Source organism: Phyllobates terribilis, unplaced genomic scaffold (genome assembly GCF_046119375.1).
Source record: "Phyllobates terribilis strain yellow unplaced genomic scaffold, ASM4611937v1 Scaffold_5__5_contigs__length_657084704, whole genome shotgun sequence".
In the NCBI taxonomy this organism is placed as follows: Eukaryota; Metazoa; Chordata; class Amphibia; order Anura; family Dendrobatidae; genus Phyllobates; species Phyllobates terribilis.
In genome coordinates, this window is record NW_027362765.1 from 272,419,147 (window position 1) to 272,491,235 (window position 72,089).

The following is a 72,089-nucleotide window of genomic DNA, read 5'->3' on the forward strand; positions in this document are numbered from 1 at the left end:
CTGTTCTGTCTCCACTCTCTTCCTGAGGAGAACTCACTCACAGACTCTCTCCTTCTGTGTCTGAGCAGAAACTAAAAACTGCTGAATCACTCCACCTTCCCTATTTATATTACTATCAGGCTCCCTCTGGTGGTCTGAGGTGGAAGGTGGAGGTGTGTGTATGCTCTGAGGGCCTCTTGTGGAGAAAACCTGAAATGCACCCCTCCAGGATCTGTGACTCCATGCACAGCAGGGTGTCACATATAAAGATACATAGGCATATTTACATATACTCATATTTAGACATATTAATACAGTGAATATTCATACATTTGTTCACTTTCATACTTACAGTACATGAGCCTGTGAGCTAGGGGGAGGAGTGGGATGGTACCCTCATTGGAGGTACAGTTGAATACAATGGTGAAACTGGGAGCTGTTGGCTCTCTGCTCTACCATTCAACCTGTGTGTCTGATTGATGACTAGATAGAGCCTGCTGTGTGGAACCTCAGTCCACAGACTGCACAGACTGTAGAAGCGCATTGGGGAACGAAGCGAGGCGAGAAGTGTTTTTATTCTTCTTCTTATTATTGTTATTATTTTGTCAATTCTTCTATGGGGGGAAACTGTGGGGATATCATACTGTGTGGGAGAATGTACTGTGGGACATCATACTATGTGTGGGTGAACTGCAGGGCAGTCATACTGAGGGGTAGTCACTGTGAGGGCAACATATTGTGTATGGGGGCATCATACTAAGTGTGGAGGAACTGCAGGACCATCATAATGTGGGGAGTCACTAAGAGGGCATCATATTGTGTGTGGGGGTAACTTTACTGGGGGGTCACAGTGGTTGCAACATACTATGTTTGGGGGAACTCTGGGTTCATCATACTTTGGGGGAGTTACTGTAACTGGCATCATATTGGGTGTGGGAGCATCATACTGGAGGGAGCAATGTGGTAACAACATACTACTGTATCTGTTGGCGACCTGGAGGGCCATCATAATGTTGGGGAGTCATTGTAGCTGGCAACATATTGTGTGTGGGGGCATCATAATGGAGGGTCACAGGATCAATGTGGTAGCATCATAATATATGTGGGTTAACTATAGGGCCATTATACTGTGAGGGAATCACTGTAGAAGCATCATGTTGTATGTAGGGGCATCATTCTGTGGTGGTCACTGTGGGGACATACTGTGTGTGTGGGGGGGAACTGAGGGGCATTCATAAAGAAAGGGTCACTGTGGGGGCATTATACAAGGTGTGGGGGAACTTCGGAGGTATTATACCATGGGGGGTGTCACTTTAGGTGAATCATATTGAGGAGGCCTCATAATGTGTGTGGGAGCACTATAGGGGAATTGTGGCGCCCCTGAGGGTTCGACCGCCACAGGAATGCTGCACTTCTGCAATGGAGTGTGGTGTTCCTCATCTGAGGTAAGGCCAGTGTGATGGTTGTGACCTAGCCTTTTGCATCCAACACCACATTTCCACCAGAGGGAGCTAGTATGCACTAGGTGCTGCTCCCCTGGTTACCGGGAGACTGGGGAACACAAAGTAGTAGGAACCAGTTAGTGGGTGTGGGTGGAGGAATACTAGTTAGTTACACTTCAAATTTCATATTTAATAGTATGCCATCTTTGATCTTGGTCTTTTGGTCCTTGTTAGTCGGTTCTTCGCTGGTCCTTTGGTCTAGCCTTTGCTAGTCTGTCGGCTGTCACTGTGCTGTCAAAATACTGTGTGTAATGTGACTTCCCTCCGGGAGCGCAGATCCTGTGTGGGCCTGCACCGGCAAGGGACACAGCCCTCGTACCCTGGCCATGGGACGAGAGGTAGGTTGCAGACAAGGAATGTCTCAACCCGGCCGAGGACCAGGATCAAGAAGGCCCGGGATCTTTAGAGTGTGGCTCCCTAGCAAATGGGTCCCGGGGAGGATGCAGACGGAGGGGAGCACGCCACCTGTCCTCGCCTACCTGATCTATTCAGAGGGATTCCGGCTGCAAGAGGGGTACCGGCCCCCGACACCCGACCTCATACTCTATGTCCAGGACGGGAAAGCCCGGTTAGGCCCTGAGGATTCCACCGGGTATCGGATGGAGAGGAATTGCCACCCGAGCCCTACACCTGAGAGGAGCTCAGAGGGAGACCCGGCCTGTCTACACACTCACAGACGGGAAAGGGTGAAGTCTGTAGTGCAGGAACACTCTGGTGCAGGGTCGCTACCGAACACTGGACTTCCTCGGAGGTAGTCGGACCCCCGTCCCTGGTGGCCGCAGGACTCCGCGAGGAGCAGGGAATCGCCTTCCCGCTAACATCTCTGAGTGAGTAAAAAGCCTTGGAAGTTCACCCCTATGGCCTCCGGACTGTTCATTACGCGCCATACCACGCGACACGGTGCCCGTACTCTCCCGCGCTACTGCTACCCCCCTTCATCCTGCTTTGCCTACCCTGAGGCCCTGCTCCGCCTGTGGGGAGCAGTGAGAACTCCAGCCGCCATGACACCAGGCCTCAGCGGACTGTAGCGGCGCTGGTGGCCCTTCACCAGACACCACAGGTGGCGTAGTCGTTAATCAGCCACTCAACCCGGATTAGCCCACACCATCTCTTTCTAATGTGACGGCCCTGAGCACGGGTCGGGCCCAGGCCACGGCTGCATCCCATCTCTTCAACACAGGGCCCGACACCGAGTCCCCCAACACCCAGGGTAAAACACGGGCTTTCTGAGTAGAGGCGTCACAGAATCATACTGTGTTAGGGGTGCTGTGGTTACATTATACTGTGTTGAGGAAAAGGGGAGGGTATCTGTGTGTGTGGGGGGCATCAGAGGCATCATACTTCATGAGCGCCATGAAATGGGTATCATAGTCAGTGAGAATGCTATGGGTTATCATTTGGACACTATATCTTTGTACGTGCCACAATACATGTCCCTCTTCCTGCCTTTAAAAGGTAGGCAATATACTTTTTTGTGACTGCACCTATACGCCATTACCCCGCCTACTACACTTTTTTTTGAGGGGGGGGTCCAAAATTTCTGTGTACGCAGCATAGTGCAAGGCAAACAGGGCGCACCACACAATGCAAAGACAAGCAATATAAAGGGTACTACGTCACGTATGGAAGAAAATGATATGCCAGAACAAGGGGGAAAGGCCAATACAAAAAGATGAGCACACCTAATTAAATATAAAAAAATATATATCTGTATTCAATACCATTGCCATAGACCATACAAAAATATTTAAAACTACATATCCAACATAGTAATACACATCCCCAAGTCTAAAATAGGCCGAAAGAAAACCATGTGAAGTACGTCAATAGATATGCCAGTGTACAATATGGCCAATGATGATCCTGGGTATTGTTATAACTCCCTATAGATCAGGGATGTCAAACTCAAAAACACTGAGGGCCAAAATTAAAAACTTGGACAAAGTCGTGGGCCAACCTTGATATTTATTAACAAAAAGTCTAAAATTGAGGAAGTTTTTCCTTATCATCAAATATAATGAAGAAACTTTAAAGGGGTTGTGCCAGAAACAAAGTACATTTTAATTAATAGATCTTAGAATAAAATAAAACACAATCACAAATAGGGCATACTGGAATAATATAATATGTTATGTAAGAGCAGTAAAAAGCATATGGCCCAATGGCCTAATTTAAATATGTAATAACAAAGGATAGAAAACTTTGAATTAATAGATAATACAGATAATAAAGTATGATGCCAACAAAAGTGCCCCCCAAACACATTATGGTACCCCCACAGTGAATTACTAAACAGTATCCTCCACACACACACGGTATGTTGACCCTACTGTACCTCCAACAGCAAAGTACAGTCATGGCCAAAAGTTTTGAGAATGACACCAAAATTATATTTTCACATGATCTGCTGGCCTCTGGTTTTTATTAGTGTTTGTCTGATGTTTATATCACATACAGAAATATAATTGCAATCATATTATGAGTACCAATAGGTTATATTGACAGTTAGAATGAGTTAATGCAGCAAGTCAATATTTGCTGTGTTGCCCCTTCTTCTTCAAGACCTCTGTAATTCTCCCTGGCATGCTCTCAATCAACTTTTGGACCAAATCCTGACTGATAGCAGTCCATTCTTGCATAATCAATGCTTGCATTTTGCCAGAATTTGGTGGTTTTTGTTTGTCCACCCGTCTCTTGATGATTGACCACAAGTTCTCAATGGGATTAAGATCTGGGGAGTTTCCAGGCCATGGACCCAAAATCTCTATGTTTTGTTCCATGAGCTATTTAGTTATCACCTTTGCTTTATGGCAAGGTGCTCCATCATGCTGGAAAAGGCATTGTTGGGCGCCAAACTGCTCTTGGACGGTTGGGAGAAGTTGCTCTTGGAGGACATTCTGGTACCATTCTTTATTCATGGCTGTGTTTTTAGGCAAGACTGTGAGTGAGGCGATTCCCTTGGCTGAGAAGCTACCCCACACATGAATGGTTTCAGGATGCTTTACAGTTGGCATGAGACAAGACTGGTGGTAGCGCTCACCTCTTCTTCTCCGAATAAGCTGTTTTCCAGATGTCCCAAACAATCGAAAAGGGGATTCATCAGAGAAAATGACTTTCCCCAGTCCTCAGCAGTCCACTCCCTGTACCTTTTGCAGAATATCAGTCGGTCCCTGATGTTTTTTCTGGAGAGAAGTGGCTTCTTTGCTGCCCTCCTTGAAACCAGCCCTTTCTCAAAGAGTCTCCGCCTCACAGTGCGTGCAGAAGCACTCACACCAGCCTGCTGCCATTCCTGAGCAAGCTCGGCACTGCTGGTAGTCCGATCCCGCAGCTGAAACAGTTTTAAGATATGGTCCTGGCGCTTGCTGGTCTTTCTTGGGCGCCCTGGAGCCTTTTTGACAACAATGGAAGCTCTCTCCTTGAAGTTCTTGATGCGATAGATTGTTGACTGAGGTGCAATCTTTGTAGCTGCGATACTCTTCCCTGTTAGGCCATTTTTGTGCAGTGCAATGATGGCTGCACGTGTTTCTTTAGAGATAACCATGGTTAACTGAAGAGAAACAATGATACCAAGAACCAGCCTCCTTTTAAAGTGTCCAGTGATGTCATTCTTACTTAATCATGACTGATTGATCGCCAGCCCTGTCCTCATCAACACCCACACCTGTGTTAATGGATCAATCACTAAAACGATGTTAGCTGCTCCTTTTAAGGCAGGACTGCAATGATGTTGAAATGTGTTTTGGGGGTTAAAGTTCATTTTCTGGGCAAATATTGACTTTGCAAGTACAGTAATTGGTGTTAAGCTGATCACTCTTTGACATTCAGGAGTATATGCAAATTGCCATTACAAAAAATGAAGCAGTAAACTTTGGAAAAATTACTATTTGTCTCATTCTCAATACTTTTGGCCATGACTGTATGGTGACCCCAACACAGTATGATGCCGCAACTGTGATACCGACATAGTGCTCTATACAGTAAAATTGGCCCCACATAGTCCTCCATACAGTATGATGGGCCCCACATAGTCCTTCATACAGTATAATGGGCCCCACATAGTGCTCCATACAGTATAATGGGCTCCACATAGTGCTCCATACAGAATAATGGGCCCCACATAGTCCTCCATACAGAATAATGGCCACACATAGTCCTCCATACAGAATAATGGCCCCACATAGTCTTCCATACAGTATAATGGGCCCCACATAGTCCTCCATACAGAATAATGGCCCCACATAGTCCTCCATACAGAATAATGGGCCCCACATAGTCCCCAATGTTGCAGGCCAAATATAATCACCCTGAGGGCCAGATTTGGCCCGCAGGTCAGAGTTTAACACATGTGCTATAGATGCTCACAGAAGTGAAAATGTCAAATACTGCTATATTCTGTGTTCATATACCATGCTGCGCCCTCGCCAGATATATATTGAAAAATTACAATCTGGCGATTTCCCCCTGACAAAGCTGTCATTACAGCAATACGCGTAGGGCCTTTCCTCACACCCATGTCCCTCTTGCTTGCAGCTTACCATAATTCATTTTTGATTATTTAAGTGCATGTGAGTAATGGTCGTTTTGGGTGTGAATGGTGTTCTATTTTCCAGCAGTAACTGCACACAGCATTGTGGGCTCTGTATATGTTAACCCTGTTTGTGCCCACTCCTTTTCTCTCTATTGATACCATGCACCCTCTGGCTCTCATAGTTCATGTGCTTCCCTTCGGCTGTTTTGCTTCTATATCTTATCTTCATGTATGTGACGCGCCCCCTGGGACATATTCCTTTTTGAGGGGAATACCCGGCACCGGATCAGATGGGGGGGGTTGTAGTCTCCGAGCGGCTGTGACCCGGCCCGTGCCCAGGGCGTCAAGCTCAGTGTGATGTGGCAGTCCTACAGATGTTATTAAGAGTTCTTTTGTGTCGACTACGCCACCCGTTGTGATGCGGTCACTGTGGCCGCCGCTGCAGCAGGTTCCGCTGAGGCTGATGGTGGATGCGCAGCTTGGTGGGATCACCCCCAACGGGAGGGGTATAGCCTCAGAGGGGACAGGTGCAGAGGATGGGGGTTGTGGTGGTGTAGTGCAGACGGCAGTGAAGACAGAGTCGGGTTGTGCAGTTAAGGGTGTTTACTTACTGCAGATGTTGTACTGGTCACTCCAGCTGCGAGTGACCACCCGAGCCGTGCTGCGTCCACCAGGTCCTGGATCCAGCCAACCCCCAAACAAGTCCGGAGCGTGGCCCTGAGCTCTCTTTCTGTCCCGTTCTCTGGCCGTCCCCACCAGTGATCCACCTAGGTCCAGCTCCCTCGGGCCTTCTGTTGGGACACCCTTGGCCCTGGGTTCCCTGACCCTTCATGTGGTGTGCCTTCGGGGTGGATGTGATGGGTGACCGTGGCAAACGCTGCCCACGGTCTCCGGTCTCTGGCTGGGGAATGTTTTTACCCCCACCAGCTTGGGTTCCGGTACCCTGATGCCGACTCTTCACCCGGTGCTTTTAGTTGGGATCTCAGAGTCCTTCTCTTCTGTGCTCTGGGTCTCTCTCTTTTCTCCTCTCTCACTCTGGGTCTTTGTCTTTCTTCTCTCCTCTGCTCCTGACTTGTTCTCTGCAGCAGACTGACTCTCTGCATCTGACTTGTTCTCTGCAGCAGACTGACTCTCTGCATCTGACCCTTATCTTAGTTGGTGCCCACCTTATATACACCCTCTATGTGTGAGCTCAGGTGACCAGCACCCAATGAGCTCCTATCTTTACCCAGGCTGCTCCCCCTATCTGCCCCTACACTACATGGGATGTACCACCCCCCTCCCACTCCAGCCAGGAACAGACTCGGTCGTACCTGCACATTTCTAAGTGGGAGTACCGTTGGTCTGTTCCCCGGAAATGGGATGTGTGTAGTGCATGCAGCCTACCGAGCTCAGTTCCACTCTCCATCCTTGCCCGGGAGTGGAATATCACACCTCTGGGTTGAGGTGCAATACTCCTGTAGCAGCCGAATCCTCAGGGTGCTACATTCCCCCCTGGTAAATCACAGCACGTCCTCGGGCTGTAAAGACAAAAACACCAAAACATACAAAAATTTTTTTTTTTTCATATAAACATAATAAAACATATAAAACATTATATATATAAAACTTTTCATATAAACATTCTCGTAGTCGTTTCTTGTTTCAGGTTCCTCCTCCGGACACTGTGCAACGTGTGTCCGGGAAAAGTGCGACAGTCTCTTAGAAAAACTGGTTTTCCTATAAAACCGTTAGGGGGCGCTTTAGGAAGCGCAACTATATACAGGGGAAGTTGGCCGCTCTCAGTCCTCGGCCAGGTAAAGGGAAGGGAATGGCTGCTCACAGTCCTCAGCCTGCGGGATTAAGGGGTTAACGGGTAAACAGTTCACTCAGCTGGTCCCAACGGGGACTATATATATGTATCAACAGTTTCTTTGGTACCCGGTCGGGTAACTATTTACATCACTTCTCTGCCGCACTCAACGGCGTCTTCCTCCTGCTCTTTGCTTATAACTGGTTGTAACTTCAGACCCGTCCGGGCCCTCTTGCTCCTCCTCCCCGCACTGCAACTCCTCCTCCGTCAGGCGGTGTACGTGGAGGGCGTAAGGTCTTTTGGCACACTTGTGCCGGGTGAAGGTGACCTCGTCTCCGATGTAGAGGTCACGACCTCTGTGCCCCTCCGGCAGATGGGACTCCACGTCTCTGCGCGTGACAAAGACGTCGCCGGGGGTGTTGTTGTCTCTAATGAAGCCCCACCCATGCTGCTGGTTGAACTTTATTACAGTCCCGATGGTGCGGGGACAATGCGCTGCACGGGGGTCCCTCCTGGTCCGGCTCTTCTGCTCGGCGCTCCTTATTTGGGCCTGTTGTTCTCGGACCCGCCTCTCTCTCCGCTCCCTTGCGAACTCTTCGAGCTGCTGTCGGCAACACTCAGCGCGCTCTGCTGCAGCTGCCCTGGTTTCCTGAGTGAACCCCATTAGATCTTCTCCGGTGGGGTCCCACTCAAACTGCGCTTCCGCTAGCGGGGGCGAGATCCTTATTATGGGCTTCGGAGCCGGAATCAGGGGTGCACACATGGCCCCAACCCTCCTCTGGTGCTCCAGTTCGTAATACTTCTGGGGCCAGATGAAAGGCTGCCCGTCCGGCCACGTGTGCTGGGCAAACAAGTCCTCTCCCAGACGCGGCACCCTTGGTTTTACGGGTGCGGGCGCGGTGGTGGTGGCGCCCGGGTTGCCCAGGCCTTGCGGCCAGGCCTGGGGCACCTGGAAGGTGAAGGGCACCGTTAATACGGCGGCGCCCTGGGCTACCTGGCCTTGCGACCAGGCCGGAGGCTCCGCGGAGGTAGGGGGCGCTGTTGGTGATGCGACGCCCGGGAATTCTAGGCCCTGCGACCAGGCTGGTGGTACTTCCTGCTTGGTCACGCTCGGGGTTGAGGCGTGTGACGTCACAGGGGTCGCGGCAGCGGCTTCCGGTTGGGGCCTAGTCTGCGTCGGTGACATGGCGTTTTCGGGCACAGCAGGGGGACTTTCGGGCTCTGCGACGGGGAGCTGGGGCAGGTAAGCGGTGTCACGGCTTGGGGTATAGACGTCCCCTTTACCTGCCTCCATGCGTTCGGCTCCCTCCTCGGCGCCGTCTCCGGCCTTGGGTCCTCCCGCGCCATCCTCAGAGGCGGTCTCCTTCCTCATCTCGGCTGGCGTGCTCCGGGTCTTGGTTTGCTGGGCCATCTCCCGGCTCCACTCCGCCAATATCTCGCGCTGTACCCGGGCCATCCTCCGTGCGAGGCCCTCCAGGGCAGTCTGTGCACACTCCCGGTCTCGGGGGAGCTGTGCAAGGACCTCCACTAGGCCTAGTGGGGTCGTGGTGTCCAGCAGGCTCCTGACCAACGGGTCGGTGCTGCTCTGCTCTTCTTCCAGCAGGCTCCTGGCCAGCGGGCCGGTGCTGCTCTGCTCTCTGGACATCTCCGGGTGAGCTTCTCTGCTACTCTTCGTTAGACCTCTTGCCTCCGGGTGCGCTCGCTCCAGACTGCTCCAGGCGGCACCCATCTTCGTTCTTTTCTTTCGTCTCCTCCCACTTAGAGGGCGGTCCCGGGGCAACTCGGTGACTGTCAGCTCCAGGGGCAGTTCTTTCACGCTGACAGACACCTCTAGCATCACAGTCTCTGTTGGTGGGGGCGGTTTCCACTTTTGGCGCCATTTTCTGTCCTGGCCCACGATGGGAGGTGGCCTCCTGCCCTCCTTTGGCACGCCCATAATGGCGTCCGCTGCTCTTCCAAGGCGGGAAATCTGCGGATTTGGCGGGAAGCGTCGCCCAGTGGCGGGAAACTCTGCAGATGGCGGGAACAAGCTGGAAATGGCGGACAATCGGCGGGAAACGACCTGTGATGGGGTCCGATGGCGTGGACCCTCCGGAACCGGCGGGAGACTTCTTTCTGAGGTAAACTTGCACTTTTCTTCAGGCACGCAGTACCCGGGTGTTGCGGGCACGTAATCCTGCCGACTACGCCAAAGTTGACGCGCCCCCTGGGACATATTCCTTTTTGAGGGGAATACCCGGCACCGGATCAGATGGGGGGGTTGTAGTCTCCGAGCGGCTGTGACCCGGCCCGTGCCCAGGGCGTCAAGCTCAGTGTGATGTGGCAGTCCTACAGATGTTATTAAGAGTTCTTTTGTGTCGACTACGCCACCCGTTGTGATGCGGTCACTGTGGCCGCCGCTGCAGCAGGTTCCGCTGAGGCTGATGGTGGATGCGCAGCTTGGTGGGATCACCCCCAACGGGAGGGGTATAGCCTCAGAGGGGACAGGTGCAGAGGATGGGGGTTGTGGTGGTGTAGTGCAGACGGCAGTGAAGACAGAGTCGGGTTGTGCAGTTAAGGGTGTTTACTTACTGCAGATGTTGTACTGGTCACTCCAGCTGCGAGTGACCACCCGAGCCGTGCTGCGTCCACCAGGTCCTGGATCCAGCCAACCCCCAAACAAGTCCGGAGCGTGGCCCTGAGCTCTCTTTCTGTCCCGTTCTCTGGCCGTCCCCACCAGTGATCCACCTAGGTCCAGCTCCCTCGGGCCTTCTGTTGGGACACCCTTGGCCCTGGGTTCCCTGACCCTTCATGTGGTGTGCCTTCGGGGTGGATGTGATGGGTGACCGTGGCAAACGCTGCCCACGGTCTCCGGTCTCTGGCTGGGGAATGTTTTTACCCCCACCAGCTTGGGTTCCGGTACCCTGATGCCGACTCTTCACCCGGTGCTTTTAGTTGGGATCTCAGAGTCCTTCTCTTCTGTGCTCTGGGTCTCTCTCTTTTCTCCTCTCTCACTCTGGGTCTTTGTCTTTCTTCTCTCCTCTGCTCCTGACTTGTTCTCTGCAGCAGACTGACTCTCTGCATCTGACTTGTTCTCTGCAGCAGACTGACTCTCTGCATCTGACCCTTATCTTAGTTGGTGCCCACCTTATATACACCCTCTATGTGTGAGCTCAGGTGACCAGCACCCAATGAGCTCCTATCTTTACCCAGGCTGCTCCCCCTATCTGCCCCTACACTACATGGGATGTACCACCCCCCTCCCACTCCAGCCAGGAACAGACTCGGTCGTACCTGCACATTTCTAAGTGGGAGTACCATTGGTCTGTTCCCCGGAAATGGGATGTGTGTAGTGCATGCAGCTGACTGAGCTCAGTTCCACTCTCCATCCTTGCCCGGGAGTGGAATATCACACCTCTGGGTTGAGGTGCAATACTCCTGTAGCAGCCGAATCCTCAGGGTGCTACATATGCACATGGGATCATCCAGGTAGACAAATATGTTATTACTGCCAGGACCCCGCAGTATGTCTCACATCTGATATGGGGGGGATACAACTGCCTTAGACCATTGTAGTGCTTCAATATGTATCTGGCGAGGGTACAGCATGGTATATGGACACAGAATATAGCGGCATATGACTCCTGTGAGCATCTATAGGGAGTCCAGGATCATCATTGGCCATACTGTACACTGGCATATCTATTGATGTGCTTCCCATGGTTTTCTTTTGGTCTAGTTTAGACTTAGGGGTGTGTATTACTGTGTTGGATATGTGGTTTTAAATTTTTTTATGGTGTGTGAATGGTATTGGACTAAATAAATATATATAACAAATATATATAAATATAATATAAATATAAAATATAAATATATATATATATATATTATATATTATTTTGTTCTCATTAAATACAACAGGATGCTTATTAAGAGAATTGGGATGTCAGGGTGCTTCCCAGAAACTGATGGATCTACTTGCTTCATTGAGTAAAACATAGAACTATTCCCTATAATATAGCGGGTAGTAATGTGGCTGCACACATCGCACAGAGCAGCATCCCCAGAGACCTGGACCATTATACACTGCACGTGCACCCCACGCACACCCACATCACAGGGTACAGCTGGTGCCGTGTGACCACTCCCCTCCCCCACACTAGGGGGATGCTCTAGATCCCACCGGCCGGAGGATGCTCTGATCATCAGTGACCTTCAGCCTCCCCTGTAGGTGACAGTGACGGAGCGGTGACGTCACGGGAGGACGTGCAGAGTAAAAGCTCCGAGAGGCAGCGGAGTCCGAGAGAAGAGCGGAGAGGAGCGGCTGCACGGAGCACAGGTGCCCGGGGAGAGGAGCGGCTGCACGGAGCACAGGTGCCCGGGGAGAGGAGCGGCTGCACGGAGCACAGGTGCCCGGGGAGAGGAGCGGCTGCACGGAGCACAGGTGCCCGGGGAGAGGAGCGGCTGCACGGAGCACAGGTGCCCGGGGAGAGGAGCGGCTGCACGGAGCACAGGTGCCCGGGGAGAGGAGCGGCTGCACCGAGCACAGGTGCCCGGGGAGAGGAGCGGCTGCACGGAGCACAGGTGCCCGGGGAGAGGAGAGGCTGCACCGAGCACAGGTGCCCGGGGAGAGGAGCGGCTGCACGGAGCACAGGTGCCCGGGGAGAGGAGAGGCTGCACCGAGCACAGGTGCCCGGGGAGAGGAGCGGCTGCACCGAGCACAGGTGCCCGGGGAGAGGAGCGGCTGCACCGAGCACAGGTGCCCGGGGAGAGGACTGCACATAGCCCTGTACGGCTGGTACAGCAGAGCTGTAGGTGTAGGCGATGCCGTGGTGTGGTGCAGTGCTCGCTCCCTGTGTGCCCGCTGGTGGGCTTTAACTCTTTAATAAATAATGTGACATGTTAGTGATCTCGCCCACATTGTCAGGGTTTGGAGGCTGTATGGGCTGTGGTCTCCCTGGGGGGAGATCTGCTCCGCATTGATAAGTGAGGTGTATTATTCTGGGGCAGTTGTGATGTTTTTATTGTCTTATTTGTTGGATTTTACTATTTTTATTAGTTAATAATCTTCTCTTCTATCTGCAGCTTATTAGAAATGCTTGGTCTGGGGCCTCCTTATTGGTGATTGCTAATATGAGTCACTGACAAGGGGACTGCATTATTAATCTTTATTTATATAGCGCCAACATGTTCCCCAGTGCTTTCAAATTATTATTAATTTATATATACACATTTTGGAAACAGCAATGATTTCCCCCCTCCATTTGTTTGCATATATTGGGGATTACCGTTCTGCCTGATCGTTAGTATTTAGAATGGATTTTTGTAAGTGATGTCCTAGTGACCCTGGAGATCCGGCAAGGAGCAGGAGACCAGGCTGTAGACGATCCAAGCATGGGGGTCATACTCTAGCAGTAGGGGGGCTGCATTTGGCTCTTCACCCTTTGGATCAACAGGTAGTAGGTATCTGAAGGATTTTAGAAGCGGTGTAACTTTCCTCCCTGCTGCCATCTGTGCTAAATGCTCTGAATTGCATGCACACCATGGAGGATAAACTCTATTTTTTTAATATTAATGAAGCAGTAGTCATCTGCGGATTGTGTATGGCAGCTTCCCCCACCTAACCAGTGGCTGCTGTTCACTTAGCACCATATAATGCAGGTCTGGCTATTTGCATAAAACTTATTAGCAGCTGCCATGGCAAAGACATCTGTTGTCCTGTGCCATTATCGTGATCTTCCCTTGTATCTCCCATCTCGCTGGCGGCTGCTGATGTAGTGAGGATTAATACTCTCGGGTTACTTTAAGGGTTTAAATAGAATTAAATTGAGACCTGATTTGAAGTCCGTTGTGTTTGTGTGCTGGGCCGTCAATATGTTATTCATCTCTGGCTGGCATCCAGCTTTCCTATTGATCTAAATATGAAATTTATCATGCAATGATGATCTACCCTTCATTTCACAGAAATTACCTTTTATTATTAGAAATTTACCTTTATTAGTTACTTATTAACAAATCTGAAAAAAATAAAATGGAGATACTCTAGTTTAACTGTCCCCAAACTGTAAACAATATCCAATCTAATCAGGAATGCTTCCCGTAATGATTTGGACAGTATCAACCTGCACAAAGTTATGGGGTAAAACACAGAATGAGGGGCGGCCCTGCTGCCAAATACTGTAGAGGGAATTTTTTTTTACCTTATTATCAGCCCTACCTAACCGCAGAGGTTGGCACCCTACAAAACGCAATTGGCACCCCCATGCAACATGGACACGCCCTGATATACCCTATTACACTAATATATGTTATATATATACATATATAATTATGCAATCAATAACTGTTGGCTAATACAGAAAGCATGTAGTGAACTAGTGTCGGACTGGGGTGCCAAGGGTCCACCAGCAACCAACTCCAGGGCCCCACTTTTCAGCTACATGCAAATGTGACATTATCCTCAATCACAAATGTATATAATAATGAACTGGGCAGATTGTTAAATGAATAATAAGATGCTGCCTCTGTCTGATTTATGTATATAGTGCCAAGTACTGCTCATATAAGAGGGTGGTGGACCACTCTTGGACAGGGGCCCACCGGAGGAATCTCCTGTTCTCCTATGGGCCAGTCCAAGCCTGAGCAGAACCCTAAACAATAGTCAGAAATTACATTTAAAGCCCAAAAATACTATGCAAGCACCCCAGGAATCCAAGGAACCACAGTAGGGTGTAATAATCCTTATACACATATATTGGGATATCATGTGGAAGGTTTAATATATATATAGGCCTAAGAAGCAAAGTAATGCTACAAAAAATATTAATTTTATCAAAAGCATGATCAATATGATATTTAAAGTTACTTAGCCAAATGTACATAATGTGCCATAATAAGTACCATATCAAAGTAGCAGAATGAAATGTACAAAGAGTGCTATACTCGACACGTTTCCCCTAGATAGGTTCATCAGGAATACATACTGAGTAAATTCATCATAAATTTATCAACTATTCAAAATCACATATAAAATGTCAATACTTAGATTCTAAATACGGCCATAGTTGCTCCTACTTGATGATAAGGCGCTCCAGTGCATAGGTCGGAAATATAAAAAAAAAAGCCCATTTTTGACTGCCCAAAATTCATAAACTCATGCCATTTTGATGGATTTGGCACAATAAATGTCAGTAACAAAAAAAAAAAAAAAAAAAAAAAAAAAGAGAACAGAAAAGTGACTAAAAAATGATGAATTGCTCTGATTTTTTTCCCTTATCAACTGTGCTTATCCAGATGTGTAAGGCTACATTCCCACAATGATCTTTTGGTGCATTTCTGATGCTGAATATATTTGCTGCATTGAAAACGCAGCGTATTCCAGTTTCAATTAAGTGGATGGGATTTCTAGAGATCCCCTGCCCACTGTGCTTCTTTTTGACGCAGCGTAAACTGATCTGCGGTGTGTGTTTCAAATCCGCAGCATGTCAATTTCTCTTGCGGGTGCGCTGCATTTTCTGTGCAGATTTTTGCCATACACTTGCATAAGATGCAGAAATTCTGCAGGTAAAAAATGCACATACGTTTTTAGTGCATGTCCACCATGGAAACGCATCAAATACGCATATAATCCGCACCTATACATGTAAGTAAAGTTCTATTAAAGCGAAATACCAGGAAGTATCAAAAACAAAGCAGCTTTATTTAAAGCATGACATATCAACAAGAGACAAAAGCCGCAGCATCAAAAACGTGACAAAAACACGTTAAAAATCCCCACAGAAAAACTCAATGAAAAAAACCCAAGTAACCTAATTCAAATAATAGGTGCAGAATTCTGCAGGGTCAAAACCTCAACAAAAGCTCACCATGGGAACGTAGCCTAAGCTGGATTCATGAAATGTGACTTTTACCAAATGTTGCATTTTTTTGGGACTTCTCACTCCAGCCCCTGCATGAATTTGGATTGAAAAACATTAGTGAATACCATAGCAAAAGAAAAGTATGTTCGATAAAGCGCAACTGATGATTTGGGACTTTTTTTGCAGATTTTTTGGTAGCAGAAACTTTAAGGCCCCCGATTCATCAAGATCGGTGAACTTTACGTCGGTCTTGATGAGGGGACATGGTGGAGTGTGAGGCTCCTGATTTCATTGAGAGGCGCTTGCCTCTTAATGAATCAGGCAAGACGCAAAGTGTTGTGCGCCTCCACATGCGCCTTGCCACAAATCTGACCCCAGACCCTGTTGCCAGTCCACCGTCATGGATTTGACGAGCGGCGGTTGCCCACTGTGTCGGAGCTGGCCGAAAATTGCATGAGAATGGCAAATGTTGTGAAGTTTTAAGGCTGCGTGCCCACGATGCGTTTTTTAAGCATTTCCGCAGCGGCAAAAACGCTGCAGAAACGCTTAAACGCGTGGTAAAAGGCCTGCCATGTTCCCCAATGATGATCCGCATGTGCTGTGGACATGCTGCGGAAATTTCCTCTGCGGATTATCATTGCGGAAAAAAACGCAGCACTACCAATTATTTTGCGGAAGCACTGCGTTTTCGCCGCCATTGACTTGCATTGGAACGCTTGGATTCCGCATCACTGGATCTGTACATGCGGAATCCAAACGTTTCAATGTGCGGATAGTACCCGGGTGTGGAGGGCAGGAGACTCTCCTCCGGACCCGGGTACCATAGAACCTGTAAAAAAAGAATAAAATAAAAATAAATATTATACTTACCTTCTGATGGCCCCCGGTGTGCTTGTCTTCACTTGCCGTCAACTCGCGGCGGACTGAAGAACTTGCGCTGACGTTATTGTCATGTGACGGCAGGTCCTTCAGTGTAGTGTACAGCGAGCTGCCGGCAAGCCAGGACGGAGCGAAGCAAGACTGCGGGGGCCATCGGAAGGTAAGTATAGATTTATTCTTTATTTGTTACCATTCTTTAGGTCACAGTATATAAATCCATGCCGGTTGCATGGATTTATATAGTGTGACCAAGTTGACAAGCACTTTCCAAGTGATACTAAAATAGCTTAAAAAGCGCTTGACAACCCGCATGCGGAAATGCATGTGAAGAAAGCTTCACGTCCGCATGTCCCTGGCAGGAAAAACGCATGTAAAATCCGCATGCGTTTTTTCTGCCAGGGAGATGCAGAAACTCAGGAAAAAATCCGGAGCATTTCTACATCGTGGGCACATAGCCTAATGCATCCTCCAGCTGTGGCATCATTTTATGACATTTCAAAGCTTATTTTATGACAGAATTCTAGCGTAAAAGCTTTGATGAATTGGGCCTCAAGTTTTTGAGGAGGATTTGGAGAGCTTATGCTCCCAAAACTCAGCAAGAAAACACCTAGGGTGTATTTTACAGCATATTTTTCAACATGAAAACCGCTCGTTATGTGACAGCAGCGTTATTTTGCTGCCCGGCGCCTGCACACAGCTGCATGCAGTGGGAAGAAAATGAACTTTATTCTCCCGGTGTTACGCACATGCCCGGACTAACTGGCGTGAACATGATTAGTGATCCCACTGGACCATGAGGAGTGCCTGGAGGGGCGTAACTAAGTATCAACTCGGTCCGACCAAGGTCACACGGCAGCTCAGTCGACTCTGTGAACCAGGGAGGAACCGAGCAGAGGGACCAGGTGCTACTCCAGGTCAGACCCCAGTCACAGCTGTTGACCCACAACGGGGAATGCAGGAACAGGCAGGTTAGGCTGGCATACAAACAGGTGGATACTTGCAGGCATGGCTGGCATGCAGACAGGTGGGCACTGGCAGGCACGAACGCAGGCAGAATAGGGGCCAGTACAGACTGGAACGGAACCGCAGGGGCGGTAGACGAGCAGAGCAAAAGCCGCAGGGGCGGTAGACGAGCAGAGCAAAAGCCGCAGGGGCGGTAGACGAGCAGAACCAGATACACACAAGGTACTTACAATGAAGTAGCGAGTGTACACAAAACTCACAAACAGAAGTTCAAAGACAACGAGTTGGAGTTAGGTGCAGGTTCAGACACTGCAGGAAAAGGGAAGGTTCGGACATAGAGAGAAACAAGTAACGGGCTAAGACACAGTTCAGACAGGAACAGAACCAGGAATAAGATACAGGAACGAGCCTGGGAACTCAGCCCCCTGGGTGGCAGAGACAGACTAGAAGTCACAGATAGGTAACAGGCCTGGGTATATGGCCCCCAGGGGCAGAAACAGACAAGATAAAGGACGGGACCTGGCAACTCAGTTGCCCAGAACACACTGAATGAAAGTGTTGCTCAGGCACCTCCTACTGGCAGGAGGGGGTTTAAGTATCCAGTGACTCACAGCAATAGGCTGGGGACGCATTAGGACTGCGCACACTGTAGCTTTAAGAATCAGGAAGCAACAGCGCCGACGCCCTAAGCCAGCAGACAAGAGACATACAAACAGCAGGTACTGGAGCAAAGTGTGCAGCCTGGCCTGATAGGTAAGATTGCGGTCTTGCATGGTGGGAGATGGTAAGCCATGCAAGCACGCCGCCAGGGATGTTACACCCTGCTAGCATTCGGTTTCAGTCATGGGGTCCGGGGCAGCACCAATTAAGTTATCGCTCTGAGCATAAAGAGCGGGCACCGTAACCGCGCCCCCGGGCCTGACTGACACCCCCTCTGCATTGCGGCTGTCTGTCAGTCAGAGCCGGGGGCTCAGTTACAGCAGCCGCTCTGTATTCTCAGAGCGATGAATGAAACCCCCAGCGCCCCTGGCTCCATGACTGAAACTGAATGCTGTTGGGGAGAATAAAGTTAATTTTATATCTGCTGCATTTGGCAGCATGCAGGCGCCGGGCAGCATAATAATGCTATTAACCTGCAGATTACCCACATATCTGCAGGTTAATAGTGTTATTTCTTGTGACAGGTTCCCGTTACACTTCTACGATTCATTTTTGATGCGGTGTATTTTTGCTGCACAAAAAAGGCAGCATCTTACGGTTCCAGCAAAGTGGATGGGATTTATAGAAGTCTCATGGCCATCCTCTATGTAAACTAACCAGTGGTGCGTGTTTGAAATCCACAATATATCAATTTCTCTTGCGGTTACGCTGTGCAGATTTTCCCGTAGGATTGCATTAGATGCGAAAAAGTCTCAGGTAAAAAAAGCACATGAAATCCACATGACTAAGTTTTCTCAGTCAAATACCAGGAAGTATTAAAACAAAGCAACATACCAAAAAGAGACAAAATCTGCAGAGTAAAAAATATGATGAAAACACACTCAAACGCAATTGTGCATTTGTTGAGTATTTGGTGAGTTTTTTTCATCTCAGTTTAAGCCAAAACCAGGAGTGGGTGATAATAATGAAGTGATGACGTATTTCTATTAGGCCACGGCCCCACTATCAGTATTTGGTCAGTATTCGGTCAGTATTTTTTCTCAGGAGTGGGAGACAAAACCAGGTGAGGAACAATCAGAGAAAAGGTATAATAGAAACAAGTCACCAATTCTGCATTTATCACCCACTCCTGGTTTTCTCTCCCACTCCTGAGAAAAAATACTGACCGAATACTGATAGTGGGGCCGTGGCCTTATTCTTTTCCTCTGACTGTTCCACTCCTGATTTTGTCTCACAGATACTGAGGTAAGCTCACCAAATACTCAACGTGTGCACATGGTCTAATAGATGCAGAAAATCTGCAACATCAAAAACTCATTGTGAGAACATAGACTATGTGCATATGATGCCTTTTTCGGGCAGGTCCGCTCACACGACCTCCGCTGACTATAATTGGGTCCATTTGGTTGTGTATATCAGTTTAATAAAACAATAACTCGCCATACTGCCCTATTCCTTCTACTAAAAATGACGCCGCTTGTGAAGGAGGCGCAAACATAAATGTGAATTTTATCTTAAAAAAAATGTAGATTTAGCGGTATGCATTGTAAATGAATAATGCCAATAGTCTTTATGTGGGGTTGTAATCTTTTATACCAGTCTGGTCAGCCACAATACAAAGTACTGAAAGAAAGAAGCAGGCAGATATCCAACCTAAAGAGCAAGCACCCAAAAATAGGGCAGCTGTTGGCATGACAAGGTACAGGGTTATTTCTGGTGTACGTGTGAGAATGACTTCTGAGGTGTAAATGTCACTGAAAGGACACCCACCCTGACCCAGAAATCATCCGGGGCTGTGGACAGGGGGGCATTCCGGGAACGCCAGCTCTAACGTGGGTTAAGAATAGCTGGTGTGTGGGTTTGGCAGCCTCCTAACATGGAGTGTATTTGTATTATATGGTGATCTGATGTAAGGTACAACTGTGAACTATAATAGGGCTAGAAATATAACATTTCTGATACTGGAATCATTTTGAGTGGCCATGTGCATTTATTACTTATCTGCTCCAAGACTGCCACAGCAGAAAGTCTGCAGCAAAAACCAATATGGATTTAATTTCGGAAATGCTGAAGCTAAATCTAAGATTTCATCCTCTGCAGCCAAACCATGTAGCAGAAATAATCCATGCAGAAAGGAGAGCATGCTGCAGAATACTGCTCATTTTGCTGCAGAAAACCTGTGGATTGTTGCCTTCCCATTCAGTGTAGAGAGTGAAATTCATTGTAAATCCGCAGATTTGCATTCACGGTGTTTCCTCTATGTGTGGACGTGCCCTCAGACTGGGTCAACATGGATTTTTCTGCTGCTAATCTATTGTGGAAAATTTGCATGTGTAACAGGCTGTTTTTGCTGTAGATTCACAAGGGAATTCATCCCTCCTTGTATATACAGCTCCTATGTCTCTATGTATAGGATCTAAGGGGTAACGTTTCTCTTTGTGGAGAGTGACAAGCCAAGCCTGGCATGTCAGAGTGAGGAGACTTGTATGCCAATCATGTTCCTCTGGGAAATCAAATATGCAAATTGCCTCTTCTGAGAGGAAGAGGATTTGAACTCTAGTGCCACCTATTGGAAGCAGCAATCCTAAAAGTCAATATCGACCCTTTAACGAGCCTTGCCATATGACTTGGGCTACAAGCCAAAACAGAATCTCAATTTCGGTTTGGCTTGTAGCGTAAGTCATGTGGCAAGGCTCGTTGAAGGGTCGATAGTGACTTTTAGGACTGCTACTTCCAATAGGTGGCACAAGAGTTTGAGTCCTCTTCCTCTCTGAAGAGGACTCAATTTGCATATCTCTATGTAGAAACACTTCAAACATATTCTGTCATCACTTCCCCCTACTTCTCGCTGTTATCTGCTGTCCATATACATCAGCTAATTTTTTGATTTTTCAGAAAAATAAACTGCACTTTACTAACCGTCCCTGGGTCCAATGCAGAGTCTCCGCCACTGCTCTCAGTGTGTCTGGTATTAGCTGTGGCACTGATGTCACTTTGACAGCCACTCAGTGATTGGCTACTGCAGCCAATACCAGACACCGGGAGCAGTTGCAGAGACTCTGTGCTGTGGATGGTGAGTAAAGCTCTTTTTTTAATTGCAAATTGCACCCAGGGACAAAGATTTTCTGAATGGGAACAACCTTTTAATGTCAGCCAGAGCCACTGATTATTGTAGGATCGTGTATGTTAGGGATCGTACAGTTGTATTTCAACATGCATAGTCCTTGTATTGTCAGGGGGGTAAGTCACCGCCAGAAGTGTTTGGCAGAGGTTTATATTCCTTACTCCTTTCAGAGCGAATGTCTACACTGTATGGAAGAGTCTGGAGATAGAGGTGATAGAGGAGTAAAATAATTCACCATCATCTAAAGCAGGGATGTCAAACTCAAACACAGAGGGCCAAAATGAAAAACTTGGACAAAGTTGCTTGCCAACCAGTATACAGTATAATGGGCCCCACACAGTCTTCCATACAGAATAATGGGCCCCACATAGTCCTCCATACAGAATAACAGGCCCAACATATTCCTCCATACAGAATAATGGCCCCACATAGGGATGGTGGTTCTGGTGTCAAAGGCCAAATATAACCACCCTGTGGGCCAGATTTGGCCCACCGACCGGAGTTTGACATGTACGGTCTAAAGTGTTTGGACTGTTTTTAGGCTTTAAGGCCCAAGAACATCTGCACCCTCTTTATTTAAGAAATAAGAAAAGCCACGCACATCCATATACATTAGACTAATCGCTTGAACCCATTGATATTCACAGGTTCAGGTATGAGAGTCCCAGACAATTGATTGATGCAGGGAATCTGGATCCAACATGTCTGATTTTGGACTTCTGACCATATTCTCTCTGAGATGAGCATGACTGGTAATGGCTCTCCCATAGAGAAAACAGGAGCGCTTGGCTGAATTTAACACTTGTCAGATCTGGGACAAAACTTTCTTGGCCAATCTTTTGCCAGGTTTAATCTCAGTATTTTCTCTGTATAATATGTACAATGTCAGCAGCCTCTACCAGGAAGCCCCACGTACTGACCTCATGTGTCAGTAATATACTCCTGGCTTCACGGTTAAACACTTCATTATTATGTTTTGATCTAAATTATTACAGCTCAGATGCCGAACTCTCAGAAATGCCACACTCTGAATTATTAATACCAGAATGACTTCATCCAATGGGGAGTTGGCTAATGACAGCAGGGACATTTAATAAAAGTATGACTTTAGGTTGGGTGAATTCCCCCTGCTGTGCTTCTGACTTTTAGGCTTTTATACAAATGCTTGATGCTTAGTGTTAATGCAACAGAATAGACATTATTATATAGGATTCCTGATATTAAGATATATGTAAATACCTAATAAAGGCACCTATTGTTACATGAGCATTCAATAGTCAGATTAGGCTGGATTCTGACAGTATTTTTGATTATCCCCCTTCTAAATTTCTAAATGGAGTACATTTGCGTAGTAAATTATGAGTTTGTCAGCCCTCAGCTGATCTCTACCCACTTTTAAAAAAGATGGTGATATAAAAAAGCCAAAAGTTGCAAAAATTTTGTGATATTTCAAGCGGTTTTATGCCAGAAAACTGCATGATGAAATGGGGCCAATTTCTATGGGACTGCCTACTTTATCAGTTCTATAGACAATTAATGGAGCGGATGTGTGTGATATATTAGATGTTACTTCCTGTTCTGTAGAGTTCACTTCACTTTTCTGTAGTCATCTCTTACAATTAATAGTAATGGCTAAATATACAGAAAAGGATCACACTGTTAACAATAGGTGATATCAGTGCTCAGACCGCCCCCCCACCTCCCTGTACAATGTCCTCTGCACGGATCACCGACTATGCCTAGAAAATTCACCCATAAAAGTTAATGAACATCCTTAGTATTGACGTATACAACAGTTGCTGGCTTATGCGGCAGAAGGACTATCTTGAGCAGACAGCAGGTGGCGCTGTGTTAATGGTTAGTTTCTTTATGTAATAGATTGTGATGTACAGTATGACCTCTCAGGTTTGTGTGTGTTGCTTGCGGTAATCCTCCTTGCTGTTGCATATCCCTGTCCCAAGTACCAAAGGTTTTATATTCCCACAATGTTTGAATGCTAAATGATTATAGTGAAATTTGCAGCAATAAACACCCCATACACATTAGACTACCATTGGTGAAACTGGCTACTGATATCCATAGGATTGGCTAAATCCTAATGTGTAGGGGGACCTCTTGACTCCCCACCCCGCAATAGATAATGGCAGAGAAAAGTTTACATGGAGCCTTTTATATTTTCATTACCGCACATTTTGTTATTCCCAGTGCTGTGAAGCACACCTTTAAATGCTTTAAATAGAAGTTCAAGATGGCTGCCCTCCACAATCCAACACAGAAAATAGAATAAAAAAATTTCTACAATGATAAAATAAAGTACATTAAAAACACTTTACTGTTTAAATATTTAAAAAAAAATGATTAATGCTATTACACACTTTAAGGAATTGTCCAGCTCTTTGTCATCACCTTCTGAAATACTGTATTCCCCGTTCAACCTAAAAATAAAAGCGGGTACTCTCCTCCCCTATCGGTAGCATGTCTGAGGAGACGGGTCTATTGGTGCATAACAATGTCACGCAAGCCCTGGGAGACCACTCTCCAACATTGGCATTGGTAGAGGAGGTGGGTACTTGTTTTTCTTATGTTAAATGGGGGAATACAGCACTTAAGAAGGGGTTGTCCAAGTAATTGACATCTATAGTGAATGGTTAAACATCTACCCCTCTTTTGACCCCCCACATGAAAATCTTCTATAATATAGGCAGTTTCTGAGCAACAAGCGCTTGTGCCTGGTTAGACAATGGTACTGTAGAGTTGGCAGTGTGCAGTTTGCATGAATAAATAACGGGCAGGACAGGGCAAGAACCTTGCTCTGTACATGTAGTCTGTAGTTTGTTAATGGCGGTATTGTGTATTTCTTTATACCATGCTATTATAATATAACCTTTTGTATCCTTCCTGGAAATTACACACTGATCATGATTCCACATTAGGTATGTAAACTGTTGCCATTAACCAAGATTAAAAAGGTATTGCACCCCTTTACGTAACTGAGTCTTACATCTGGTATTGCAGTTTGGCTTGCTCATTGTGCTGACTGCAAGAGAGTGCCGTGCAAAAAATAATATATATATATATATATATATATGTACTCCTTCTAAACTGTACAACAGGTATCCGCTTTTTAATCTGTTACCACAAGTAATGACCTTTCCAGCAAAGACATTATGAAGTAGCTTAATGGAGACAATCGCTACTAAATTACCTTCAGTATCTCATATAAAATACTCTCCTCAAGCAGCGGTGCGGTTTCTGCAATATCTCTGCTGCTTTTCCTGGCGGGTCACGTAATATTGTTGTCACATGACTGCTGCAGTCCTGCGGTATTCTGACAAAATCCGACATCTGCTCTCATGGAACAGTAAAGGCCAGTGGCCTAACTAGAATCCAATGAGCCCAGTACAAAATTTTGACCTGTACCCCCACCTGCATGTCGAACAGATCTATCGGCCCTCGCAGGATTCAAAATCCTATTAAGACGTGTCCGTCCCCATGTAATAATGTCCTCCGTCCTGTTCCCTTCCTGTAATCATGTCCCCCATTATGGGCCCCTTCCTGTAATAATGTCCTCCGCCCTGACCCCCATCCTGGGTCCCTTTATATAATAATGTCCCCCATCCAGGGCCCCTTGCTGTAATAATGTCCTCTGTCCTGTGTCTCTTCCTATAATAATGTCCTCATCCTAAGCTGCATCCCATAAGAAATGTCTCCCATCCTGGGCCCCTTCCAGTAATAATGTCCCCATTCTGACTCGTATTCCTATAAGAAATGTCCTCCATCCTGGGCCCCTTGCTATTATAATATTAGAAATGTCCACCACATAAAAATAAACGATTATTCTTACCTTCCCCAGCTCCCATGACGCGCGGTGTCCTCTTCTATAGACAGCACAGAAGTAGGCAGCTGACTTCAGCGTCACAGCTACTGGCAACAAAAGACGTCACTGCCATGCGCAGCTTGTGACTGGCATGCTGACATCAGCTGCCGGTCTCTGATACACTTCAGCTGAACGTGAGTCCTTGGACGCACATACAGCTGAAATAGGCTCCAATGTCGGCCGGGCCACCTCCCTCACGGGCCCAGTCTCAGTTGCACCCTCTGCGACTGCGATTGTAACTCCCTGGTAAAAGCCTTAGCCAATCATCAGCCGCTGATTGGCAGCAGTGCTGATATCATAGGAAAGGTGCCGCTGCTGGACATGAGTATCGATTTTTATCTCATGGGGCACTGAAATTAAGCAGGATAACCCCTCTGCACTGGCACAAGGGGCACAAAATTACACATTACAAATGCAACTCTAAAGAAATGTCTCCCTTCTTAGAAAAGTGGGGTTGCAAAATAGTAGAAAAGGGGGACTTAATCAAGATGACGCCTCAGATGCTGACTAAAGAAACTCTCTGCTTCGTCTGTAAATATCAGAACCCCCTGGAACACCCCCTCCCATTTATGTTCTCCAATAATAACCATTTGAAATGAATAAAGCCATACTTCTCAAGAGGCTGAAGAGTTTCAGTTTATTCTCGGCGCAGCTGGACTTTCCTGAAATGGATTACTGCTGCAATATGCCCTCTGGCCCGGCCCCGGACCTTGCATCTTCAGGCTTGGCACATGATTTTATTGTTAAATGGCCACAGCTTTACTTAAAACCACATGACCATGACAGTCACAGTAAGACTGCATTCACGCCTCCATGTACTGTCCAATTATTTGTTTGCTTTTTTTTACTCAAGAGAGTAGACAGACCCATAGCTTAATGGATGTACTCACTGTCATGACTGCACAAGCACACGGGTAGCGTACAAACCAAAGGGACAAATACCTGAACCTGACAGAACCCTGTTCAGACTGGTAAAAGCCCTACTCTGACCCTGGTCTGTCCCTACCTGATCGCGGAGGTTGACACCCTAAGATAATGCAATGGCACCACCACTCGACGGCGGCTCAACCTGAATGCTCCTAACAGCTCCTAGTATAGATATGCCTGTGTAGCAACTCGCTCGGGAAAATAGGTTATACACTAAAAACTGCAACTGACCCTGCCGTTTCCTGCGTTTCCTGTATAGACTAGGTATCCTGACTCTGCAGTTCCTAGTGGTACCTGCAGGTGCAGAGAAAGACCTAAACACAAACTAGGAGATGGCAACTCTGGCCTAAACTGCCTAAAAGGCTGAAAAGTTGCTTCAAGTTCCTCCTAAAGAACCGGAGGGCAGAACAAAGTGTGAATTACCTACAACAAGAGAAGTGTGCTGAACAGTAAAAGGAACAGCCAGTGACACGGGAAGTTTCATTTCTGCGTAACCCCCGTGCTCTCTTAACATGCAGACTCATAATTCTGAATATCAGAACCACCCTACCTAATTTCATCAACTAAATATAAACAATAACTACTATAACAGTTGGCGGTCCACCCCCTCCCTACAGTCTTGTGCCCCCTTCACTTAGTACCCTGGGGTTGGGGGTTTCATGCTCTCTGGTAGCAATGAATGTGTCAATTAAAGGTTGACTAACCTGAGCTCCGATGCGGATTCATCGTCTTGGTTCTGAACAGGATTTTGGGGGGATTTTGGATCTGAATAGATTCTTTTTTTTTTTTGGTTATCTCTACATCAGGGGGATCTATATGACTGTGTTTCTGCTTTTGCCTTGAATTTGCTTTAGTGATGTGTTCCAGTGACTCGTCAGACTCAAGAGTTTTTGCTTCGCCTCTCTGGCGGTACTTTGGGGCCCTTTATGGCCATTTCTGCCATCTTTCTGTATTTCTCTGCTGTGACCTAGCATTTCTCCCAGGATCAGCAGGGGACTCTTTGCTGGCCATGAGTGCATGGTGCCAAACGCCTGCCTAATACTAGTTCCCTTCTGTCTTCCAACTGAAATGTCTGAGTACAACAGTCCCAAGGTCTCTGTACTCACATGAGTAACAAGGCTCACATGCCCTACTGCCTAGCACTGACAAGACCACCACCTTCCATAGACATGTCATTTCGGGCGCCATTCTGGACCTGCATGGTGGGCTACATGGCTGGTGTTCTGCGAGGGAAGCCCCATAAGCAAACCACCAATGAATATACTAAATATACATTTCAACATGCCATATATGACAATAAAGTCTGTGTAATACAAGGTCTAAAAGAGAGTTTCCTGTTCTGGCTTGGGGATAAGCCCCCTCTATGATGTCCATATGCCCTAATAGGATATATAGGCAGGTCCCATAGACTGTAGAGGAAGATCTGCTTTAGGATTCCTTTGGATCATGTAGTATTAAACGTGCTTGGCAGCAATGTCCCAGGTTCTATTAAAAGTTTTGGCAGCCATAAATACAATTTTACAGTTTATCTTCTTGTCTAGACCAGTATGAGTGGCACATTGCAGTTAGTAGTGAGAAGTTTTCCTTTAACTGCATACAGGAGTGGACAAATCCCGAATGCCAGGGTTCCTAGAAATTTTCTGCCTGTGGCTACATTTTTGTGTTTTTTTTTTTCTTCTCTTTTCATGTTTTTGGAGTTCTTAAAGGGAATCTGTCATCAGGTTTTTGCTATGTAATCTGAAGACCGCATGCTATAGAGGTTAAAACACAGATTTCAGCGATGCCTCTATTATCAAGCTCCATGGCTTTGTTTGCTTACAATGATTGTTTTATCATCGGGAGCTTATTGCTGGGACACAGCAGCACATACATGCTAGCTCGGCACACCTCTGCTGTGATAGACGCCTCACTGTCTATGGACATTGTATATACAGAGCCTGGTGTGGGTGGGGTTAACTTTCTCAGCTCTGCTGCATTGCTACATCTATAAGCTCTGATTGTGTCAGAATGGTTGCACCCAATAATCTAAGTGACACATCATTGGAATCATCTTCTCTTTGCCTACATCAGGCTGCTGTCAGATGAGGTAGCAAAAACCTGCTGACAGATTCCCTTTAATATCTGTCTATAAGAAAAAAGAATCCTGTTTTTGTCTTGGCCAAACATGCTCTTAAAGAAGTTTTCGGATCTAAGAAGAAACGACTTCAGACTGACAAATCTTGCACACTGTCACGATTCCCCTTTATTCCCCTTGAGTGGGCGGTTATGTGACTACAAGTATGTGATTTTTCTTTTTTTCCCCTAACTTACTCTTTTCTATTGAGAGAAGCCAGATGTAACTAGTTGGCACATGACAGCAAATCACATACATGCATTTGATGCGCCCCCTGGGGTGTGGGGTGCTTGGTAGCCGGGCCGGTCGATGCTGGGAGATGTCACAGTGGCGGTGACCCGGTCCGTGACCCAGGGCGGTCAATAAAAGGGGAAAAGTGAAAAGGGGAATAAAGTTTTTATATTTAATGTTCGTGACGCCACCTGTGGTATGCGCCTATATGGAGCCGCCGCTGAGGTGCAGATCCACTGGAGCTGGTGGTGACGCAGCAGAGTTGGTTCAGCTCTCCACAGGCAGAGCTTAGCTCCAGGGCAGGATGTAGTGATGCTATGAGGTAGGTGCGGTTAGTGCGGTGTAATGCAGGTGATGGCGCAGATAATAATTCCAAGACACAGTGGGGGTGCAGTCTTCAGATTTACTCACAGTTGTCAGACTCCAGGTTCCCAGTGGCAGGGTAACCTCCCACGCCGTCCTGTGTTCACCAAGGGAGGGGTTCAGCAATCTCCCAGGTATTTCAGGAGTACTTAACGGGACCCCATTCTGTGTGCCTTAGGCTATGTGCCCACGATAGTAGTAAACACTTCGGCCAGCGTAATAGAGGTCACGAGTATGGAGTGCGGAAGAACCGCAACTCACACCCCATAGTCGCAGGAAAAATCTGCCTACTCAAAATGAGTGCAAAAACACAAGAAAAAGCTGAGTGTACGGCATATATGAAAAACTTTATTAGTAAAAGTATAAATGCATAATATTACATGTATAATAGATGGATGCAGATAGGGAGGCGATACGGATACAAAAAAACACGTAACAAGTATCCACAGCTAAAAAATGTAGCAGGATAGTAAAAAGAGGGGGAGAAGGAAGAGCCACCCAAGGGTAACATATGTTAGTTGATGACAAAGTAGGAGAGGTATATGTAGAAGGATATCAATAATTCAAATAATACTGAATAAGTATCACATTTTTCCCACAGTGGGGCAAGAGTAGGTATAATCCATAATAGAGGATACACTCACCAGTATAATCACCAAGGGACGCTCAAAGGGGGGGCAAGGGGACAAGGCAGGAGCAGACCAGTGTGGGACTTGCGGGCCTCGACGCGCGTTTCGCAAGTTCGCTTTGTCAAGAGGCGTCACAATGAGAGCACCGGCGTCTTTTTAAATATCCCTCCAGAAATTGGTCACATGTGCACGCATGTGACCGGAAGGAAATGGCCGCCGACCGGAAGGCGTGAGCGGCGCATGCGCAGGGATCGTCAGAACATCCCGCCCCCAGAACGCCCGTCATGACGTCGACGCGAACCCGGAAGTTCTAAAGAGCAGAGTCCGGGGCAGCGCCAACACCATGGAGACAGACGCATGGGAAGCCAGGAGGGTGAGTAGCCCCGCGCATGCGCACCGCCCAACCAGGGAGCCAGGTATAGTTACCAAAATACTAATGTCCACATATACATTCTGCCACCATACTCGGATACAATAAATCTCACATGGGACATATGTAGGTAGGTACAGCTACAAAGATTGAAGTACATAGGGACAATCGGTGCTAATATAAAAACGTGGGGATGTCCATGGCACAAAGGCAGCCTGGGGGCAGTGTCCGTGGATGTCAATGATCATTCCATTTCCTTATCTTCAATCTTATCAACGGGAGGGAGTATATCACCAGAAAGCAGGCTTCACGGCAGGTATGAAGTCCACAAAGAGAAGGACACTATGTATTAAGTATAAGGAAAAAGAAGTTAAAAATAAACATACTAATAAATATACACATTAAAACATGAGCCACAGAGACTCGCTGCCATGATGAAATATATACAGAAGGGGCCACAGGAGAGCATGCAGCGATTAACAAATAGGCTGCATGGTAAATAGTATCCAGAAAGAGGAAAATCATATGGTCATAATATCTGAATTTGTTCCTCCATAGTACCCAATAGGGGATTGGAGGAACCGTCATTCCAAAGGAGGCGCAGGACAAAAAAGCACGATATATATCACAAAAAAGGTGAGAAGCACAAACTTTCATTCAGACCCCGCGGTGCCAAGGTGTTAAGGGTGATGATCCATCTCGCCTCTTTTTGGGCCAGGAGGCGTTTAGCATTCCCCCCCCCCCCTGGGAGCCAAGACACACCTTATCGATCCCCCGCACACTGAGTGAGCGGGGGTCACAATTGTGAACAGCCTTAAAATGCCGTGGTAGTGTCTTCAGCTCCCGGGGGTCCGTGGCCGTGCGAGCCGCGCCAATGTCCCGGACGTGTTCCCGAACCCTGATTCTGAGCTCCCTGCTGGTCAATCCTATATAAATTAATTGGCACCCGCATGTGGCCAAATAGACCACCTGTGTGGTGCCACATGATATATGGTGACGAATGTCAAATTGGCGGGAGCCATCAGAGTTGGAGAAAGACGTACAACGTAGGACATTGGCGCATGCGACGCAGTGGCCACAAGGGAATGAGCCCACCGTGGGACCGCGGGATCCAAAGAAATTGGGACGCGGGGGGACGTAGTGGCTGGAAACCAGAACGTCCCCTAGCGTCCTAGATCGTCGTGGCGTCATGTGAGGGAAATCGCCTAAGCAATCCCGAAGGGAGGGCTCCGTATGAAGTATACTCCAATGTCGAGAGAGGATCCGCCGCATAGCTCCCCACTCATGATTGAATGTGGATATGTAGCGGATCCTCTCAGGTATCCCATGTCTAGGCACAGGGGAGGGATGGATGAGATGGTCCCTGGGCGTGTCGCGGGCCCTCTTATAGCCACGGCCGATACATCGATTACTATAGCCACGTTGTTTAAAGCGATCAGCCAGATCTGCAGCCTGTTTCTCAAAACTAGAGTTAGTGGAGCAGATATGCCTCATCCTGAGGAACTGTCCAACTGGAACGGCTCTGATGGTAGAGCAATCATGAGCCGATGAGGCATGAATCAGGGAATTTACTGCAGTAGGCTTCCTAAATACATCTGTCTGGATTCGACCATCCGGATCCACCTCAAGGGTAACATCCAGGAAGTCCATCCTTTTAGGATGATAGGTATAGGTAAGCCTAATTGCATAAGCATTGGAATTGAGTCGTGACATAAAATCGTCGAGCTCCTCCACCGTCCCCAGCCAGAAAAATAGAATGTCATCTATATATCTCACCCATAACACGACCCGGTCCGCGCCCTGCACTCCCCCGTCGCCAAAAATCTCTCTCTCCCAGGCTCCCAGGAAGAGGTTGGCGTACGAGGGGGCACAGGCCGCACCCATGGCCGTGCCACGCCTCTGGAGATATACCGTGTCATTGATGCAGAAATGCTGCATATTTTTTCCGATTGTCCCTGGCAGGAAAAACGCATGCGTTTTTTACATGCGTTTTTCCCGCCAGGTAGAAGCGTTTGTGAAGCGTCTTTGCATGCATTTCTGCATGCGGGTTATCAAGCGCTTTTCCAAGAGATTTTAGCATCACTTGGAAAAGTGCTTGACAACTTGTTCACACGATATAAATCCATGCAACCGGCATGGATTTATAGTAGTGTGACCAAGTTAGTTTAAAAAAAGAATAAGAATGGTAAAAAATAAAAAAATAAAGTTTATACTCATCTTCCGATGTCCTCTCCGGTGTTTTGTCTGCTCCGTCCGGTGTGTTGGGCGGCTCACGGTGGTGTGAAGGACCTGCGGTGACGTCATTGAGCCATGTGATGGGTCACATGACTCAGTGACGTCATGGCAGGTCCTTCACAACAGCGCGAGCATTGCAAGACACCGGACGGCGTGGACAAAACACCGGAGAGGACATCGGAAGGTGAGTATAAACTTTATTTTTTATTTTAAATTCTTTTTTTTTTACAGTTTCTATGGTACCCAGGTCTGGATGAGAGTCTCCTCTCCTCCAGACTTGGGTACCATCCGCACATAGAAACGCATAATATCCGTGTGTACAAATGTACTGACACGGATATTATGCGTTTCAATGCAAGTCAATGGCGGCGATTACGCTGCATGTCCGCAAAATTAATGGACATGCTGCGGATTTTTGAGCGCAGCATAAATGCTGCGGAAAAATCCGCAGCATGGGCATTGACATTGCGGCTTGTCATTGGGGACCATGGGGGGCGGATTACCTAGCGTTTCCAAAGCGTTTATGCTGCGGAAATTCCGCAGCATATACGCTTGTAAAACGCTACGTGGGCACATACCCTTACTCGGTCGTCTTCCTGCACTGGCTCTCACCCTCCTGCCTCGCGTCTCGCAACCAGTGTCCCAAGCCGGTAGCCTCAGATTTTGGCAGGCAACCTGCAGTCCCCTGAATCCTATGCGGCCACCTTTTTGATGATATAGTTGCGGTAGTGAGCAGCTGCACCCTGAAAGTACAGTAGCCTCTGGTTCCTATCTGAGCCTTGTAGTTCTCCACTAGTTAGGGGCCGGTCCCCTTTGCGGCCTGATCCCTCCACGTTCTTGTAGATTCGGGCGCACGGGTGGCTTCCGCACTCGCCGTGACCCTGGGATCCCCTTGTTCCTCTAGCCTTCCCTCTGCTCCTGTCCTCTGCCAGCCTGTCCTCCTGGGCCTCTCGGTCTAGGCCGCTCCTCTCTTCCTGAGCAGAGCTCCTACAGAGCTCCTGCTCCCACTCCTTCTCCTCTCAGACTGGACTCCTCCTCAGACTGAACTCTCTCTCCCAAGATGGTTCCCCTTTTTATACTCCTACTGAAGTGCTCCCTTGTACTGCTTCCTCCACCCACACCCACTACTTGGTTCCCCCTCTCTCTGTTCCCCCCACTTCCAACCAGGGACAGGGCTCAGCATAAACCAGTGCATCTTGCCCCGCCTGCTGGTCTGGAATGGTGTAGTGTTGGATGCAGGTGGGTGGGTCCCGGGCAGTACTCCCTCCTTACCTGAGAGTAGGGTACCACACCTCTGGTTGAGATGCAGTACCTCTGTGGCGACTGAACCCGTAGGGGCGCCACACATTCACGTGATCACCCACACGTATGAGGAATGCAGGGGAATCATGACAGTGTGTGCACAGCACACCGTCCGTCACAATTTGGCAGTCCCTATGTAACTGGACACCTTTCTTGTAAACTGGAAAACCTCTTTATTCGTTAACTTATAGATTACCCCTATGTACTTTATGCTTTTATAGCTTAACGCCCCCCCCCCCCCCCAAAAAAAAGCTTAAACCCAAAGTTGCTAAAAAGCCTAAATACATGTCAAGTGCTATATTGTGGGCTACCACTGTAGCCTGGTGATCTGCTTGTATGAGGTGTATGTATAGATGGCTGTGTATGATGCTTATGTCAGGATATGTCCACCAGCAGCAGATATGTTGCAGACATTACTGCCGCACATGCTTTGCGAATGTGGTTGTTTCTGCAACCTTTCCATGGATTTGATATCCAATACCACTACAATGCTGGAATACATGTTAACTGATTGTGGGGGGTACAAGGATGTAAAATGGTGGTTCAGGGCAATGACCAATCTGCGTATAAGCATTAAATCTCTTCTCTTCTTCATTGCAGGTGGACTGAATAGTGCACCATGGGAGCGGTGGTTGTGGATGACAATCCTTCCAAAGTGAAGGCGCCGGATGGTGGTTGGGGATGGGCCGTTCTTTTTGGTTGTTTTGTCATCACGGGATTCTCCTACGCTTTCCCTAAAGCAGTCAGCGTATTTTTCAAGGAGCTAATCAGGGAGTTTGGCATTGGTTACAGTGACACAGCATGGATCTCCTCTATCCTACTAGCTATGCTTTATGGAACAGGTAAGCCGTCTTCATGCTCTAAAACTCCCACTTTGAGTAAGTTAAAAATGTACGTACTCAAAGTGGGCAACCCACTTAATCCCTTCCCGATGTGTGATGTAAATTTACACCACGTGCTAATTGCGAGTATATACACTGCTCAAAAAAATAAAGGGAACACTTAAACAACAGAATATAACTCCAAGTAGATCAAACTTCTGTGAAATCAAACTGTCCACTTAGGAAGCAACACTGATTGACAATCAATTTCACATGCTGTTTTGCAAATGGAATAGACAATAGATGGAAATTATTGCCAATTATCAAGACACCCTCAATAAAGGAGTGGTTCTGCAGGTGGGGACCACAGACCACATCTCAGTACCAATGCTTTCTGGCTGATGTTTTGGTCACTTTTGAATGTTCGTTGTGCTTTCACACTCGTGGTAGCATGACACGGACTCTACAACCCACAGAAGTTGCTTAGGTAGTGCAGCTCATCCAGAAGGGCACATCAATGTGTGCTGTGGCAAGAAGGTTTGCTGTGTCTGTCAGCGTAGTGTCCAGAGGCTGGAGGCACGATCAGGAGACAGGCCAGTACACCAGGAGACGTGTAGGGGGCTGTAGGAGGGCAACAACCTGGCAGCTGGACCGCTACCTCCGCCTTTGTGCTAGGAGGAACAGGAGGAGCATTGCCAGAGCCCTGTAAAATGACCTCCAGCAGACCACAAATGTGCACAAAAGGTTAGAAACCGACTACATGAGGGTGGTATGAGGGCCCGACGTCCACAGATGGGGGTTATGCTCACAGCCCAACACCGTGCAGGACGCTTGGCATTTGCAACAGAACACCAGGATTGGCAAAGTCGCCACTGGCGCCCCGTGCTCTTCACAGATGAAAGCAGATTCACACTGAGCACATGTGACAGATGTGACAGAGTCTGGAGATGCCGTGGAGAGAAATCTGCTGCCTGCAACATCCTTCAGCATTGCCCGGTTTGGCAGTGGATCAGTAATGGTGTGGGGTGGCATTTCTTTGGAGGGCCGCACAGCCCTCCATGTGCTCGCCAGAGGTAGCCTGACTGCCATTAGGTACCGAGGTGAGATCCTCAGAACCCTTGTGAGACCATATGCTGGTGCGGTTGGCCCTGGGTTTCTCCTAATGCAGGACAATGCCAGACCTCATGTGGCTGGACTGTGTCAGCAGTTCCTGCAAGATGAAGGCATTGAAGCTATGGACTGGCCCGCCCGTTCCCCAGACCTGAATCCGATTGAGCACATCTGGGACATCATGTCTCGCTCCATCCACCAACGTCACGTTGCAACACAGACTGTCCAGGAGTTGGCGGATGCTTTAGTCCAGGTCTGGGAGGAGATCCCACAGGAGACCATCCGCAACCTCATCAGGAGCATGCCCAGGCATTGTAGGGAGGTCATACAGGCACGTGGAGGCCACACACAATACTCAGCCTCATCAGGAGCATGCCCAGGCGTTGTAGGGAGGTCATACAGGCACGTGGAGGCCACAGACAATACTGAGCCTCATTTTGACTTGTTTTAAGGACATTACATTAAAGTTGGATCAGCCTGTAGTGTGTTTTTCCACTTTAATTTTGGGGATGACTCCAAATCCTGGCCTCCATTGGTTAATAAATTTGATTTCCATTGATGATTTTTGTGTGATTTTGTTGTCAGCACATTCAACTTTGTACAGAACAAAGTATTCAATGAGAATATTTCATTCATTCAGATCTAGGATGTGTTATTTGAGTGTTCCCTTTATTTTTTTGAGCAGTGTAGAATGGTCTTGGGAGCTGAGCCATGTGCTGGCTGTGTTATACAGTTAGCTTCTGTCACTACCAGTACCATCAGAAATAGTTTCAATTGTTGTTCTTTAACCACTTAAATGCCACTCTGAATCCAAGATCAACATTTCAGTGGAGCCATTGCGTCATGCAACCATTCTGCCACCCATCAGGTCTCACCCCCCCCCCCCCTATCATGCGATCGTGGGGTGTTGATGATTGCCATGGCAGCTGGGGGCTTACTGACGGACCTAGTAATTGCCATCTTTGCACGCCAATGAAACATAGGCTAGGCTTATGTTTCAAGGGAAACATATCATATTGTCTGTGTTTTTTTTTATTTTTTTGCTCTATATATTGTAATTCTAAACCGTACTGGTGCATCTCACTAAATTAGAATATCATCAAAAAGTTAATTTATTTCTGTTCATTTTCTGATAACATATTCAGTTTAAAGAAATTGGTTTGGTTCGAGTTAGGGAAGAATCAGCCGCATAACTTAAACGAGGATCGAATCGCAGTGCACAGACTGGCCATCGGCTCTCCCGACCTGAGCATGATAGTTGCATAGAAATACAAGTGCTTTTCACTAAATTAGAATATCATCAAAAAGTTAATTTATTTCAGTTCTTCAATACAAAAAGTGAAACTCATATATTATATAGAGTCATTACAAACAGAGTGATCTATTTCAAGTGTTTATTTCTGTTAATGTTGATGATTATGGCTTACAGCCAATGAAAATACAAAAGTCATTATCTCAGTAAATTAGAATACTTTATAACAACAGCTTGAAAAATGTTTTTAAAATCTGAAATGTTGGCCTACTGAAATGTATGTTCAGTAAATGCCCTCAGTACTTGGTCGGGGCTCCTTTTGCATCAATTACTGCATCAATGCGGTGTGTCATGGAGGCGATCAGCCTGTGGCACTGCTGAGGAGTTATGGAAGCCCAGGATGCTTTGATAGCAGCCTTCAGCTCGTCTGCATTGTTGGGTCTGGTGTCTCTCATCTTCCTCTTTACAATAACACATTGATTCTCTGTGGGGTTAAGGGGAGGCGAGTTTGCTGGCCAATCAAGCACAGTGATACTGTTGTGTGTAAACCAGGTATTGGTACTTTTGGCAGTGTGGACAGGTGCCTAGTCCTGCTGGAGAATGACATTTCCCTCTCCAAAAAGCTTGTCGGCAGAGGGAAGCATGAAGTGCTCTAAAGTTTCCTGGTAGACGGCAGCGCTGACTTTGGTCTTGATAAAACACAGTGAACCTACACCAGCAGATGACATGGCTCCCCAAACCATCACTGAGTGTGGAAACGTCACACTAGACCTCAAGCAGCTTGGATTGTGGCCTCTCCACTCTTACTCCAGACTCTGGGACATTGATTTCCGTAAGAAAATTGGAACTCTGGGACCTTGTGGAGTGTGTCAATGACTGCCTTCTGGACATATGTCAAGTCAGCAGTCTTCCCCATGATTGTGGAGCCTACTGAAACAGACTAAGGGACTTTTTAAAACGCTTAGGAAGCCTTTGCAGGTGTTTTTTGTTAATTATTCTAATTTACTGAGATAATGACTTTGGTGTTTTCATTAGCTGTAAGCCATAATCATCAACATTAACAGAAATAAACACTTGAAATGGATCACTCTGTTTGTAATGACTCTATATAATATGAGTTTCACTTTTTGTACTGAAGAACTGAAATAAATTAACTTTTTGATGATATTCTAATTTAGTGAGATGCACCTGTATATACAGTAGAACAAGGGATTCAACGATTGCAGGTTCAAAAAATAAAATAAAAATGAATTTTTTTTCCAAAGATGTAAAAAGAAGAATTTTTTTTTTGAACCACACCCTTTTCCCAGGTTGAAAAATAAAGAAAAAAAACAAAATGTTTGATATCTCCGCATTAGTGATGAACGAGCATGCTCCTTTCACGCTTTCACTGAGCATGCTCGGGTGCTTACCGAGTAGCTTCGGCGTGCTTGTATATTATGTCCCTGTGTCTGCATGATTTACAGCTCTAAGACAGCCTGAACACATGCATGGATTGCTTGTTTGTTAGGGAATTCTCACATATGATGAGGCTGTCTTACAGCTGTAAATCATGCAGACGCAGGGACTCGAACATAATATATGAGCATGCCGAAGCTACTCAGTAAGCACCCGAGCATGCTTGGTGAAAGAGTTAGACGAGCATGCTTGCTCATCACTACTCCGCATCTATAAAAGTCCAAATAACTCCCTAGTTGCAGTTTTTCTGTCAAAGCACCTCCCCACAAACAGTTCTACCCAACTTTGTCTGGTCCCCAAAAAGATGATTTAAAAGAAAACAACAAAAAAACAGATCCAAGTGCTAACACTGAAGTCTATGGGAAACTGATCATAATGGATAAGTTCCAGTTTGCATCCAGTTTTACACTGGATTCGTTACAGTTGACCACTGGACATGTCACACACTGGCTCTGTTCACATGTGAAATCCTTACAAGGCTGTGATCATTATTGGGTAATAAAAACATTCACCTTTTATTTTTATTGCAGTTCCAATATAGATTGTGTGCTAAATTAAACATGCAGAATATGACACAATTGCAAGACTTGATTTGGGGAAATTCTCTTGATAATTTCCTAGCAGAAAGCTGGCTCTTCTGCAGTGAGAAGTGGAATTAATTGGTTCTGTCATTCATCTCCACCACTGATTCTTACATGTCAATGCCGAGCAGGGAAGAACATTAAGGAACATAAAGGAAAACTAATGCTCCCAGAAAAGTCTTGTTCTCTACATACTGATTTCATTTGCTTTTTTGTGTGTGTGTGTGATTTTTACATGTACTCATTTATGGGGAGCACACTTATTAATGCTGTCTTGCCAAAACATTTTAAAATGGACATGTCAGCTTTGACTTGCTTTAATTTTTCGAGCCATTTATATATGACAACCATGACATGGTGCAAATGGCTAGTATATCAGGATTTGCCTTTCTACAATTATTTTCTGGCTGGAAAATCTTATCCATTCTCTGGATAAGGCCACGGCCCCACTATCAGTATTGGGTCAGTATTTTTTCTCAGGAGTGGGAGAGAAAACCAGGAGTGGGAGATAAATGCAGAATTGGTGACTTGTTTCTATTCTACCTTTTCTCTGATTGTTCCTCTCCTGGTTTTGGCTCCCACTCCTGAGAAAAAAATACTCCTAGTGGGGCCGTGGCCTAAGACTACATATGATTGTACATGTTCCCTTACAGATTCCTAAAATCCTCTTAGGTACAGTGTGAGCCCATGTTTTGCAGATCCATGCAGCACAGATACACCATATGGGCTTGTGTATGGGTCCTTGTCTAAGATTCCTGCAGCCAGGATGTTATTGGGATTTGTGAGGACAATGACATCTACTCGGTGGAAACATACAGCATGCTTTCAAGAGCCCATCAAACCCTAAGACTAAGGAGAAACAATGTTTGGAAAGCATAGATACCCAGATACATTAGACAGAAGGTGGTATTTGTATGTTGAGCTGTCATCCTTTGTCTGGATGATTTTTTTTCCAAAGCATTTTGGGTTCCTGCCAGGAGCACAGTCATTCTCTCAGTTGTTGAAGCCTGTATGTGATTTCCCTTCCAGAGCTGGATAAGCCGGACCAGCATAAGGACGGTGTAATCCAGCCTAGTGTTGTATCTAGCTGCTGAGTGAAGACAGGCTAATAGTCAAGCTGGACTGGCAACCTGTCAGTTATTTACATGGGATCAGCTATCTCCCAGTCTTCTATGATGGTGGTCTCATTTTATTTCTTGATTTGATTTAAAGAGAATCTAACATCTTTAAAATGGTATCTGATTTGCAAGCAAGAGGAGCTGAATAGCTTGAGATACATTTTTGTGGGAAAATTTTCAATCAGATTTGTTTAATTTTCATTGAAATCCCTGGTGTTTGTATATATGAGTCCAGTGGGCGGTCCTACTAGTGATTGACAGTCTTCCCTGTGACTGTGCATGCAGAGATAGCTGTCACTCACTAGTAAGACCACCCACTTTACTCATATGCATATAGACACCAGGGATTTCATTGGATAAAATACAAGTTCGGCTATGTGCTCACGTTAAGTATTTGGGGCAGAAATTTCTGCATCTCTTGGCAGGAAAAATGCTGCATAAAATAGGTGTATTATCGCCTTGTTTTTGATGCATTTTTACTTGCATTTTTATTGCAGATTTTTCCCCATTCATTAATATGGGTGAAGTCTGCAGCAATAACGCTGATAGAACTGACATGCTGAAGATTTATATCTGCACCAAATCTACAAGTCACAAATAAGCAACGTGTGCATGAGACTTCAGGATTCTAACTCACTTTGCTGGTACTAGGAAATCCTTCAGGTTTTGTGATAAATCTGCGCAGGACAAAATGTGACAAGTCTGTAACTTGTGTACAGGCCTCTGTACTGGATCTTTTCCAACAAAGTTTGTAGTAAAAGATTCCATATAACATGCATTTTATTCATTGAAATTCCAGGTGTTTGTATGTTTATATACCATTCTTCTCAGGCTCTCTTTCTCTATCCCAATTTGTTCACATATATGACTGTATGTACAATGTGACAGGTTCCTGCTGCATAAAAAAACCCAAAACTGACTGTCATTTTACTGTGATCTGATTCTCTCGCATGCAAGAATTGGATCACATGTGCGAAGAAGAGGGAGAACTTAATTTCTCTACATTCTGTGAGTCAGCGTATATCGGACTGCACTCTGATGACATCTGAGTGCAGTCCAAAGTTTTGCGTGCACCCATAGACTTGTATGGGTGTGTGTCATCCGATATACACTGCCAATTGCAGCATGCAGCGATATTTTTTTTCGGCATGAGAAAATAAACGCTAGTCTTCACTACTCCATAGTATAACATTGGAGGGAGTGCTATCAGATGAGACATCGGATAACACTTGTCTGAGTTATACGCCGGCTACTCACCAGTGTGAGCGAGCCCTAAGGCCCCCAATTAGAGAAAAGTAGTCTGAACCTGCTGACTTTGAGCAAGACTGGCTGACTATATCTTGTGCAAGGTATTCAGAGGGTATCTGAGAGCGGCTTATGATTCAATACACAGCCCCTTTTAGCCACGCTGAGGGAGCATTTGTCTTGGAAGGGGGTCAGAATGACAGAACTTATTGAAGGTCCACATCAGTCAATTTCCTCTGTGCTGTAAGTTGATTTTCCATCCAGAAATCGCCCCTTGGGACCATGCCCTTACAGTTCAGATCAGAATGACCTTTGCAGACTGTTATAATTGCCTTCACTACGATTGATCTATTGTTGCTATACCAGGTCCTATAATTTAATAACTAGTGTCCAGCGCAGGTGAATACTCAGTAGGACATTATGTGGTGTGGTTAGTAGACAACAAATCGGCTTCTGTCACAACCGTCTCTCACTAATGAGGCGTAATCCATCATTTACTGAGAGCTTAGCCTGTCCAGCATGACACGGGATGCTTAATCTTGATCCCCTGTAAACATCCATTGTCTTGCACTGTAAACAAGAGTGAGGTGCAGATTTCTTCAGTAAATGATCACATTTTAGATTCAGTTGTTTTTTTTTCTTGCATTATTGGATTAAAAAGAAAAATAAAAAAATCTGTACAGGTTTCTCTGTATAAACCCTCCTCATTTGAGATTACTAACTGGTTTTATATTATCCGTATTGGCTGATTCTAGTGAGACTGGCAGGATAAGTGACAGTCTAATGTGTATGGGCTCCACCTTTTACTGGATTTTAACATGCTGAGTTCTTTGTTGCTGCCAGACCTCCTCTAAGGGTTTGTGCATCCAGCGTCTTTTTTAGGTGGACAAATCCTTCAAATTTTTCAAGGGGAAGAAGTTTCAGGAAACGCTAGTGTATCTTTTTTTCACAGATTCTTTTTTTGGACACTTCTGAAGCGCTTTATCAATGTTTTCTACTGTGTTTATTTTTTCTTAGTGTTTTTCTAGCTTTTTTGTGTCGTCCTTTTTTTAAAAAAAAAAAAAAAAAAAACTCCATTCAACAATGAAGAAACTGCTAGTGGTTTGTCAAGTACAAATTATTATTATTTTTAATTTTTAGAGCACCATTTGATTCCATGGTGCTAGCAGAACGCTGAAAAAGATGCCTGGATGTCTATTGAGCCTTCCCATTGACTTGCATTGTGAAGTATAGAGTGTCTTCAGAGTAGAAAATGTCTGAAGAATGGACATGCACTTCATTTAATCACTTGGTTGTCTTTGGAAACCTAAAATGGTTAAAAGACGCTCAAAAGACTGAACATTTCAACAGCAAGTGATGTTTACATAGAAATGCAGCTGCTCGATCTTTTGAGCAACTTAGCACTTTTTTTAGATGGTTTTCTGAGCAGAATCCACCTGAAAAAGACATTGTCTGCTCATACCTTATCTGCAGATTTGACATAAATTATCAGCTATGCATGCATGTTTATTGCGGCATAGGGAGATGACTAATCTTGTTCATTGCAAGGTTTAGCCCAGCTTCCATAATAGTTTATCTCAATATCTCTCAAGATGGCATTTGGATATTGCAAACAACAAAGGATGTGGTTGAATGTTACGTTAAACAGTTCTAACGTGCCCAGTACGGCAGCCGTGGGCGAGCTACTGCTACTCCACGCCCTGGCACTTTACAAACATACAGTATCCCAGTCCATTAGTGTTGTGCTGTGTACATTGCATTGTACTCACTTGTAGGCCAGAAGCCTTCGCTGTCTCCATGTTCATGGTTCCAGGACCAGCCGCACACACATGAGGAGACACCTATTTGGTTTTAACAGGATCAACTTTACTGGACAGTTCAAGAACATCAGTCTTTAACACGTAGTATCAGGCACAGCCCCATCACAGCATTCCCGAGATCCATTACGTTTCCCTCACGCAGTTCCCCATTCGGCTTCCTATGTAGGATAGGGATTAAGGCACACTACTCAGTGCCTAGTTCATGCCGTAGGCCCCGGATGTTGCACTCTATACATTTTACATGTCATCATAAAATGCAGTAAAAGCGCATGTCAATATTCACATAACGCAATTTGGTGTCTTCAGGGTCAGGTACACGACAGTTTCTGTCACACACTTACACCGACTAAATGGAAGGTATGTCTTGGTCCGAAACCTGGTGTTCAGTATTGTGACTACTTGCAAAAAGTTTAAAACCAATATTTCTCTGGAAAACACCTGACTTGCATAGTTATATGTATTGTGTAATGTGGACGCCTCCACTCTTTACTTGCAGATCTTTTGCACATGTACGGTATGTTTTTCCCTTTTTTTATTGGCTAACTACTATATCTTATGTTTTAGGTCCTATCTGTAGTATATGTGTGAACCGGTTTGGGTGCCGGCCAGTAATGATGGTTGGTGGTCTATTTGCCTCACTTGGGATGGTGTGTGCATCCTTTTGTACGAATATCATAACAATCTACCTCACTGCTGGAGTCATCACAGGTAGGTTATATCATTTATATAGTGATAGTATGAAGAATATTAAGAATTGTTATGGGTTTAGAGTACATAGTTAAAATAAAATTGCTGCAAAAGTTACAAAAAAAAATTTCTGCGCTTGATTTTCTTTTGGCTAATGTTATTGTTTTGTGACAGGTCTGGGACTGGCATTAAATTTCCAGCCTTCTCTCATTATGTTAAATCGATACTTTGACAAACGTCGTCCACTTGCCAATGGATTGGCGGCTGCTGGAAGCCCTGTGTTCCTTTGTGCCCTGTCTCCATTAGGACAAATTCTTCAGTACGAGTTCGGCTGGCGGGGAGGCTTCCTCATATTAGGAGGTCTGCTCCTCAACTGCTGTGCATGTGGTGCTCTGATGAGGCCGCTAGAGCCACCAAAGTCTGAGAAAGAAGAGACCAAAGAAGTAGAAAAACCCAAACCTAAAAAACTTCTTGACTTTTCTGTGTTCAAGGACCGTGGATTTGTCATCTACACTGTAGCTGCTTCTATCATGGTTTTGGGGCTTTTTGTTCCGCCAGTGTTTGTGGTGAGCTATGCAAAAGACATCGGGGTTCAGGATACAAAAGCTGCTTTCCTCCTTACTATTCTTGGATTTATTGACATTTTTGCACGGCCCACCTGTGGGGTCATTGCGGGACTGCAGTGGGTTCGTCCACGCTGTGTCTATCTGTTTGGCTTCGCTATGATCTTTAATGGATTCACAGATCTAATGGGATCCATGTCAGATACATACGGAGGCCTGGTGGTTTTCTGCATCTTTTTTGGAATTTCATATGGGATGGTTGGTGCTTTACAGTTTGAGGTCCTCATGGCAATTGTTGGCACACAAAAGTTCCCTAGTGCTATTGGATTGGTTCTTCTGGTGGAAGCAGTGGCTGTACTTATTGGACCACCATCAGCAGGTAAGCCTGGAAATGGACTTTTTTTTTTTTTTTTTCCTACTTATGGGAACTTAAACATCACCACTGGTGAATTGGATAATTTCTCCACCTTTTAATTGAACCTGTAGCATTTAAAAGCGATTGGCCCATTTAATGGCTTTTGTATTGAGGCACAGTATTCTCCACTAGAAGCAATGCTTCCCCCTAAATTTACAAGAGTGACGGGGCACTAGAAAAAGGTTGCTCTTACTCTACCAGACCTTGGCCCATTCAGGTATGACATTTATTGCCAGCATGTAATAGCATTTGCTGATCTCTGAATCTGTTTCAATCTAAAGAGGGGGTCATTTTAATAAGAACCCCTTAAAGAACATGCTTTAAGAAGCACTCCCACCAAACTATGTATTGCCTAAACCTGTATAAGTGTATATATAATGTAAATACGGAAATATACTCACTGATCGCTGTCTTTCCCAGTTTCCAGCGCTGCTCTGGTCCTTTATTGGGTTCCAAGACAGCTATTTCAACTCGCTGGATCACACAGATCTTTATATTTTTTTGCCTTTGGAAATTAATAAAGATTGATTATCCTTAACTTGACCGTGGAACAGTATTTAGTACGTTTATATGTGAGCTGGAAATAACTGTTACAAAGTAGGCCTATGGAGCCTCATTCTGACGTTCCATAGACTTACACTGAAAAAGCCACTTTAAGCTCACACTTAGGGCGCATTCAGACGTCCGTACAAATCGGACCGCAATGCACGGATTGGCCGTGAGACTCCAGAGCGGAGCATGACAGCTTCATAGAAATATATGGGTTCGATCTCAGACCCATTTTAACGGATGTCTGAATGCGCCCATAGAGGGAGCCCTGCGTGATCTGGAAAGTTGGAATAGTAGTCATGTGACCCAGTAGAGGGGCAGAGTGGCGCTGTAACCCGGGAAAGACCACGATCTGTGAATACATTGCTGCACTTGTGCTACAAATACATTTACACAGGTTTAGAAAATAAAATGTTTGGTGGGAATGCTTCTTTTAAAAGGGTTGTCCACTACTCAGACAATGCCTTCTCATTCCTCATGTTTGGTCCAGTTAAAATAAAAACATCCATACTCCCCACCGGTCCTGACACCATTCCAGCGGTGTCGGCACTCGCTTTTCCGGGGCTCACGTGAGGTTATGTCACATGAGCCCTGCGCCCAATCAGCACTGGCTTCACAATCCCCGCATTTGGACAAATCAAACGTCAAGAGGAAGTGAAAGCAGCTGCAGCCCTGACTTCCTGTTGATGTTCAATTCGTCCGAAGGCTTGGACAGTGAAACCGTTGTGGATTGGTCGCAACGCTAACGTGACATAACCTCACATCAGCCTCAGGAACGTGCGTGCTGACACCCCTGGAACAGCGCCAGCACCAGAGGCAAGTAGAGGTATTTTTATTTTAACGGGGCCAAACATGAGGAATGAGAAGGGGTCCAAGTAGTGGACAACCCCTTTAAGGAAAGTTGGCTTTCTATGCCGCTTTTGAATATACCCTTGATAGAAAAGCAATCTTGTTTTGTTATCGGATAGTACTCAGACCAATGTTATTCAATGGTTCACTGCAGATGACCAATTTTGTTTCACATGCTGCGATTTCACTCTAAAATCGGATGGGTGCGAGAACATTTTTTACAGATACGTTACAATTCTGTAGCATAGGAAACTGTATATGGTCCTGTAAATGATTATTAGCTGCTGAGTAGAAAAACGGATTGCGCACAGACAAGAGAGAAAAATAGTCCCACTTTTCTGGATGAAAATCGGATTTGTTTTTTTTTGTTATTTTAAATGCCAAAAAAACTCCCCCACCGAAGTTGGACCTAAACACTATATCTGTTGTTGATCTAAAGTATTAATCTGTCCTCATCATATTGATGACCTTTTTTTTTTCTTTTTTATTAATAGGGAAACTTTTGGATGCAACTGGAAGATACATGTTTGTATTTATTATTGCCGGAACTGAAGTGGTGACTTCTGCATTAGTTTTAACTTGTGGCAATTTCTTCTGTATTAAGAAAAAGCCTGCAGAACCAGATCATAAAGAAGAGGTTGCAGAAATAAGGGAGATCTGTAAACCAGAAGACCAAGCCATCCAAGAAGAGAAAGCGGACTCTGCCGAGGCAGAACAGTTCTTAAAGGATGAAGAGAAGGAGAAAAATGGTGAAGTTATAACAAATCCAGAAACCTGTGTGTGATGGATGACTGGACATTTAGCAGAATTTACTTATAGGATTAGCATTAGGGCTGTGCCAATAAGTGATCACTCCAGTGTATTCAGGATATCAGGACACTAAATCACATTTGGAGAAGTGGAAGCAAAAGGTCATCTTTTCTCACAGTCTAAAATGTTAGCTGATATTAATTATTGTAAACTGTTATATCAACCCATTGAACTTAAGTGTTTGGGGTTTACACTGTTTAGATTTTAACTTTTTTTTTTTTTGCGTGTGTTCACTGTAAATGTACTGTTTATATTTATCATTTTATTTATGGTGTCTCTTTATGAACTTTTTTTTTATTTCAGATTTTGATTTTTGGTTGTTTTTGGTATTACACTGAAGTCCGTTTTGTTCATATAAACATCATTTTTTTTAAAATAAAAAAGAATAGTTGTGTGTGTGTGTGTGTGTGTATATATATATATATATATATATATATATATATATATATATCTATCTCTTCTGTACGAAACACTAGGTACAAAGGAAATTTTAGCAATAGTGCAAAAGCCTTTATATAGTGTATGCACAGGATCATAATGCTGTTTCTTACAGGAATTGTCATGAGACAAGGACCCATTGTTTAAATCAGGCTTTTGTCTTGCATGTTTTTTGTTACATTTTGCAATTTTTTTTTTCGTGATCTTTATTGAAAACAAAAAAACATTTAGTAACCTTGCAACTTTTACACTGGACACTAAGGCTTTTTTAGACTCCTACTTCCTGTCCTTTCAGTAAAGAGTTTTCTGCAGGCTCATTATCATCACTGGCAGGATTGTAATGACAGATAACACATCTGTACACAGCTGATAGTACAGCATTAGTGTTGAGCGAGTATGTTCTATTAACCCTTTCGCCGAGTATGCTCGGGCCGAGCTCCGAGTATTTACAGCTGCTCGGTGATATGTTTGAATCCCCGTGTGCATGATTTGCAACTGTTTGACAGCTTTATTACATGTGAGGAATGTCTATTTCTTACACATTCCTCACATGTAATAAAACTGTCAAACAGTTGCAAATCATGCACACGGGAGCGATTCAACCATATCACCGAGCAGCTATAAATACTCGGAGCTCGGCCCGAGCATACTCGGACAGAACATACTCGCTCAACCCTACACAGCATCCATCACCATTCACATTAAGCGATGTCACAACCCCTGCTTCTCCTCCCTTCACATTGACTTTTTGTATTTGCTCATTAGATGCTTCAATACAAAAGATAGGGTCAGAGTCTGTTCATTATGGCTAATGCAAGTTAGGCCCTGAGTCAACCAAGCGATTACGCTAGAATTCTAGCATAAAACAAAACACTTTTTGAAAAGTCACAAAAATGTTGCTTTTGCGCAACTCAGAATTATTGAAACATTTTGCGTCTTTTGGTGTTTTCATGTCCGTTTTCGTCAGCTTCATGCCGGGGTGTGGCGATAACCACTTGTCTAATTCATGATGAGCTGTGGCGTACCTTATGCCACAAATCTTACTCCAGTCCCTGCCGAAGAAGATTTGCCAAAGAAAAAAACAAACAAAATATTTAATTTAAACAATAGGTCATTTTATAATAGCTTTGCTTTTTAAATCAGATACTCTTTATTGATTTTAGAATATAAAACAAAACATTACAGATAACAAAGAATCAGAAACCGCCCTTTTTCCTCCTCACCCCACTATAACAACTTATGCGCGACACATCTATTCAGTAATAACAGACATCATAGTATGATTACTAGCTAAATCCTCAACATTTTTTTTTCAGAAAAGAAACCATGGTTCAAACATGTAATAATAACATTTCCAGAGACAGTAGGTTAGATAATATTATGAATATTAGACCAGGACATTATATTGATGTATAAATCAGTAAATTAAGGGGTCCATAAGACTTCTCCTTGAGCAAACAAAGGCACATCTCAGTGTAAATGTTCCATTTAGATATTTGTTAGAATATTTTTCTGTAATTATATAAATATCTATCTCATATTCGATCTTTGGTAGCCCTGGAGTATTGAGCCAGCTGGCCCGTATTTTTTCATATTGAAGGGGTCTACCTCGTTTAATGTAGACACTTCTTTCCATGAGAATGGTTTTATTACCATTATTAATACATTGCCTACGCATTGGTGGGTTTACAGACAACTGATGCATGGCAATTCATTTCCTGGCAGTGTATAAAGGTCTAGGGATCGTTACCTAACCTTGTTCATCAATCTTGGTCTCACTAAGAGATAATTTGGGAGCGAACTCCAGAATTGAATCCCATATCTCATCTGAAACAGGTCCCATGTCATTAACCCATTTAGTTATAGCATTCAGGGGGTATCTAATAAGGTATGTATCTAGAAGGTTCCTGTAAATTAGAGCTATAAACCCTTTGGTATTTCTTTGTGATCTAATACTATATCCACCTGCACAGATATGGGGGTTGAATTACACGGAGTTTCAAATGCATGGTGTAATTGTTAAAATCTATAGAACAAGTTATGTTTTAAGGGATATTCTTCTTGTAGTATCTCAAATGATTCCAAAATATTCTCTTCTAATAGATGAACTAGGTTCCGGACATAATAGTGTCCCTTTAATTAAAGGGGTTGTCCTGTCCAAATCGATAGGTCTGCAGTCAATCTGTGTTACTGCAGACTTATGAATCCCCCCAGCACACGCACTGTGCGCTCAGGGAATCGCCAGTTTCTTACCTGGGACCGGAGGGTATGTATGAGTTATATAAACTCCTGGCCAGTGAGCGTGGTCTGGCTTCCATACACTTGTATCGAGCAAGGCCTTGCCCTCTAGTCTGGCATGTCCACTGGATAGCTGCGTCACTAGACGGGGCGTGGCCTCAATACAAGTGTATAGAATGGCCGGGAGTATGTATACCTCTTACATACCCTTCTGTCCCGGGTCTGAAACCGGCGAATCCCCACAGCGCACAGTGCGTGAGCTGGGGGGGGATTCATAAGTCTGCAGTCACACAGAGTGACTGTAGACTTATCGATTTGGACTGGACAACTCCTTTAAGTGGATCCAAACTTTACTTCAAAGTGTACCAATCACTTGACAGTGTAACATCTGGCAGGGAATTTCTTGACCAATTGGTTTTTAAATCTTTTGTATAAGGGCTCATACTCATCTGCGAGAAAAACGGACAAGTGCAATCCAATAAAATAGATTGCACTCTGACTAATGTTATTCTATGAGTCTCTGCTCATCAGCAATTTTTTTTTTCCTCAGCTCAGATCGAATCGAGATCGGACAGAGAAAAAAAGTGCTGGAATGCTGCAATTTGCCGATTATATCAGATGAGGCTTGCCAATGAAAATTAATGGGTGTGAGAAAAAAATCTCAGGGCACTCGGGCCATGCGAGTGCCGTCCGATTTTTACACAGCCAACTCTCTGAAAACCCGACAGTTCATCAGCCGCATACAGTAAAATCACAGCGGGACCTGACATTATAGTATAGAGAGAATAGCTATATATACAGAGAATAGATAGAAAGAGATCAGTGATATATATATATATATATATATATATATATATATATATATATATATAATATAATATAATATTAGTGAGAACTTTCCCACGACGCTTGTGGTGACGTTATTGAGGTGAACGGAGTTCATTGGTTATGAACCCCGCTCACGTAATTGATGGTACCGCGAGGCACTGAGCTGTGCTAGCATGCACAGCTCAGTTTCTCTTCTGCCTGACAGACTGAGTGCTAGCATCATGCCAGCATTCAGTCTGCCAAGCAGAGCTGGACAAGCCATGGGACAAATGGATTAATATCAGCGTCGGAGAGGTGAGGAATATGGTTGTTTATTTTTTTTAAACTCTTTTGCAGGGGACAAGGGCATCTGGAGGATTATCTTCACATTGGGGACAGGTGAGGATTATGTTGCTTTTTTATTGCAGGTGACATTGGCTTCAATGGAATAGGCATTATGGTAAGTATATGGCTTTTAGTTAAATTTAGATTTATTAAAGGAGTCTGTGTGGTTATTTCAAATTAATTTATTCTGGGTGTTGGTATTTTTTTTCACTATTTGACAATGTGGTTAGTAATGGGGGTGTCTTAGAGACTCCTCTCCTTTACTAATCTGTGGGCTTCATGTCAGCTGCCATCAACCCCAACCCTATTACTCCACTTTCCAACGCACCAGAGCAAGTGGGAAGAGCGGAGGCTAAGCGCCAGAATTGGCGCATCTTATGTATGCGCCTTTTCTGGGGTGGCTGGGACTGATATTTGTAGTCTGAGAGGGGGCCAATATCCATGGCCCCTTCCTAGGCTATTAATATCAGCCCACAGCTGTCTGCCTAGTCTTTGCTTGTTGTTAAAATACGGGGACCCCATGTCATTTTTTTAGGGAGGTCCCTCATTTTAATACCCAGTAAAGGCTAAGTATACAGCTGTAAGCTGATATTAATAGCATGGGAAGCTCCATGAGTATTACCCCCTTCCCAGGCTATAAACATCTGCCCCCAGCTGTCCCTTTCCCTCTGCTGGTTAATAAAATTATGGGGGACCCCACGCCATTTTTTCAAAAATTTATTTAATAATCAATGACATGTACAGTAAGCTACACACAAACCAATTAATATATATCTCACTCATATATTTATCTATGTATATATCTGTATGTATGTATCCATCTATGTATTATTTTTATATATATTATACATACTGTACATACATACACAGGGCCGCCATCAGGGTATTACTGCCGGTGAGCAGAAGTACAGAAGGGGGGCCTGGCCCAATTCGGGCCCCTCTTCTTGTGCTTCTGCTCATCGGGCGCCATGGTGTAACAAAGTGCTGTGCAACGGGGTGCCTGCCTCACACCTTGGCGCCGAGAGCTCTCTTAGAGGTTCACGGGCCTCAAACTTGAACGACTGTGCAACTCCAGCTCCCTTTGCCTTTTCTGGACTTCTGGTCAGGTGACGGTATGTACTCAATGATGTCATCACGTGCGCGCCTTCATGTACGCGCGCTACTGGCCGTTGCCAGGACACAAGAAGCGGAACTGCGCTTGCATGGGATCGTAAGAGAGGTAAGTATGAAAAACTTTATTTTTCTTTACAATATGAATTAAATGGGTTAGGGGGACTGCAAATGATGAAGTGAGGAGGGGACTGCAAATGATGAAGTGGGTGAAGAGGGGGACTGCAAATGATGAATTGAGGGTGGGGGACAGCAATTGAATTGAAGGTGAGAGTGGGAAAGCAAATTATGAATTGAAGGTGGGGGGGGTGGGGAGAGCAAATAATGATGAATTGAGGGTGGGGGCAACAAATGATGAATTGGGGGTGGGGCAGATAATGATAAATTTGAGGTTGGGGGAGAGTAAATGATGTATTGAATGTGGGAGAGAGCGGTTGATAATGAATAGAGGACAGGAGATAGAGATAGGAAATGTAATGAATCAGGGGAGCGGGAGGTACAGATTGGGGGGTGTTGAGGATGTAGTGAAAGGTATTGAATTGGGGGAAAGAGTACAGGTGCAAACTAATTTATATATTAGGTGGGGAAAGTGGCTATTTATAGTTAGTGGGGGTGCAGTGGTGGATTACATTTTATATTTGGAATAGTGAATTGCATAATTATATATTAATTGTGGGTGCACATCTGTATTCAGCTGTGTAGAAGAAGGGAAAAAGTGGAGAATGTGCTCTGGAAACGGTGCTCTAGTTAACTGGGTGTTATTTTCAGAAACGAGTCCTGGCTGGAAGAAGTGATGGCGGTCTGTGCCGGATGAAGAAAAGCAAAGATGAATATCTTCAACTAGAGACATCACTGGTGAATCAGTGTGTTATCTATACACTGACACTATATACTACAGGTGCTTCTCACAAAATTAGAATATCATCAAAAAGTTAATTTATTTCAGTTCTTCAATTAAAAAAAGTGAAACTCGTATTGTTAGAACCCTCCTGTTTGTTTTTTCCATCTTGTGTTTTGCGGTCATGTGACCATCTGCCTTTATATTCCAGCTCCGCCCTTCTGGCTGTGCTGGACTTCAGTGTTTGACTGTTTCTCTAGCCTGGTGCTTCGGTGCCTTTCTCTGTCAAGTTCGCTTGGTCCTCTGGGACCTCTAGTACTTTTTGTCAGTTTGTCTTTTTGTGTTCTGCAACAACTTCTGTTTAGGAAGTGTCCCATTTTTTTCCTAGTCCTTAGTTCTTTTAGGGACCCCTCCCTTAATTCTATAGGTCTTTGTTCAGACTAGCCGAGGACTAAGGCGGGTCTGTTCACTAGGAATAGGCAGCCCGTTACATCGTAGGGATTCAGCTTAGTCTTACTGTAGGGACAGCTTTCCCCTATCTTTCCTTAGTACATGTTGCAGATCATAACACATATATTATAAAGTCATTACAAACAGAGTGATCTATTTGGAATGGATACCTTTTTCTATCACACTTTTTCTTTCCACTCAACTTTCCATTAATATGCTTGGATACAACACTCTGTGAACAGCCAGCTTCTTTAGCAATGACCTTTTGTGGCTTACTCTCCTTGTGGAGTATATCAATGACTGCTTTCTGGACATCTGTCAAGTCAGCAGTCTTCCCCATGATTGTGGAGCCTACTGAAACAGACTAAGAGACCTTTTTAAATGCTTAGAAGGTGTTTTTTGTTAATTATTCTAGTTTATTTAGATAATGACTTTTGTGTTTTCATTGGCTGTAAGCCATAATCATCAACATTAACAGAAATAAACACTTGAAATAGATTACTGTTTGTAATGACTCTATATAATATGAGTTTCACTTTTAGTATTGAGGAACTGAAATAAATTAACTTTTTGATGATATTCTAATTTTGTGAGAAGCACCTGTATGTACATCACTCCCATGTATAATATCACCAGTGATGCCTGTATACTATACACTATATACAGAGCTCCTTGTATAATGTCACCAGTGATCACTGTATTACCTGAACACTATATACAGAACTCCTGTATATGCGGTCACTGGTGATTCCTGTATTACCTACACTGACACTATATACAGAGCTACTGTGTATAATGGCACTTAGTATTGTGTTTTTTTATTAATGATCAGTATTGTAATATTCAGTTACTATATGGTGGTAATATGTGGTCTTGTCATGTAGTGGCAGTAATTGTTCCTTGAATGTGGTATTATTTAAATGCTATGTGGTGGTAATATGTGATCTGGTCATGGTGTGGTGGTATTTGTTCCTTGCATGTGGTACATTTAAAAAAATGTATGTGACAGATTCCCTTAAAGAAAAATAAATAAAAATATACCTAAAAAGAGTATTGGATATTTTAAGAAATGTTTAATAGGTTAGAGTAGAGTAGGGCCCAGCCAGAAGAGTCTCCTTGTCACGGTGGCGGCTTAAAAAATCTTTTGGCCAAAAGAAAAGCTGCTGGCTATGTATGTGATCTGGTGTTCGATGGGAACTGTTAATGTGTAATTGGTGAGGACGTGGTGCCGAAGTGGAGTTTTTCAAAGAGTGGGTGGTGGGACTGTGGAAGGTTCGAGGGGTATGGGCAGAGCTGGGGAGGAGCCTGGGCGGTGTCTCAAGGGGGTCCGAAAATTTTGCCTGTATGGAGCCCTGAAATTCCTGGTGGCAGTCCTGTATATATAGTGAAGAATATTTCCTTGGAAAACTATGTGTAAATGGCAGAGAATTCCTCTATGTAAAGCCCATGTTAAAATCGCATTGTAATCGGATCACAATCGCATGACAGTCGGCTGTAAATTGGATACTAGGTGTGAAAAATTGCATTGTCTTCGCATGAAAATCGCATGACACTTGCATGATACTCGTCCAATCTTTCAGTCCAGATATTGGGTTTTTTCCCCTTCTCCCATGACAGCACCACCTGAGAGAGGGTATCCGCCCACCAAGGACAGGAACCTACTGAATAAAAAGGCGGTACCTCTCCTCCGCATCAGTTTTTGGTTCCTGTCCCTGATGGGAGCCTCACCAGGTGGTACCTCACGTACCTGGATTATGGACGGTGCGGCCTGGAGGCCGTGGAAGCAGCAGATGGTCCCTGTTCCCAGCCCGTCTGGCTGCTGCCCGGGTCTGCGTGTGGGGAGGAGGTGCTGGTTTTTTTTGGATTCCTCCCCGCGTGCGCCGGGGCCTGCGCCTCGCAAAGATGAACTGAGCGCGCCGGCCGGCAGGTCTTCCGGGCTGCGCACGTGGGGGTCGCGTTGCACCCTGTGACGGAGCGCGCCGGAAGTCTGGGCTGCGCACGCGCGGGGTGCTGACGCGCCCTATCACGGAGTGCGCCGGAAGCCGGGTCTGCGCATGCGCGGGTGGGAAGCTGTCATCCCGCTGCAAGCGCGCCGGGTGCCGCTGAGCTGCGCACGCGCAGAGGCAAGTGGATCTGCGGGTAGCGCGCCAGCTGGCTAAAATTTCAAGAAAAAAAAAAAAAAAAGAGATTTGAGATGAGCACGCTGCCGGAAGGGGAGGAGCCTAAAGGAGGTGGAGCCCTACTGCTTTTAAGAATGGGGAGCAATCAGGATGGCGGTGTCTGCATCCCCGCCATGATGGATGAGGAACCGCAGTCACCTGGGCAGCAGCTGTCACCGCCACAGGAAGTACAGCAGCAACCACAGCCATCAAAGCAGCGCAAGCAGCTCAAACAAATGGAGCGGGAATCTTCCCATCGACAAAGTCACAGCAGTGAGGGGCGTACGAGTTCCGGCAAGACTGGTCAGAAAAGACTTCGTCAGTCCACCTCCGCCAGATGGGAGCCCTCATGTGAACGGCAACCACCGCCTCCGGTACCCTAGTCTGAACGGCAGTGTGGTGAGTGATCTTCATGAAAGTCTCACCTTGAATAATGTGCTCTTCTCTCTCTCTCTCTTTTCCTCCTTCTTCTCCTTTTATTTCTTGGGGCAGGAGGCGAAGAAGTGTAGTGCTAAAAGTAAAAACAGGGAGTGTGCTTTATGCAAAATCGGTCTTCCCACCTCCTATGCCAAAAACCTATGCTCGGACTGTATTCAGAAAACCATTGCAGAGGAGTCCCCCAGGTTTTCTTTAGAATTAAAGGATCTAATCCAGACAGAGGTCAGAGAGTCTTTAAGAGGCTTAACCTCACTCAAAAAGAAGAAGCGAAAACTAGTTTCTTCAGAATCAGAGGAATCAGTGGAGTTCCGTTTTACGAGAGAACTGCCTTCCTCCTCTAATCACTCCTCATCGTCATCGGAGTCTTCGGATGATGATGGGGGGGGCAGACCTTGTTTTTCGGTTGATAATACTGAGAGACTAGTTAAAGCCGTCCGAGGGACTATGGGTATTACCGATACCAAAGTGCCCAGAACAGTCCAGGATGTTATGTTCGGGGGCTTAGACCAAAGGAGGAGACGCTCATTCCCGGTCAATGACAGGATTAAATCTCTGATAGAAAGGGAATGGAAGAAACCGGAGAGGAAGGGTCAGCTGCCGTCATCCTCCAAGCGGAGGTACCCCTTTGAGGATGAGGATGCGGCTAAATGGGACAAAACCCCTAAGATTGACATGGCCATTTCAAAATCTTCAAAAAAATCCACTCTGCCCTTTGAGGATTTAGGAGCCTTAAAAGACCCGCTGGATAAAAAAGCGGAGTCCTTCCTTAAGCAAACCTGGGAGTCGTCAGCAGGGGCCCTTAAACCGGCAGTAGCAGCGACCTGCACTGCTAGATCTATGATGATCTGGCTTCAACAATTGGAAGACCAGATCAGGGGGAATGTGTCCAGGGAGAAAATTCTATCAGACCTTCCTCTTGTGCAGGGAGCGGCTGCATTCCTGGCAGATGCATCGGCAGATTCAGTTAGGCTGGCTGCCCGGTCTGCAAACCTCTCTAATGCAGCCCGTAGGGCGCTATGGTTCAAGAGCTGGCCAGGGGATGTGCAGTCAAAGTCTAAACTGTGCTCAATCCCTTGTGAGGGGGACTTCTTGTTCGGCAAAGGTCTAGATGACATCCTAGATAAAGCCGCAGACAAAAAACATGGATTTCCCACGGTGTCTGGTTCCCGATTTAACAGTTCCTTTCGGAAGAGAAAATACAGCTGCAGTAAAGCTCCCAGAGACCAAGGTAGCTGGAAAGACCGAAAGCCGTATAACAGAGGCTTCATGTTTGGGGGTCCCTCCTCCGAGAATAAGAAAGCCCCTAAGTGACAGTTCCCCCCAGGTGGGAGGAAGATTGTCCCACTTCCTGCCTGCCTGGAAGGAAATTTCATCCAATTCTTGGATCTTAGGGATAATCAGGAGGGGGCTCACATTAGAGTTCAAAAGCAGGCCCAAGAACACTGTCAAAATATCAGCCCCCAGAGGTTTAGCGGAACAGATAGCCTTACAGCAGGAAGTTCTCTCTCTGCTCATGAAAGGAGTTCTGGTGGAAACACCTGCACCCGAGCAAGGAAGAGGATTCTATTCGACTCTCTTCCTAATAAAGAAGCCGGACGGCTCCTTCAGGACCATTGCGAACTTAAAGAGACTGAACGACCATTTAATCTACAGGCCTTTCAAGATGGAAACAATAAAATCGGCCATAAAGATGTTATTTCCGGACTGTTTTATGTGCGTCCTCGATCTGAAGGACGCCTACTACCACGTCCCGATTTTGCCAGATCATCAACAGTTTCTTAGAGTAGCTGTACAATTCGGCAGGCACGTAAGGCATTTTCAGTTCGCAGCTCTTCCCTTTGGCATTTCCATGGCGCCGAGAGTCTTCACAAAAATCATTCTGGAGGTCACAGCGCACTTGAGGGAAAGAGATATTTTGGTCATCCCTTATCTGGACGACTTCTTAGTAGTGGGCAGATCAAGTCAACTCTGTGCTCTAGCCCTGGCGGACGTCATGGCCAGTCTAAGACGCCTAGGTTGGCTGTTAAATCTGGAGAAGTCAAGGCTGGAACCAAAGAGGGTTCAGTCTTTCCTGGGTCTCATTCTGGACTCAGAAAACCAAACCTGTCTTCTGCCAGAGGAAAAGAAGCTGAAGATCAGATCCCTAACATCTCAGGTTGTCAGCAATCCGGCCATGACCCTGAGGAGTGCAATGTCTCTGTTGGGTACAATGACGTCTTGCATCCCGGCGGTTCAGTGGGCCCAGCACCATTCCAGATGTCTTCAACAGGAGATTCTGGCAGCGGACAGGCGGCTCAAAGGTCGCCTGAATGGGAAAATATCTCTTCCAGATGTTGTGATCAACTCCCTGGACTGGTGGACATCTCCGGTCAACCTATCTTTGGGGGTTCCTTGGACCTTCCAGGTGTCGGATACAATTACAACAGACGCAAGTGCGGAAGGTTGGGGAGCTCACCTAAGGGATCGTTCTGTACAAGGCCTCTGGTCGGACAGCGAGACAAGTCTCTCTTCCAACATGAAAGAGCTGTTGGCAGCCAGAAACGCGCTAAAAGAATTCAGTTCTGTTCTTCAGGGTCCTCACGTCAGGATAATGTCAGACAACAGATCAACAGTCACCTACATCAATCATCAGGGGGGTACCAGGAAGAGAACATAAAGGCCGATTTCTTGAGTCGTCACATCTTGAAACAAGGAGAGTGGGAGTTGAATCCAGCCGTTTTTCAGCAGATTGTGGATCGGTGGGGACAGCCCCAGATAGATCTGTTTGCAAACAGACACAATCGGAAGACCGAAACCTTTTGCTCCCTGAATCCAAAAGAGGGGGCGTTTGCGGTGGACGCGCTGCAGATTCAGTGGGATTTCACTCTAGCTTATGCCTTTCCCCCTTTAGTACTGATCCCTACTATCCTGAGGAAGATCCGAGAGGAACGGGCGAGGGTTATATTGATCGCCCCGTTCTGGCCCAAGAGACCATGGTTCACTTGGATGAAGAGAATGTCCCAAGCAGATCCATGGGTTCTTCCGGACATCCCGGATCTCCTCAGGCAGGGCCCAGTCTGTCATCCCCAAAGAGCGGGCCTGCATTTGACGGCTTGGATTTTGAGAGGTCGCTATTGACGCAAAGGGGGTTTTCTCCGGATCTTGTTACTACCCTTCTAGCAAGTAGAAAGCCGATAACAACTAGAATCTATGGTAGAACCTGGGCTAAGTTCTTGTCTACCTCGGGTCAGTCTGCCAAAGGGAGGATTCCTATTGAGGCCATACTAGAATTCCTCCAGAAGGGGTTAAACATGGGACTAGCCACCAGTACTCTTAAGGTACAGGTATCGGCTCTGGGGGCACTGTATAATTATGACTTGGCAGCAAATAGATGGATCATTAGATTTATTAAAGCCTGTCATAGATCCAGACCTATTCCTGTTCCAAGAATGCCTCCTTGGGACCTTAATTTAGTTCTGGAAGCATTAACCAAACCTCCCTTCGAGCCCTTAGAGAAGGTTTCAGAAAAAATCTTAACTTTAAAGACTGCTCTATTGGTGGCCCTGACATCAGCTCGTAGAGTCAGTGACAAACACGCACTATCCGTTAACCATCCATTCACTCAAGTATGTATGGATAGAGTAATCTTAAGACCAGACCCGGCCTATCTTCCAAAGGTAGCCTCCAAGTTCCATAGGACGCAAGTAATCACTCTCCCTTCCTTCTATCCTAATCCTAGGGATTCTGAGGAACATAAGCTTCACACCTTAGATGTTAAGAGGGTGTTAGTCCAGTATTTGGAAGTGACAAAAGCCTGGAGAAAGAGTGACGCTTTATTTATATCCTTTCAGGGGGCTAGCAAAGGACTTAAGGTTACAAGGGGGACCATAGCTAGATGGGTCAGGGATACTATTACCTTAGCCTACTCTTCTAGCAATCTGCCGGTTCCTGAGAACCTGAAGGCCCATTCCACCAGAGCGGTAGCTGCTTCCTGGGCTGAGAAGGCGGATGTGCCCATCGACATTATATGTAAGGCGGCAACTTGGTCATCCCCCGCTACATTTTACAAACATTACCGTCTTGACCTTTCCTCTTCTACTGATCTGTCCTTTGGTAGAAGGGTGTTGCAAGCGGTGATCCCTCCCTCTGGTATTTGATCTCTATAAATCTCTCAGGTGGTGCTGTCATGGGAGAAGGGGAAAAGATCCTAGTTACTTACCGGTTACGGGATTTTACAGAGCCCATGACAGCACCCTATTAATTCCCTCCCCTTTATCACTGTGGTGTGCACTTTTTTAAGGTGTTTAGTACATATGTTGAGGTGGTGGTTATGTATTAACCTGTCTTCGGAGGCCCTCTCATGCTCTGAAACAAAACTGATGCGGAGGAGAGGTACCGCATTTTTATTCAGTAGGTTCCTGTCCTTGGTGGGCGGATACCCTCTCTCAGGTGGTGCTGTCATGGGCTCTGTAAAATCCCGTTACCGGTAAGTAACTAGGATCTTTTTCACACATTGTCTTGCTGTTGTCCATAGCCTTAACTGGCAACAAACTGCAGAAATTAATAGTATAATGAAATATAAGAAACGTAAACATTTTTCTCTAGTAATATATTATTTATTCGCTTATGCCTCCACCCCCCCCAAACTGAATATTAAAAAAACCCTACTTATTTTGCAAGACGCGATGGATCAACAATTCACAAAGGGATCAGGCTACATGCCACCTATTGAAGTCTATAGTGAGGAGGTAGCCTGTGCTGTTGCGGATTCTGGTGTTTTAACTCCTCCAGAGCTTAGTTACCAGCTATACTGCTTAGTACTGATGCATAGTATCCTCTATGCTGCATCTTCTGAGGGTGTGCTATATAGAGAATAAGATATAAGGAGTGCTTGTTCTCTTGTATATGGAAGACATCAAAGCAGCAATCCTGTATCCACTGCTCATGGTCTGCAGGGTGGAAAACAGGTGATAAATGCAGGATACAAGTCATAGAATTGCCAGAAATCGCGTTACTCATTATGTACACACGACTGATTCTGAAAAGAAGCATGAAACAACAGATGTGCTTTAGGAAGTGGAGGCTGCTCTGCCTCCGAGGTTACTGATCCAGAAGCCATATGGTTCCTCTACTCAATACAAGCAATAAGGGCATGTTGGATATTGAATGTTGGGGCCTGAAAGCACTCGCTCAGTTTCAGTCTCCATTTGTGCAGCTTATATATCGAATGGGCAAAAGGAGGTCTGTGTGGCTGTATTTTCTTAGTAAAGACTAATAAGGGTTTGGGCTGAATGGGATGTGGAATGGTTAATTTTTTGATGTAGGTTGCTGGGAATAGAATAAAAAACCTTTTGAAGAACACATAGCATGAGTTGACAGCACCATTGTAGTAAGACAATGATGCTTTAAATAAGGGCATCTATTAATAGCGGTCCCGAGAGCACCTGCTGTTAAGGATCCTTTAAGCAGAGTTCTGAAATGGATAGGAAGGAGACGTGTTTAGGGATGGGAAGTTTTGTCAAGATCTTCAGAACTAAACCTATCAAATTTTTTTTTTTTTAATAAATATTATATTTCTCAAAGATATAACAATTTTTGGCCATCTTGTCTTAGCCCAGAATATTGTGCAGTTCCTCTGTTATTACTACTAGAAATGATGAATAAATTGACATCTGGGTGTGACCAATTGTGAGTGTGCCCCATGTAATCTGACAATGTCCAATCAGAGCAGTCACTATTGCTGGGAACATGCCCCTTTGACAGGAGTAATGGTCCCACCCAGTTTTCCAAATATTCATACATTTCTAGGAGGAATAGCAGAGGAACAGCACAACTCGGAGTTCCTTGAAAAGACACTACAGAATTGGTATTTATTGTCTAAATACAAGTATGCACTAAACAAGTAAGGAAAGCAGACCTCTCCTCTTTAACCCCTTAACAATAGCCACCATACACTATCTCTGTATGAAGCAGGACCAATAGCTGAGCCCACTCCATGCAGCCTGGGTGCCGACTCTATTATATAACCATCAAACAACAGTAGCTCAGTAGCTAAGCTAGCACCTATCGCATGTTTAACACCTTAAAGCGATTGTCCACTTATTGGACAACTCCGACTGAACCCTATGGTTCCCCCCAGTAAAATAATAACAATTATACTCACCTCCAGTGCAGTTCCAGTGGTGTCCGCACTGGCTGTCTTGGGGATCGTGTGAAATTGTTATATCACGAGATCCGTGTGGCCAATCAGCGCTGGCTTCACTCTCCTTTCCTTCGGACAAATCAAGACATCTGGAGGAAGTGAGAGAACAGCCTCAGCTCTCACTTTCTCTGGATGTCAGTTATAGGTGCTTCTCACAAAATTAGAATATCATCAAAAAGTTAATTTATTTCAGTTCTTCAATGCAAAAAGTGAAACTCATATATTATATAGAGTCATTACAGAGAGATCTATTTTAAGTGTTTATTTCTGTTAATATTGATGATTATGGCTTACAGCCAATGAAAACACAAAAGTCTTTATTTTCAGTAAATTAGAATAATTAACAAAAAAACACCTGCAAAGGCTTCCGATACATTTAAAAAGGCCCCTTGGTCTGTTTCAGTAGGCTCCACTATCGTGGGGAAGACTGCTGACTTGACAGATGTCCAGAAGGCAGTCATTGACACACTCCACAAGGAGGGTAAGCCACAAAAGGTCATTACTAAAGAAGCTGGCTGTTCACAGAGTGCTGTATCCAAGCATATTAATGGAAAGTTGAGTGAAAGGAAAAAAGTGTGGTAGAAAAAGGTGCACAAACAACCGGGATAACTGCAGCTTTGAAAGGATTGTTAAGAAAAGGCCATTCAAAAATTTGGGAGAGATTCACAAGGAGTGGACGGCTGCTGGAGTCATTTCTTCAAGAGCCACCACACACAGACGTATCCAGGACATGGGCTACAAGTGTCGCATTCCTTGTGTCAAGCCACTCATGACCAATAGACAGCGCCAGAAGCGTCTTACCTGGGCCAAGGAGAAAGACCTGGACTATTGCTCAGTGGTCCAAAGTGTTTTCAGGTGAAAGTAAATTTTGCATTTCATTTGGAAATCGAGGTCCCAGAGTCTGGAGGAAGAGTGGAGAGGCCACAATCCAAGCTGCTTGAGGTCTAGTGTGAAGTTTCCACAATCAGTGATGGTTTGGGGAGCCATGTCATTTGCTGGTGTAGGTCCACTGTGTTTTATCAAGACCAAAGTCAGTGCAGCCGCCTACCAGGAAATTTTAGAGCACCTGATGCTTCCCTCTGCCAACAAGCTTTTTGGAGATGGAAATTTCATTCTCCAGCAGGACTTGGCTCCTGTCCACACTGCCAAAAGTACCAATACCTGGTGTAAAAGCAACAGTATCACTGTGCTTGATTGGCCATACTCGCCGTACGCCATCACATGACTAGAAGTCAGGAGAACCCGGCGGCAGCGGCATTGAGCGCCAGGATTCTGCAGGGATCGCATGAGGGGTAAGTACGACAACTTTATTTTTTTAAATACAATTAATTAAATGGGAGTGGGTGGGGGGGGTAAGCAGCACATGGGGAATGGGGGGGGGGTGAGCTACACATGGGGAGTCGGGGGGAGAATGAGCTGCACATGGGGAATTGGGAGTGGGGGGGGGGGATGTGTTGCTCAGCTTCTGGATCCCCACAGTTGTGGTAGAAACTTCACAGAGCAGATTACATGGGACAACAGTAAGGACTTATTCAGTCAAACCCAATTACTTCATTAGTCTCTGATGTTTTTCAGCATTCAATGCCTTTGTGAAAATATCTGCTGTCATATCTTCAGTTGGACAATATTCTAATTTCAGGATTCCTTGTTCCTGATGGTCCCTCATGAAATTATACTTCACATCAATGTGCTTGGTTCTTGGGTTAACTCTTTTTCCATCTGAGCAAGAACAAGACCTTATCATAATCGATCCCCCTAAGTACCCCATGAACATACATGTATATCTACAAAATCATTACCTCAAAGTATAAAAATGTGCCCCACCAGGTGGTAGGAAGGACTAGTGCCTCTCCCTCCCGACGCACGTTTCGCAGGGAACACGTCCAGCTTTCTCCCTTGAGAAAGGGGTACTTAGGGGGATCGATTATGATAAGGCACAGCTATATCATTGAGCTGTGGGCTCTAGGAGACGAGCATTACTGCCTATATGATTGCACTATATCATGCAGGAGATAGAGCACTAAGCTTTACAATATTGTTTATATATTCATCTCTTGTGATATACTACTGTTCCTCTCCATCTATCCTTATCGAGTCCCATGCATTCTGATAAATGCAGGATTGTTTGATCGATTCTCTACCTCTATGTGTCCCTGCTGCTTTTTGGTATTGCCATTCTTTTGTACACACATCCCTTGAACTTGCAGACTTTTAAATGTGTATTTTTTGTATCAATAAAGTTGTTCTATTTTTGTACCAACCGTTAAGACTTCATTTCCCTTTTTTCTACTGTATACCATGTGCAGAGATCCTGAGTATGATGGCACTTATGGTAATATTAATATTGTGTTCTTTTATTAATGATCAGTATTGTAGTATTCGGTGACAATGTGGTGGTAATATGTGGTCTGGTCATGGTGTGACGTTTTTTGTCCCTTCTGTGTGGTATTATTTGGTCAGCATGTGATGGTAATATGTGGTCTGGTCATGGTGTTGTGGTTTTTGTCCCCTCTGTGTGGTATTATTCGGTCACTATGTGGTGGTAATATGTGGTCTGGTTATGGTGTGGCGGTATTCCTTGTATGTGGTATTATTGATAATTTAAAAAAATGTATATGACACATTCCCTTAAAGAAAAATAAATAAAAATATACCTAAAAAGAGTATTAGATATTTTAAGAAAATTTTAATAGATTAGAGTAGGGCCTGGCCAGAAGAGTCTACTTTATTGTGGTGGCGGCTTTAAAAATCTTTTCGCCAAAACAAAAGCTGCTGGCTATGTATGTGATCTGGTGTTCACTGGGAACTGGTAATGTGTGATTGGTGAGGACGGGTGCAGAAGTGGAGTTTTTCCAAGAGTGGGCGGTGGGACTGTAGAAGGTTCGAGGGATGGAGGCGGAGCCTAGGCAGAGTCTCAAAGGGGCCCGAAAATTTTGCCAGTATGGGGCCCCGAAATTCCTAGTGGCAGCCCTGACTGTGACTACTCAGAACAGAGGGTGTGCTGCAGTGACGTCATCGCGCCCACTGCCCTGAGACGTCACATAGTCAGAAGACGTGGAAGACTGTGGAGGAACAGGGAGAGGTAAGTATTGCAAGTGCCGGGGCCCTAAGCAAGCAGGGCGGCCCACTCGCAGGCGCTAGACTCCCCCGACTCACGGGCCTCATATCGTGTCCCTGACGGCGAGTGGGCCCCCAACGCTTGCTCAGCTTGTTGATGGTTATATAAATATTAAGCTTAGGGTGCCAACAATTTTCTCCCGGACATTTTTGGAGTTTTGTGTGAAATTATGTCCAATTTGCCTTTTTCTCCGTTTTTTTGTGTTCCAATACACACAAAGGAAATAAACATGTGTATAACAAAACGCGTAATCACAATAATTTTCTGGGACAAATACTTCAATTTCTGAAACAATTTCCAGGGTGCCAACACTTTCGACCATGACTGCACAGTGTATTGTATGGGCAATCAAGTGATCGCAGGTTTGAGTATACTAATAGGAGTAATTAAAAATGTAAAAAACATTAAAAAAAATAAAATAATTTAAATGTTTCATCATAGACGGAAAAATGGTTATGGGTTTTAAATAATGGCTACACATAATTTTTTTTTTTTTTTGAGTTCAGAATTTTTTTAACCACTGAGGCCACGTGCACACGTTGAGTATTTTTAGTATTTTGTGAGTTTTTTAACTCAGTATTTGTAAACCAAAACCAGGAGTGGAACAATCAGAGGAAAAGTATAATAGAAACACGTCACCACTTCTGTATGTATCACCCACTCCTGGTTTTGGCTTACAAATACTGATGTAAAATACTGACCAAATACTGAACGTCTGAACGTGGCCTAAAATAGAAAAAAAATGCCTTATAACTTTGGTATCACTGTAATGGTATTGACTTGGCGTATCATCTTACCAGGTCATCTGTACTGATCAATAAAACGCGGAAAAAACAACCTCCCCTCCACCCACCCAAAAAAAACAATGGCAGAATTATGATTTATTTTTTCTCTATTTCTCCGCGCTTGGAATTTGTCTTTTATTTTTAAGTATATTATGTGGTAATATGACTGGTGTCATTCAAAACTACAACTTGTTAGAAAAAATATCAAGCCTTCCTACGGCTATGTCAATAAAAAAATGTAATTATGGCTCTTTGAAAAAAACGGAAGTGCAAAAACTAAAAATCATTAAGTCCTTAATGGGTTAAACATGGACGCTTAGTTGATTATAGTCCTTTGAACTCCATGTGCACATAAGGTACAATTCCAACCTAACCCTTTCCTATTATACAAAGTACGCCCTTTGTTATTAGGCTGGGTTCATGTTTGGCAGAGATGTTCACCACAAGGTAGGGAAAACCAAGCTGGCACACTCTTCCTGATGGCTTTAGGTTGACTGCATCTAAAACAGTTTGATGGTACAGTAATGTGCAAAATAATAGTAGTCTGTTTAAAACAACGAAAAGCTCAATCCTCATAATAGCTGTAACATACCTGGCGGCGTCCTTGCATAGTGGTACATCTCCCACTGTGCAAGAGCGGGCACTTGATCTCCAGTCCAGTTTGCTAGCCTGGCTTCCTTCCATGCTGTCTGTTTGCCTCTGTGTCTGCTGCTTAAGGGCGGCGCCCGATCACTTCCTGCTTTTTGTACCTGCTGCGGGCACACCCCTTGTGCGTCCTCAGCCTATTGCTGTCTGCCATCTGGTATTTAACCCAGCTGCTCCAACGAATCCCTGCCTGAGCATTGTGTTCTGTCAGTTGGCCTTTGGTCACTGATATGCCAGGTCCCGTTTATGTTTCCTGCCTTCGGTACAAGTTCCCGTGTCTGAACTGTGTCCTGTCTGTATTCTCTCCTTGCCTGTTTTGTTTTTCTCTATGTCCGTACTTTCCCTTTTTCCGCAGAGTCTGAACTCGTACCTAACTCCTGCTCGTTGTCACTGTACTTCCGTTTGTGAGTTTGTGGTCCACTCACTACTTCTCTGCAAGTACCCTGTGGGTATCTGGTTCTACCTTTCCCTTCTAGTCTGTTCCGTGTGAACAGAGCCCTGTCTCTACCGCGTCTTTCGCTTTGCTCAGCTCTGTCCACCTCGTCTGCGGTTTTCGCTCTGCTCAGCTCTGTCCACCGCGTCTGCGGTTTTCGCTCTGCTCAGCTCTGTCCACCGCGTCTGCGGTTTTCGCTCTGCTCAGCTCTGTCCACCGCGTCTGCGGTTTTCGCTCTGCTCAGCTCTGTCCACCGCGTCTGCGGTTTTCGCTCTGCTCAGCTCTGTCCACCGCGTCTGCGGTTTTCGCTCTGCTCAGCTCTGTCCACCGCGTCTGCGGTTTTCGCTCTGCTCAGCTCTGTCCACCGCGTCTGCGGTTTTCGCTCTGCTCAGCTCTGTCCACCGCGTCTGCGGTTTTCGCTCTGCTCAGCTCTGTCCACCGCGTCTGCGGTTTTCGCTCTGCTCAGCTCTGTCCACCGCGTCTGCGGTTTTCGCTCTGCTCAGCTCTGTCCACCGCGTCTGCGGTTTTCGCTCTGCTCAGCTCTGTCCACCGCGTCTGCGGTTTTCGCTCTGCTCAGCTCTGTCCACCGCGTCTGCGGTTTTCGCTCTGCTCAGCTCTGTCCACCGCGTCTGCGGTTTTCGCTCTGCTCAGCTCTGTCCACCGCGTCTGCGGTTTTCGCTCTGCTCAGCTCTGTCCACCGCGTCTGCGGTTCCGAATTTGTCTCCCAGTCTGTACTGGACCCTACCCAGCCTGCGCTCTAGTCTGCCTGTTCCTGTATTCCCCGGTGTGGGTCAACAGCCGTGTCCGGAGTCTGACCTGGAGTAGACCCTGGTTCCTCTGCTCGGTTCCTACCTGGTGCACTGGCGTCGTATGCCGTCGTGCGACCTTGGTCGGATCGGGCAGATACTTAGTTACGCCCCTCCAGGCACTCTCCGGTTCATTGCACAGTGGAATCACTACATAAACACGCACACGCCAGTCAGTCCGGGCGTGTGCATTACAGCATGCTCAGGCCATGGTTCCCGTTGAGCCCCACGGCCTTCGCTCTCTGAGACGTTTTCCAGCGAATACGTGCATTAAAAATAAATAAATAATTTTTATTTTTTTTTTTCCCTTAGCTGAGTTCCAGGCGAATTACGCACCCGTCCAGATGGATCTTTCTGCACTCATTCCTGCGGATCCGCCACATTACTATGGGGATCCAAGACAGAGTCGTGCATTTATGGAGCAATGCATGCTACACTTCAAGTTCTACCCTCTATGTTTTCCCACAGATCGGGCTAAAGTGGGATTCATGATGTCTTACCTAGCGGGTGATGCCTTGAATTGGATCACCCCCCTATGGGACGCACAGGATCCTATCGTCCTGGACATAATGGCCTTCCTGGTGGCCTTTCTAATGGTCTTCGATGATCCTAACCCGGAGGCTCCTGTTGAAGCTTCACTTCCCAATATCCCGGAGCAGCCCCGATGGGTAATGTGTGTGGGTAGCGCAATAGTCCTCCTGCCCAATGAGACTACTGCCCACCCAGAATCCTCACAGGGTGACTACACTCTCCGGAATACTTCTCCCAACCTCAAGAGGCAGTCCAGACGCGCTAGACGTAGCGGCAAGCTGTCACGCCAGAGTCTGTCCTCCCTGAGACCTCCTGACCCTAACCTTGAAGTCCCTACTGAAGCTTCATCTCCCAGTATCCCGGAGAAGCCCCAACGGGTAATGTGCGTGGGTAGTGCACCAGTTCTCCTGCCCGAAGAGACTGCTGCCCACCCAGAATCCACACCGGAGGACCCCCTGTTGCCTCCTGAATCCCCCGGGATACCACTTGATGACTATTGGAGAGAGACTTCCCTATACTCTGCACCTGTTACCTCGCCCGCTTCGTCCAGTGAGTCCGACCTAGTGTTCTCCGAAGCAGAGGTTACCCCCGAGTCTCTACACCCCTCCGATCAGGCGGAGGATCTCCAGTTGTCTCTTGAACCCTTCGGGGTGCTACCTGGTAGCGAATGGACAGAGACTTTCCTATACTCGGTACCTGATACCTCGGCTGCTTCATCCAGTGAGTCCGACCTAGTGTACTCCGAAGCAGAGGTTACCCATGAGTCTCTTCACCCCTCCGACCAGGCGGAGTACCTCCAGTTGTCTCCAGAACCCTTCGGGGTGCCACCTGGTGGTGAATGGACAGAGACTTTCCTATATCCTGGATCTGATACCTCGCCCGCTTCATTCAGTGAGTCCGACCTAGTGTACTCCGAAGCAGAGGTTACCCCCGAGTCTCTACACCCCTCCGACCAGGCGGAGGACCTCCAGTTGTCTCCTGAACCCTTCGGGGTGCTACCTGATAGCGAATGGACAGAGACTCTCCTATACTCGGTACCTGATACCTCGGCTGCTTCATCCAGTGAGTCTGAACAAGTGTACTCCGAAGCAGAGGTCATCCCCGAGTCTCTACACCCCTCCGACCAGGCGGAGGACCTCCAGTTGTCTCCTGAACCCTTCGGGGTGCTACCTGATAGCGAATGGACAGAGACTCTCCTATACTCGGTACCTGATACCTCGCCCGCTTCTTCCAGTGAGTCCGACCTAGTGTACTCCGAAGCAGAGGTTACCCCTGAGTCTCTGCACTCTTCCGACCCTGTGGAGGACCCCCAGTTGTTTCCTGAATCCTCCGGGGTACCACCTGATAACAAAGAGACAGTGACTTTTCTACACCTTGTACCTGATACCTCGCCCATTTCATCCTGTGAGCTTGACAAGATGTACCCCGAAGCAGAGGTTACCCTCGAGTCTCTGCACCCTTCCAACCCATCGGAGGGCTTTCAGTTGTCTCCTGAACCCTCTGGGGTGCTACCTGATAATAAGTGGAGAGAGACTTCCTTGTGTGCTATTCCTGGTACTCCACCCGTTTCGTCTGTTGCTGAGGATGGCTGGATAGGAGGTAGCATCCTAGCTAACCAGAGGAGACCAGTTTTTCCGGTGGACAGTGGAAGTTATCTCCTTGAAGTAAAGGATTGGCCCTCGAATTCCCTGCGGAACATTCTGGCAGGCCTGAAGAAGAGGGGACGTAAGGGGGGGGGTACTGTAACATACCTGGCGGCGTCCTTGCATAGTGGTCCGTCTCCCACTGTGCAAGAACGCGCACTTGATCTCCAGTCCAGAATGTCTCTCTGGCTTCCCTCCATGCTGTCTGTTTGCCTCTGTGTCTGCTGCTTAAGGGCGGCGCCCGATCACTTCCTGCTTTTTGTACCTGCTGCAGACACACCCCTTGTGCGTCCTCAGCCTATTGCTGTCTGCCATCTGGTATTTAACCCAGCTGCTCCAATGAATCCCTGCCTGAGCATTGTGTTCTGTCAGTTGGCCTTTAGTCACTGATATGCCAGGTCCCGTTTATGTTTCCTGCCTTCGGTATCAGTTCCCGTGTCTGAACTGTGTCCTGTCTGTATTATCTTCTAGCCTGTTGTCTTCTGCCTATCCTGGAGGCTGCATTTCCAGGCCTGTGTGAACCCGCTCCTGTATCTTGCTGCTGTGTCTGTTCTTGTCTGAATACTCTCCTAGCTTGTTTTGTTTTTCTCTATGTCCGTACTTTCCCTTTTTCTGCAGAGTCTGAACTCGTACCTAACTCTTGCTCGTTGTCACTGTACTTCCGTTTGTGAGTTTGTGGTCCACTCGCTACTTCTCTGCAAGTACCCTGTGGGTATCTGGTTCTACCTTTCCCTTGTAGTCTGTTCCGTGTGTACAGAGCCCTGTCCCCACCGCGTCTGCGGTTTCACTTTGCTCAGCTCTGTCCACCACGTCTGCGGTTTTCGCCTTGCTCAGCTCTGTCCACCGCGTCTGCGGTTTTCGCTTTGCTCAGCTCTGTCCACCGCGTCTGCGGTTTCGAATTTGTCTCCCAGTCTGTACTGGACCCTACCCAGCCTGTGCTCTAGTCTGCCTGTTCCTGTATTCCCCGGTGTGGGTCAACAGCCGTGTCCGGAGTCTGACCTGGAATAGACCCTGGTTCCTCTGCTCGGTTCCTCCCTGGTGCACTGGCGTCGTTAGCCGTCGTGCGACCTTGGTCGGATCGGGCAGATACTTAGTTACGCCCCTCCAGGCACTCTCCGGTTCATTGCACAGTGGAATCACTACATAAACACGCACACGCCAGTCAGTCCGGGCGTGTGCATTACAATAGCGTTTATTTCCATGTACACAAAGGTACAATCAATTCCAAATGAAAACATGATCAAAATATCAATTTTTAGGCTCCTCAATATGCAAATTGCCTCTTCAGAGAAAAAGAGGACTTGAACTCTATAGCGCCACCTATTGGAAGCAGCAATCCTACAAGTCACAATCAATCCTTTAACGAGTCGTGCAATATGACTTAGGATAAAAGCCAAATCAGAATCTCAATTTGCAGACACGGTGTTTAGGGCTGTTGGCCATCGTCAGTGCAAAGTATGAGATCTGATTTGGCTAGGTGAGAGGCTCTGGACTGAGGTCTAAGGGGTAACGTTTCTCCTTATGGAGAGTGACACACCAGCTCTGGCACGCCAAGAGCCAGGCTCCTCAAAAAATAGAACTGTGCATTTTCATTTACAAACTCAAATATTTAAAGGTATAAACTGACATTTCTTTACAGACTTCGCTTTACTGTTAATCACTGAGCTAATATTTAGCTGTATAACTTTTATTTCTGATAGTTGACTGCACACAGATGTAAAGTAGTTAACATCTGACAGCTGCAAACAGATATTCCAGCCCATGGTGACCGGACTACATTCCACAGTTCTTTTGCATACTTAGGTTTTGTATCAAAAACAGTATTTTTGATGTTAATCCACAAATTCTTGTTCAGATTGAGGTCTGGGGTTTGGGCGGGCCACTTCATAACACCAATCTTGTTGGTCTGGAACCAGGACGTTGCCCACTTGCTGGTGTGGTGCCTGGTATGTGATAAATGAGCCCAACTCCATAGTATGAAAACATACCCAAACAATTATGCTTGCACCTCCATGTTTTATGGTCTTCACAGTATACTGTGGCCTGAATTCAGTGTCTATGGGTCTTCTCACAAACTGTCTGCGACCTTTAGACCCAATAAGAACAATTTTGTTCTCATCTGTCCATAGAATGTTCTGCCACTTCTCATTTGGCCTGTTTTTTGGCAAACTAACCTTTTTTTCAGCGATGATACCTTACTAGGGTTTCTTGCAAATAGTTTGGCTTCATTTAGGCTGTGTGCACACGATGCGTTTTTCATGCGTTTATGCTGCGGAATTTCCGCAGCTTAAACGCATCAAAAACGCATGGTAATCCGCACCCCATGGTCCCCAATGGCATTCCGCAATGTCAATGGACATGCTGCGGATTTTTTCGCAGTGTTTCTGCAGCGCTCATAAATCCGCAGCATGTTCATTAATTTTGCGGAAGCGTAGGGGAATGGCCGCCATTGACTTGCATTGAGACGCATATAATCCGTGTCTGTACATTTGTACACGCGGATTATATGCGGTTCAATGTGCGGATGGTACCCA

At 45.8% G+C, this 72,089-nt stretch overlaps 1 protein-coding gene across 7 annotated transcripts; it reads left to right on the top strand.

Moving 5' to 3' along the window:
- The first annotated feature begins 11,897 nt into the window (after positions 1-11,897).
- On the top strand, positions 11,898-46,981 carry SLC16A3 (solute carrier family 16 member 3). Of its 7 annotated transcripts, none has more exons than XM_073684163.1 (5): positions 11,898-12,364; positions 33,913-34,154; positions 43,282-43,425; positions 43,579-44,346; positions 46,275-46,981. In XM_073684163.1, the coding sequence occupies exons 2-5, from the start codon at positions 33,932-33,934 to the stop codon at positions 46,562-46,564; spliced, it is 1,425 nt and encodes a 474-aa protein (XP_073540264.1). In that variant the 5' UTR covers positions 11,898-12,364; positions 33,913-33,931; the 3' UTR covers positions 46,565-46,981. The 7 variants fall into 7 exon arrangements, with proteins under 7 accessions (XP_073540264.1, XP_073540266.1, XP_073540268.1 ...); XM_073684165.1 differs by having other exon boundaries at positions 11,898-12,154; XM_073684167.1 differs by having other exon boundaries at positions 11,898-12,119.
- The last annotated feature ends 25,108 nt before the right edge of the window (positions 46,982-72,089 follow it).

Bases quoted from the DNA above. Each gene is read 5' to 3' on its own strand.
- SLC16A3 (XM_073684163.1), top strand. From the start codon at position 33,932: ATGGGAGCGGTGGTTGTGGATGACAATCCTTCCAAAGTGAAGGCGCCG. The intron at 34,155-43,281 runs GTAAGCCGTCTT...CTTATGTTTTAG, and splicing joins AGCTATGCTTTATGGAACAG to GTCCTATCTGTAGTATATGT. The intron at 44,347-46,274 runs GTAAGCCTGGAA...TTTTATTAATAG, and splicing joins TATTGGACCACCATCAGCAG to GGAAACTTTTGGATGCAACT.